The sequence below is a fragment of the Panicum virgatum genome, chromosome 2N (genome assembly GCF_016808335.1).
Source record: "Panicum virgatum strain AP13 chromosome 2N, P.virgatum_v5, whole genome shotgun sequence".
NCBI classification, from domain to species: Eukaryota; Viridiplantae; Streptophyta; class Magnoliopsida; order Poales; family Poaceae; genus Panicum; species Panicum virgatum.
In genome coordinates, this window is record NC_053146.1 from 10,036,138 (window position 1) to 10,106,816 (window position 70,679).

At 49.6% G+C, this 70,679-nt stretch overlaps 7 protein-coding genes across 8 annotated transcripts; 3 read left to right on the plus strand and 4 right to left on the minus strand.

Moving 5' to 3' along the window:
• The first annotated feature begins 664 nt into the window (after positions 1-664).
• Positions 665-5,499, plus strand: LOC120659717. 2 transcript variants are annotated; one of them, XM_039937945.1, is made up of 3 exons: positions 665-946; positions 1,128-1,307; positions 4,988-5,499. In XM_039937945.1, exons 2-3 carry the CDS (start codon positions 1,146-1,148, stop codon positions 5,159-5,161), a joined length of 336 nt encoding a protein of 111 aa, XP_039793879.1. In that variant the 5' UTR covers positions 665-946; positions 1,128-1,145; the 3' UTR covers positions 5,162-5,499. The 2 variants fall into 2 exon arrangements, with proteins under 2 accessions (XP_039793879.1, XP_039793878.1); XM_039937944.1 differs by having other exon boundaries at positions 673-946; positions 1,074-1,307.
• Positions 5,500-10,458: 4,959 nt separating this feature from the next.
• LOC120659719 lies at positions 10,459-14,203 on the minus strand. The gene is made up of 3 exons (XM_039937947.1): positions 14,148-14,203; positions 13,503-13,647; positions 10,459-12,002 (listed from the first exon to the last, which is right to left on the minus strand). The coding sequence occupies exons 2-3, from the start codon at positions 13,503-13,505 to the stop codon at positions 11,346-11,348; spliced, it is 660 nt and encodes a 219-aa protein (XP_039793881.1). The 5' UTR covers positions 13,506-13,647; positions 14,148-14,203; the 3' UTR covers positions 10,459-11,345.
• Positions 14,204-15,630: 1,427 nt separating this feature from the next.
• On the minus strand, positions 15,631-16,599 carry LOC120659718 (NDR1/HIN1-like protein 10). Its single transcript, XM_039937946.1, has one exon. It carries the CDS (start codon positions 16,471-16,473, stop codon positions 15,838-15,840), a length of 636 nt encoding a protein of 211 aa, XP_039793880.1. The 5' UTR covers positions 16,474-16,599; the 3' UTR covers positions 15,631-15,837.
• Positions 16,600-18,019: 1,420 nt separating this feature from the next.
• On the minus strand, positions 18,020-19,077 carry LOC120659720. The gene has a single exon (XM_039937948.1). The coding sequence runs from the start codon at positions 18,944-18,946 to the stop codon at positions 18,263-18,265; it is 684 nt and encodes a 227-aa protein (XP_039793882.1). The 5' UTR covers positions 18,947-19,077; the 3' UTR covers positions 18,020-18,262.
• Positions 19,078-34,767: 15,690 nt separating this feature from the next.
• LOC120659722 lies at positions 34,768-35,950 on the plus strand. The gene has a single exon (XM_039937949.1). The coding sequence runs from the start codon at positions 35,116-35,118 to the stop codon at positions 35,758-35,760; it is 645 nt and encodes a 214-aa protein (XP_039793883.1). The 5' UTR covers positions 34,768-35,115; the 3' UTR covers positions 35,761-35,950.
• Positions 35,951-41,185: 5,235 nt separating this feature from the next.
• LOC120662370 lies at positions 41,186-41,641 on the plus strand. The gene has a single exon (XM_039941531.1). The coding sequence runs from the start codon at positions 41,186-41,188 to the stop codon at positions 41,639-41,641; it is 456 nt and encodes a 151-aa protein (XP_039797465.1).
• A 13,060-nt stretch (positions 41,642-54,701) lies between these two features.
• Positions 54,702-55,658, minus strand: LOC120659723 (NDR1/HIN1-like protein 10). Its single transcript, XM_039937950.1, has one exon. The coding sequence runs from the start codon at positions 55,490-55,492 to the stop codon at positions 54,842-54,844; it is 651 nt and encodes a 216-aa protein (XP_039793884.1). The 5' UTR covers positions 55,493-55,658; the 3' UTR covers positions 54,702-54,841.
• Between the last annotated feature and the right edge of the window lie 15,021 nt (positions 55,659-70,679).

Sequence of the window (70,679 nt, forward strand, 5' to 3'; positions counted from 1 at the left end):
AGGCACGGCCACGGCGACGGCAGCCCACGAAGCGGGGCTAGATCTAGGGGCTAGCCTAGCCGGCTAGGGTTGCGCAAGGGGCGGCGTCGAGGAGTAGAGGAAGCCCGCCGCCGCCGGCCAGCGGGCCGGAGCCAAGGAAGCCCGCCGCTGCCGGCCGGTGGGCCGGAGCCGAGGAGGCGGCGGAGTCGAGGAGTCGTAGGAGTCAGCGGAGCGGAGGAGGTCGGCAGAGCGGAGGAGGTGGCGGGGCGGACGACGGAGTCGAGGAGTAGGGTGGGACGGGGCCTGCTGCGTGAGGGCGGAGCGCCGGAGCCGCGGAGGGGAGGAGCACTGCGCGAGGAGGCGGCGGGGAGTCGAGTCGGGGGATAGAGGAGTCGAACGGTGTCGGGGGATGGGGGCGCTAGGGTTGACTGGCTCTGGGTTGGGCTGTATGTTTAATACTTCGGTAGGCCTTTGGAGTTAGCGGGCCGTTACCGGGCCGGCCTGCTAATTCCGTGCCGGGCCGTGCCAACCCACGGGCTGGGGTGACGGCCCAAGTCCGGGCACGGGGAGCGGGCCGAGCCAGCCCGGGCACGGTTTGGACCGGGCCGGGCCATGCTTGGGCCGGGCCAAATTGATCGTGCTTCGGGCGGACTAACGGCTGCGGGCTACATGCACATCTATAGCTGCGCCGCTGTCCCTGCTGACGTCCGCCTGCTGCGGACACAGCGCCCCTGGCCAGCATCTGCATCTCCTCTTCCCAAGAACTCGTCTTGGTCTCCTCTCCTCTCCTCTGCCGCCAGTCCACGCGCTCCTTCCCCCTCTGGCTCCTCCCTCACACGGCGCTCCTCCTCCTAATCCCTCCTCCTCCTCCTCCCCCTCCTCCCGGTCTCGTCCGGCAGCTCTCCTAGCAGCATCTGCAGCCGCCCCCGCCCGTAGCCCTGACCGCCGGAGATCCGGAGTTTTCTTGGTACGCGAACCCACCCCCCTGGTTCTTTTTTTTTTTTTTGAGAAGAACCCCCCTGGTTCTTCTTCCCGGCAAGTTCCAACGCCCTCTTCCAGTTCTCGATTCCTCACCGCGTTCTTGCTGTGGCTAGCTGCTTCGGTTTCTTCTCGCGTGGTGAGGAGGTTGGGTTGTCCTTGTGGATTGGGGATCGCCTGGCGCGAGGATGAATACGAGGCCGGTGGTGCTCGTCCTCCTCCTGCTCGTCCTCATCATCACGTCGCAGTTCGAGTGGAAGCAGCAGATCGGGGACGCCGCCGACGCCGACCCGGCCGCCGCGCGCCGGCGCCAGCAGCTGCTCGCCAGGGAGGACGCCGTCAAGGAAAAGGTTCGTGTCCAAGCAACCTGACCTAACTTCCTTTTTAGTTGTCCCGTGTGCTTTGCAAGGTTGGTGCATTCGCAATTGAAGCAGCTGTCATGCTTTCGCCCCCTTTTCCTCTTCCAAAGAAAAGCTTGTGGCAGTGATGTCTGAACTAAATTTGGGTACAAGTTGAAACTGTAATCGTCACTAAATCGGAACTAACCAAATTGTGCACGCATTTAATTGATTTTGGTCTTTCGGATTGGTTGACAGGTAGATTGAAGATCTGTGTCAATAGATAGTAGTAACGTCTTAAGCTAGGAGATATGAATCTATTAGAAATCTACTTCAGCTGGGGAATGCATTGTTAGTATATCCCATTAGATGTGAATCCAAAAAAAATATAGAATGGGCACTTTGCCACCTGACCTCTGGCTTGCTAGCACCTATCAATTTATAGCATGAAGGAGATGCAGCGTGTTTGCTTACATCATATATCATGAGCCACGAGTCAAAAAAAAAAAATCATGAGCCATACATGTGCTGCAGCCAGTTGCAAACCTATTTCTAGAGTAGTTTGCAAGCAGAGTTTCCGGTTACTAACAGACCTGCCGTTACAGGCTTACAGCCAGTGAAGTGAAATCACGGGAGTGATGATTCCCTGCATTTAATTCACAACTGTGTAGTTTTTCCCTTCCAAATAAGGTAACAGTTTAAAAATAGTACTACCTTCTGAAGTATGGAACTTTTGGTCTGTTTTTAGTTGCAGCTAGCTGGTAAAGAACCTTGTAGGGACGAATTTTGAGTATATTGGTTAGTTCAGCAAGAATAGAAGATATAAAGGAACTATCATGCTCTTTATTGCAAAATGGGAAGCACTGTTGTGTTCAAAGCATCACAAGAACATGCATTACCTATTGAGATCTAGCTTGCTATGTTATGCCTTATGCATGTTTGGTAATAAACTAATAACACAACCTTTGAGGTCCAAGCCTCAGTTGATGTGAAACAGGATAACAATTGGATAACGATCAATTACTGTATGTTTTGGCTTCAGTATTAGGACTAAAATTAATCCTTTGAAGAAATGGGGAGTCTTGACATGTTTTTGGCAAAATGAAGTCAGGCAACTGTTTTCAGTTACTTGATTACTTCTGTAATTAGGCAGTTTGACTGCTACCACATCATCAATTTTTTTATCCATCTTTCTGCAGAGTAGCATGTGCACTTATCATTGTATTTGCTTCAGCTTCAGCATCAATACAAAAGCAAAAAAATCACGGATGGGGTCCATATTGGTGCATCTCCCATGTGGAATTGAGAGAAAAAACAATTGTAGGAAGATGTCAATCTGTACTATGTTAAAAAGACAAGCAATGTAGATTTATATTGCACAATATTATGTGTGTAGCTTCTCTTTTTACATAATAAAAATATGAGGATTCTTGTTCACTCTTTTCTTTTATTTTCATTTTAACTTTTGCAAAATTCATTTGTTGTAACATGGCCTGCATATATGAAATTTAAGATTTTTTTTTCTCTGGGTATGCAGATTAACCATCACCCAAATAATCATCAATACTTGTACAGACGCCTTAACTTAGTTTGTCACTTTGTAGTTTGTCTTATATTCCTCAGGAGAAATATGTAGTGTTAATTGGTAATCATTAAATCATGCCATGAAGTAGAATGACTTAATTTTTAGATTCAGATAAGTGAAATGTCTAATGTCCTGAACTTTGCCCAGAAAAAAGGCATGGTGATGATGTATTTAAGTTTGATAGCCTTTGTTTCCTTATTATGATAGGCATATTGAATTGGTTTAGGTCTCATTGGTGAGATTTCGGAGTCCACTGTGAGTAAACAAGGATTCTGGTATTACATTGGAGCATCAGTTTGCCAAGTCTTTCTTTAGAGTCAACAATAAAATCCATGCATTTGAATGGTCTTCACTAATGAAAGTCATGGTATAGGTATTCATAACTAACAATCATGTACAGAGAATTGGTTGCTCACTTGGTTACTAAAGGTTGATGATCCTCCTTGAAAACATGAATTGCTTATGCTGAATATATTCTGCCAAGATTAGAAACAGTTGTTCCAGTTGCTGAATCTGCTAACTGAAGTTGTCAAAATCTTGAATCTGAATCAGATTGTAGGGAAAACTGAAGAATTAATATAATATCTAAAATTTGAAATTGGTTAGTGACCAGGGCTTTTGCTTCCCTATAATTGGAAATACAGTTACCCAACATGCTGCAATGTTTTAGAAACTATCCATAAAAAATCATGTACATAGGTTACATAATGTCATCTGATAAAAATTCTCAATTTTATTCATCTTTGATATAGAGATTCAAACCACACGGATGATACTCTTAGCACACATTGAACAATGCCAAATTGTAAGCTGGTAGATATTGTTTCTAAAAAGCTCGACCAACCTAGGAGGAACTAAGGTGGCATTGTGAATAAGAAGAAATGGGCACCCAAATTCAAGTAAAAAAGAACTTGAACCTACCTAGGTTGTGAGAGTGTACACCTGCTCAGTTATTACTATTTTGCTTCTTACATTTAGGATGTATTTGCCATTGAATTTTGCAGGCTTAACTTTGTGCGTACCATGTACATAATCTTTTTACAACTTAAGCATTGCGACAAAGTGAATTTACTAGTGGGGACAAAGGAACCGTTGGATACGAAATTCACATTCATTTGGTTTTTTATGTGATTCTATACATGAATTAAATTAAACATTAACTCCTGCTACTCACAGATAAGTTATGTTTGAAAGTAGACATCTCGAAATATAGCTTTGACCACTAGATTCTATTATAATGATTTAAAAAGTAAAGAAAAATTACAATATTTAACTACTATTTCAGATGAATCTGCTTATATTGTTTTCAAATAATTCAATCACAACATGAAATATTTATTAAAATTCAATGTTTAGATGCTTCAGGCAACCTAAATTGTCATTTATTTGTGACCTGAGGGAGTATATAAATAGGGAGAGTTACTTATTTCCATTGAAGAAAATTGCAATTTGCCATTAGTGTCTCAATAAGAGGCCCCACATGTATCACCTAGCAAATAAAGAATTGTGCAAAATTGGAATAGCAGAAAAGAAAGTACTCCTATAATTATCTCAATACCAGTGCATTTGCTAAAAGATACTTCTGTATCTTTTTTTTAAATGTTGCAATGTAAAATATCATGCGCTATTTATGCAAATTATATTGAGCGTGAATAATTGAAAAGTAATATGTACAGGTAACCATTTATAATAACCCCCATAACTGATAGAGTTGGAGATAGCATTGTATAAATTTTTTTTCCAGTATGCTACCACCATTTCTTTTGTAGAATCACATGGTCTTATGATTCTACCAAACTAAGCAGGATGCCAAAGTGAGATTGATCTTGGCTAGTAAAGTCATAGCATTGTAACTTAGAATCGAGTCTGACAATCATGTACTTGGCATCCTATTTGATTGCCATCTTGTAACTAATTATTGGTGAAGTGTTGGTAGCAATATTGTGATATGAAAAGATTCAACTATGTTAGGCCTTGATATTTAGAAATTAATCCTTTGCCCACCTCTTGGTCCAATATTACTTCTTGAGGGCATTATTTTGCTGAGTATAATATCTGGAGATACCTGTTCTTTTCCTCTGATAAGTTTTTTTCGTGCCATCTGCAGATAATAATATCTCAAGAGAAAAATATCCAACAACTTAATCAGCTTATTGAGAGCCTTCAGCGCCAGCTACTACATTGCCGTGGCAGCAATAACACTGCTCATACAACCACTGTGCCCGCCACTGAAGTAGGTGAAGTTGAGGAACATGAAACCATTGATGATGAGAACAGATGATCACCTTGGCAAATGGTTCTTAGATTCTAGTACAGCAGCCAACAAACCAGAGGTTAATCTGCACCTCGCTCGTATGGGATGCCGTCTAGTGGACGACCGAATCGTACTCTGATTCACTGTATTGTACACTCGCCACGACCAGCTAGCGGGTCGTCACCCATGTAAGCCTGTAGAGAGTTTGTAATCTGTATTGTGCTGTAGGCCACGGTCACTAATTCAATTGAAAAGCTACCTGACCATTATTTGTTCCGGTGATGGATGATTCTGCCCTCAAAGGTCAAATATACTGCATTGTCATTTTTTGCTATCTGGCCATGAAAGGTGAAATATTATATTGATGTGTACTCTAGTGCCACCTCAATGTACCTCTCTCAGATTCATGAACTCCACTTTGCCAGCCTGGTGCTTATATAGTGTACAGAGTAACATGTCCACCACTAGTGCTTGTGATGATAAACTTGTAAATTGCAGGGAAGCTGGTTGACTTGAGTAGGCAGTTGATCTTTCATTCTTCATGTTTCAGATAATGAAGTTCCATTCATTTCTCCTGTTACTATTAGAGAAGGAATGTCCTAATTTGGAGGCTTCGAATATGCTATGCATTTGTATTATGTACTGTGGTAGTGTATGTGTGCTTGACATTGTTGCCCTGCTTTTACCTCTGTCGGTGCTATGATGTGCTGTCATTTAATCAAATCAATCAGGGGCATGTTTGAGGTGCAATGATATTGGGTAGAGGTCACCCCTGTTGTTAACGCAGGGTTTCTTTTTTTTTTCCCCTCTGTTTACTCTGATTCGCCGATCCAAAGAGCCAGTTTACAGAACATCTATCCCTTATTCCCTTTGCCTGTCGATGTAGATGAAGAAACGTTGTAAAGGAAAGGCAGGACAAAGGAAGCGAACCACAAACAAAGGTGATTCGCCATTCCTGTCCCAGCTTGCAAGCAAACAAAGGCCGTGTTTAGTTCTTTATATGTAAAAATTTTGTGTTGGAATCTTGCTAATTTGAAGTACTAAATGAAGTATATTTATAAAACTTTTTGCATAGATGGGTTGTAAATCGCAAGACGAATCTAATGATGCTAATTAATCTATGACGAATTCATAATTAGCGAATTGTTACTGTAGCATCATTGTTGCAAATTATAGATTAAGTAGGCTCATTAGATTCGTCTCGCGATTTACAGCCCATCCATGCAAAAAGTTTTGTAAATAGACTTCATTTAGTACTCCATGCATGTGTCCCAACATCCGATGTGATGTTTTTTTTGCGTTTACGGGATTTACGGGTAAAGATCTAAACAGGCCAAAGCTCGCGTCACAGCTACCGAGGGCCCCTTCTATCCAAGAAAAGTCTCTCTCCGGTGCGTGATCCCGTCGTCACCGGCGCCTGTGGCTCTTGAGCGTCGGAGAAGAGGGGGAAGTAGGATTGGCTTGTTGGTGTAAATAGTAAAGAACTATTTCCGTCTCAAAATATAAGTTTTTGTTGACTTTTGCTGATCATGTTTGACCATTCGTCTTATTCAAAAAATTTGAGAAAAAATAAAAACAATTAAGATATACTTCAAATATATACGATGATAAAACATGTCATAACAAAATAAATAATATTTTCACAAAATTTTTAAATAAGACGAATGGTCAAACATGATCAGTAGAAGTCAGTAAATACTTATATTTTGGGACGTAGCTAGTTTCTACTCCCTCCGTTCCAAATTGTGGATTGTTTTGGCAAATTTAGATACATAGAATTTACTATGCATCTAGATATAATATTTATTTAGAACAAAAATCTACATATCTAGATTTGTCGAAACGATCTACAATTTAGAACGGAGGGAGTAGTTTGCTGCTACTAAGGTTGCTCGCCGGCTTTCACTAGTTAATCTCCTCTTGTTTATTTATGTGAACAGTGCACTGCTTCTCACACGTCGGTTGGCATATAAAGCACTGGCGAAGCTATGTTGTGGCCAAAGGGAGCCATGCCCCTGGCTATGCAAATTTTCCACTAGGTGAACAGTACTTTAGCACTGTCCATCAGATTAGCAGCTTAATTACCACGTCTGCCCCCCCCCCCCCCCCGATTCACACTGCTTCTTACTTTGCTTTATTCTTGTGCTCTGCTTGGTGCTTAATCACTCGGTACTTTATTTACCAGATCAGTGGAGATGGAATGAAATACCCTTGAGGTAGTTATCTGTACTTGGTTTCGTTGATGCCATTGTACTGGAAGCAATGGCGTAGCTCACTTACACTGGCAGAGCTACATTGTAGCCAAAGGGGGCCATGGCCCCCCTGGCTACGCAAATTTTCCACTAGGTAAATAGTAATTTTGGCACTGTTCATCAGATTAGTAGTTTAATTACCACGTCCGCCCCCTCCTAATTCAGTGTTCAAGCTCCATCACTGATATAATGGGTTAATGGTAAATGCTTTGGCCTGATTAGTTACTAGAACAGTGCACTGCTTCTTACTTTGCTTTATTCTTGTGCTCTACTCTGCTTGGTGCTTAATCACTCGGTCCTTTATTTACTAGATCATCAGTGGAGATGGAATGAAATGCCCTTGAGGTAGTTATCTGTACTTGGGTTCGTTGATGCCATTGTACTGGAAGCAGTGGCGTAGCTCACTTAAGATTTTAGGTGGGGCAGAATTAGTCTTGATCTTGGTTTGTCAAGTTTGAAGCCACCATATAACCATAGCTAAACCGCTGCAGAGCTCACGCTGTCATTTGGAAGGAGTGATGGGGTGTCTTTGTGCCACTAATTAAGGGTGTGTTTAGTTCACTTTGGATTTTGGATTTTGGGATTTTGGAAGAGAATCTTTCAACATTTAAAGTATTAAATGTAGACTAATTACAAAACTAATTATAGATCTCGTCTGTAAACTACGAGACAAATCTAATGAGCCTAATTAATCCATCATTAGCATATATTTACTGTAGTTTTAATGTAGCAATTTAGTATCTAATCACATCCTAATTAGGCTCATCAGATTCGTCTCGCGATTTACAGTCTATTTATGTAATATGATTTATTTTTCGACTATATTTAGTACATCATGCAGTCGATTTACAAAATTTTTGAATTTTGAGATTTTGGATCTAAACACGGCCTAAGCTGGGGCCCCCTTGATGCCGTATGGAGAGCTTCGCCACCGACGGGAAGTGGCATTCTTGTGATTAATATTTGTGCAAGATGTAAATGTCTTTATGATGTGTGGTGATATTATTAAATAATGTATCTTTGTAATTATTTGAAATTTGAAAAAAAGCTTCAAATTTTTTGTTATGAGCTGTATCACAAACTTTTGTCGATAATTGGGCTTAAAATAACATTATTTTTAAATCGGTCACAAAGACCAAGAATTGGGACTGTTATAGCTTGACATGTGGTCCAACTGAAGGCTGACACATGGTGTAATCAATATTGACATGTGGTGTAATAAAATATTGACATGTGGCGTAAAAAACATTGACACGTGGTGTAATAAAATATGGGCATGGATGCCACGTCAACCAGCCGCCATGTGGATGACATGTCAGCTGCTAGCGTTGATGACATGTCAGAAGCCAACGTGGATGGGACACGTGGATCCAGAAATCCCGTGATGAAAGTTTTTTCATCATAGAAAAAAAAACAGTTCTGTGATGTGTTTGAACGTTTCGTCACGGGAACACAAACTTGATGCTTGTTTTATGACAAAGTGAAATTCATTACAAATTCATTACAGAACTTTCTTTGTGACGAATTTGATCTTTACAATGACGAAAGCCATTCGAAGTTACGATTTCCACAAGTGATTACATTAGTGACAAGATTATTTTTGACGTCACTAATGTATATGTCTTCTTTCTTTGTTTCTTACGTAGTGTTTACCTTTAGAGAACATTGAGGAACAATAATTTTCACTGATTTTTTAGAAATCCATCAGGGTTTGCCGACACCGACGACCAAGCCTACCTTCACCCCTGACTCCTCTCTTATAACATATAGTAGTGACAGAGAATAAATAACTTTAACAAGGGAAAACATTTACTATATCCCACACTCCGCTCTCCACCATTTCATTATACCGATAAATCCAAGATCAAAGATTTCCTCGCTTCAACATATCAGGCAAACAAACGAAAATGGATTTTGATCCTCTTAAAACCCACATATGCAACTTTCTAGCTAGGTTATAAAAGCTCTTGGATACAATGCCTCTGTTTGTTGGCCATGCTTTACCACCATACTTGTATACGAGTTCAAAAATTTTACCCTCTTTACATGTTCTCCCCACAAATGCTACTCGTGGTCCTCAACTTTTCTACAAATATGCACGCCCTTCTAATCCACCCTAAAAACATCCCTATATGTTTGCGAATGTGAACTCCTTAGCGTGGATCAAATTTTGATCCTCATTGGATTGCGACCTTTTTTTATTTATTTTATTATTATTATTTAAAAATTTCCACAAATAGTCAAATATGTATACTATAAAAATAAGTAATACAATAAAGTCATTAATGTGACGATAAACTTATTTGATACGAATAATAACTATACAAAACTGGTGTATATCAGTTTTGGTATGATCGAATATTATATATGTAGTATCAGTTATCAGCTCCCATATCAAATTTATCAAACTCGTAAAACATTTTGCATTTTTAAAATGGTGTATATATATCAGAGTGACAATTATACTTCCGTTCTTCTCTGTTCTCTCTACATAATACATTTTGCATTTTAGTATTTTACTATGATGGGGGACTAGATACAAATGCGTCTCTGTAACAACCAGGAGGCCGTATCTGGTACGATCCAAAATGGCCCTGTGCTTTCTGGGGAGAAACATTTGAATTTTGAAACCACGGAGGACATTTTAACAGATCTGGCCCTGTGCTAAATGGCCCCATCGATCTATGGCTATATCCATGACTCGTTTAATAATATTTGGTAGAAATACAGACTCGAGATAAATCCTTACTCCTAACAAAAACATATTGGATTTTTTTAACGTGAAAATGTCTATTTTACCTAAGAAATAAATCTCAGCCGTTGACTGTTTACTTAGATTGACACCACCGTTGGCGTACTTTAATGTCTCAACCCATTAAAACTTAAGACTCATATCAATTTTTTTTCAATTTAAGGTCCACATCAATTGTCTTAATTAAAGGCCTATTACATAATAACTTAAAAATCTATTATAAGAAATAAATTTTCATAATGGCCTATACATATCCTTATTTAGTGGTTGGAAATGCAAGTAAGATAGCACAACTTGGAATTGCAATAAAGTAAGAGAGATAGAGAACACCAGGATAACAATTCAGATTAAAGAAAAATCTCACACAAGCAATTCATGATGAACAATATATATATAAAAAAGTAACCGAAAAGACAAGCTGTGCTGCCGGGATCAACCAAAGAGTAGCGGTCGTGTCTAGCAACACGATCAAGTACCTTTGTAATAGCCAAGTGCACTGTATACTGTCTGAATAAATGTCAGCACGAACAAAGTGATTGCGGCGATGACCGATATGATCACCCATCGGTTGGGGCAGAACTGGCTCTTGAACTCCGAGTACGCTATACTGACATCTCTTTCATGATGCTCAATCACCTTTTCCGATAGGCTGTTGAGGTCATCAGGTATGCAGGCTTTTACTTCATCCACCAAGAAACTCCCTACGTTGTGTAGAAACCTCAGAACATCCTCTTCCCCGTTATTCACCGAGCAGAACACGATGCCCTTCTTCTGCAGTAGTTTAACATCTGCTTTGGTCTGTAATAGGCTTTTCATACATGCGAAATGGGCTGTCACGGGAAGCCCGTACACCGGATACCGCTGTTCAAAGTTGAGAAGCTGGCGGAATATTTCTTCGCTGTATGGGAACAAGTGCAGGGGTGCTACTTGCATCAGTGCTGATATTCTCTTGTTAGAGTATACCACATCAGAGCTACTGTCGAGCCGTTTAAAACTAGTTGAGGATTCAAGCAAGTTTGTTGCATTAGGAATATAAAACTCGACAAACCGTTTCGCAGGCTGCTCTTGTTCGGATTTTGTATGCACCATCCACTTGCCTTCTTCGGGTGTCCGGGTCCAATGGAAGATGTGCAGTAGATGTTTGAAGCCGCCGGATGGGAGTTTGCCGAACTTAACCTTGGATTTGTTCACTCTAGGGTAGAGATCATCAAAACACGACATTGCTAGTCTGTCGATGCAGGTGCCAGACAGCTCCTTGCTTAAAGCTTGAACTTGTAAATACAGCCTCGACAACAAACCACGGAATCTGGTTGCTGATGCGCAACATGTCGATTTTGGTCTTTATCTGATCTTCCATTATTCTTTGGTATAGAATTGAAAATTGCAGGGACCTCTGATCTGCCGGATCACTGTTGTTACCTCTGGATCCTCGTAAAATTTCGGTACCATTCTGGACCTTTTGCAACAAGAGAATCGCAAAAGCTAAAAAGCAACCGGCCCACAGCAACGATTCTAGGAGAGCAATGCTTTCTTTAAAAACAAAGTAGTGATAGTAGCTCTTGACTAGATCTTCCCTCTCCTTCATGAGACCAAGGAACAAAGTCACGTCGAGACCAAGCCATCTGGTCATAAACGCAGCATATTTCCACATGTGTTCCTCTTCAAGCCAACCGCCCACGCCCTTGAGGAGGAGGATACCGATAGGAAACCTTTCAGGATAGCTACCAGTCCGGTATATCGATGGCTTGTCTTTGCTGGTGTCTAGAGCCGCTAATGCGGGCTGTACTTTAGTTAGATCGGCGAACTGTCCATCTAGTCGATTTCTTATATTGACAATCCACGTTTCCTCAGGAGCGTGGTCTACCTGTACATATAAGGTTTAGAAGTATTCATTAGCTAAAGGAAAATTAAGCACTGGCTTAAAAAAGGTGATTCATGCCTTCAACAAGAACTTCTACTACACAGTTCGGAATGGGAAATTAACATTCTTTGCTAGGATGAGTTGAAAACTTGAAATAGCGAGATTTGACAGTAGGAATACTTCATTTTCAATTTCATGTTTTTGAATTCTGCCTCCAATTATTTAACAACTGTAATAGTTCATTAGTCGCTATCTTACTATTACTAATTGGAGGCTCCTTTGAAATCTCCACATGAAGCCACCTATGATCCTAGGTGGACACTCTAAAAAATAGAGAAGCCTTATAAATTCTCACAAAAATCAGAAACATCTAGTCATCAATCTAACAAATCTAATTATAATAGCCATCGGATCTGTTATCTTTGCTTATAAATTACCCACCTCTGCCATTATGAAAATAGACTAAAGTAACCCCCTAAACATGTATCTAAATTTCCCACCTTTGTCATTATAAAAAAAATCTAAAGTAACCCCCTAATCTTTATGTAAATTACCCACCTATACCATTATAATACAAATAATCCCTTTATTTTTCATATAAATTATCCAATTATATCACTATTAGAAGTTAAATTACTCCTAAATCTAACTCTAATTATATGATTATAATAGAATATCAGTGCATCAATATTAAATTCTAAAGTACCATTTCTATCATTACTAATATTATTCTTTGTATGAAAATACTACCCACGATATTTGTCACCATGTATTCATGTATAATGGAAGAGATAAGACTACCAATTCAAAAACACATAGTTCAACATAATGTATATATCGAATAAATATGGAGGTGTGATGCAAAATGAAATATATTGTAACTAGATAATGATAAATATATATTTTAGAGTTTGTGTTAGAATATTTAATTGATGAAAAATAGCGTAACTATAATTATTGATCTCATTCTTATATTAATTTTAATTAGTACGTGCGGGAGTACGGGTTGATAGGCTAGTTATGAAATAATTTCAAACGTAACTAAATTTAGAATAACTTGAGATGTAGTACAACAAAACTAACCATCTTAATTGGTCAACAGGTGCGGATCTGCTACTCGCCATGAGATCCGGTAAAGCTGAGTGTTTAGTTAGTGAAAATTTTTGGTTCAAAGGTCACATCGATTGTTTGACCAAATGTCGGGAGGGCTTTTCGGGCACTAATTAAAAAACTAATTTTAGAACTCGCTTGGAAACCGCAAGACAAATCTTTTGAGACCTTTGACCGCATCATTAACACATGTGGGTTACTATAGCATTTATGGCTAATCACGCACTAATTAGAATCAAAAGATTCGTCTCATCGTGTACATCCAAGCTGTGCAATTAGTTTTGTTGTTTAACTACATTTAATGTTTCATGCATGTATTTAAAGGGGAGACAAAAAATTTTGGGACTAAACGGTCCCAGCAAACTACGCTCAGAAAGAGCTTTATCTGCCTACCATGTTGCTGGAGCAGTTCTTCGAACAGCTTGCAGAAACATCAATTAGCAAGCTGGCAGTTGAGCAGAAAGGAGGCAGAACCGGTGCTTTGACAGCCAGCGGCACTTTGTGGATGTATATTTCAAATAATATATGTTGCAGCAACCTGAAATTGAATAAGGGACAGAAAGATGCAGTGTGATTGAAACATTGCAAATTTTCAATAGGAGTCTGGTTGCATGTCAGAAAGGAATACCTCAGTATAGGTGATTGTAACTGTGCAATTAAAAACTTTTTTCCTTAAGAACCAGTCTTTGGTCTAGTGGCTAAGGGCAAAGCTCTCCGTGTGGGAGGTCATGTGTTTGAAACCCGTTTTTTTTTTTTGGGGGGGGGGGGGGTCTTTTATAGTTGTTTCAATTCGAGTGGCTTGAGCCTCATCTTTATCTTAAAAAAAAGGACTTCTTTGCTTGTGCATGAATATAGATGAGTAGAGGAGGATATTTGATTGATGTTTGATCTGTTTTTTGTTGGAATAATTATATTTTGATCGATGTGATGTAATTTTTCTTAGTTTCAATTTTCAAGAAATTACTTGACAGCCACTGTCAACCTTTCAGAAAGAAAAGAGGGGCAAAAACAAAAAAAAAGCCGGATTAGTTATCAAACCTGTATTTGCGGGATGGAAGGCAACAAAGAACTGGTTCAAGGGACTCTGCTAGGTGGATAAAATATCTTCAGAAGCTTCGTCGCCATGACCGGGGTTCATGGAGCTGTGAAGGAGAGAATAAGTATCGCCATGACCCGAGGTTCTTGGAGCTGTGAAGAAGAGAATGAGGGGTAAATTCCTCGCCCAAAACAAATAGCACTCTCATCTATGGTCCTGAAAATTTCGCACTCCCTTCTTTAGCCCTGTTTTTATATTCCATCCCTTCCATGGCTTTACCGTTATCTCTCCAGTTAAGTGGCAGTTTAGTGGCTGTGAAAAGACAAAAATACCTCTGGGACAGACAACAGATAATGAGATCTCTCCTTCTCACATATTTGACCCCTTGTACAAATCACATTTGACATGTATTCTGTACAAATTTACTCATCCCAATGTAAGTGGAACTGCGCTGGTTATCACATATCTGAATGACCATCCTAGCCACAGAACCACAAACAATAAGGGATGGTTGAATAGGCTTCAAGAGGGGAGAGCTCAGCTCAAATTAGATACCCACAACTGCCTTGATTATTCAATTAGATACCCACAACTGCCTTGATTATTCAATGGCATGCAATTTAGAAAAGGATGAACATCATCTCCCCTCATCAGCACCCCATACATAGGTCCGCTTCTGTTTCCATGTCAGATTTGGTCAGCCTAAGTAAACTTCCACTTACACTGGGTACTTTTACCCCAAGTAAAGAAATCACTTCTTTTGCATCTCATCTCATTTCATATCCAGATCCCGTTCGCACTGCCCACCCAAATGCCACCAAGGTGGAGAGGATGAGGAGCGGAAGGGCTAGGAACATTCAAAGGCAGAGCAGAGCAGATCAAAGCAAAGCACAGCACAGAGGCAACAGCAGGCGAAAGAGATCACCTCTGCACGTCTCCTCCGCCGCCGCCCGGACGTCTCCTCCGCGCGCGGGATAGGGGTGCCGGATCCGCGCGAGCCGAGGGCCGCCGCCGCCGGGCGCGGGATGTTGGCGATGGGGGAGTCGATGGGAGCGTCGTGGGGGCACGGGCGGCGATGGGAGCGTCGTGGGCTCTCGAGTTAGGGGGTAGGGAAGGTGTAAGGGGGTACTTTGATCCAAAATCCTTTCCTTGCAGCCGCTGCAAGTGATTCGTGCCCCTTTGCACACTTTATTCCCAAATCCTTTTTCAGCTTTTTTTCTTCCCTATGGAACAAGTGATTCGCCATTCCTGTCCCAGCTCGCAAGTAAGCAAAGCTCGCGTCACCACTACCGAGGGCCCCTTCTTCTGTTCAAGAAAAGCTGAAAAGAACCTCCAGGTCCGGCCAGTCCAGGAGAGCGGCTCGATCGCCGTCGTGAACACCGCCGCCGGCGACCTCCGACCACAGCCCGGCATCCATCACCTGCTCCGGCTGCCATTCGTCGCCGGCTCACCGGACCGCCGTTACGGTGCGCTAAATGAATGTGATGCATCAAATGGAAATAATCGTTCGCAAATTAAACAAGGTTAAGACATTGTACTATTTAAGAACTCGGTTTAAACAAATCACAATCCGCGCCAATTTCAAACGTAAACAAGACAAACGAAATCAAATTTCGAAAGAACGAGATCATCGGCACCAAACACGACCGCACGCAAAAATTAATTGAAAAACCTCCTGTATCGTTCCGATCACTAGCAGTTCTTCTCCGGCTTGGTGAGCTTGCACTTGACCCTCTGGAACACGACGGCGGCGGCGGTGCCGGGCGGCGCGAGCTGAAGCTTGAGCGGGCACGACGCCTCGAGCTTGCACTTGGTGTAGCGCGCCGTGTACCGGACCTCCCCGGTGACGGCCACCTCCACCTGGAACGTCCCCGTCGCGTTCTCCCTCCGGAATTCGGCCTCGCCGGCGTTCCCGAGCGCGGCGAACCTCGCGGCGCCCGCGGCGAGGTGGTACACCCGGGTCTTCCCCGGCGGGTGCCGGTCGCCCTTGCCGGCGAGCTCGAACCGGTCGAACACCTGGTCGTCGAACTTGTACGCGGCCTCCAGCGGCTTGGTGTTCTTGAGGGCCATCGCCCAGTTGGGGTTGCGGACCACCAGCGTCAGCGAGAGGTTGTAGGCCAGCGACGTCACCGGCGAGCTCGTGTTCAGCTCGAAGCGCGCCAGCGAGGCCTCGTCGACGGAGACGGAGGCGTGGCGGACGAACCCGAAGGCGGCGAGGAGCACGGCGAGGAGGACGACGCCGGCCAAGATGCCGAGGCAGGCCAGGCAGTACTTCCACTCGTCCCACTTGTAGCAGCACTCGTCCCAGCAGTCGCCGAGCTTCCCCATCGCCGGCGGTGAGGAGGAGGACGAGGAGGAAGGGACAAGGGAGATGGCTGCTGCTGGGCCTATGGACGCGCGCGTTGACTTGACGGAGGAGCCGTCGTCAGTCAAGGCTGGCCGTCGACACGCCTCAACCAACCATGTCTTATGTAGGACACAGCGTCAGATGCCCTACCAACCTCGAATTCATGACGAAAAATTCACCTGTATTATTTCACACGCGTTTGAATTCTACTCTACTTTGAATCCAAGATGTACTAGTGGCATGAAAATCTTGGAGATTTGGGTATTGAATTCCCAACATACAGTTGGGTTTGGTTGCATTTTGAAAATCGAATTCGAAACTCACGTTGGCAATTCTGTTCTTTGAAATGTTGGCCCCCAAGTGGAATTCCACCGTTCGTGGTAACATGATTTTCTTTCTTTCTTTTTTTGAAAAATAGCAACATGCTTTTCCCAAGATGTCTTGTTCAAGATTCCTTTGACGCGAGATTCAGCTTGTTTAAGATCTTTTTTTAAGCCAACTTTTTACCATCTTCCCACACAAGCTGCTTTTTGCAGAACATAAAGCTAGACGTTTGGCATGTACTTATCCTTTTCCTACCTCCTCCTCTGGATCATGACACCCCTGAATGGAACTATGGTAGGGTGAATTAGAGCTCCTAAAAATCTAAGGCTCAACTTGCACCTATAAAACCCTACATAAATTCTATCTAGTTGATAAATCACTAGTCCTTTCATTATCACCTTCACCTCTAGTTGAATCCCTTGCGAAGAAAGGGAACCTTCGCTGCAAATTTCCGATTCGCGTATCTCATTTTGTTAGCAGTTAAATATCTCGGTTCGTGTTTTAGGCTTGTTAACGGTCATAACCCTATTTACATTTTTGCACTACTTCATCACAAAAACAAATATGATAACGCTGGATTATGTCAAGACGAACTCTCAATATGACCCGCAAACCCGTAGATCATCGGAATGGCCTCATCGATCAGGTGGACGCCAAGCCTCACTCAAAGGGCGGTTGCAACCGATCTGATGCTCAAACACTGCAAATAGCATCTTGTTGCATGATTGCCGTGTGATTTGTGGCCGCATTGACCTGTCCAATTAGGTGCCTTGACTCTTGGAGACTTGGATGATGGACCATAAGAGGCGGCTCAAAATCACAACATGCATCTGCTTCTGAATTTTGATGACAAATCTTCTGAATTTGGTTCCATACTGTCGAACTTGTGGACCAATCAGCTTGCATTGGCTCGCTCCAAAGCTTCTCCTTTTCTTCTACACTTGTCGTAGGTGCAAAAGTTTGAGATGACAGCGCTAAAAGCAAATGCCATCCACAATTCCAATTTCAGAGCAAGCCAGCGCACAAAAGAAAAGACCCCAGGAACTGCACCAAACAAACTTTCCCCTTCCATCGGCCGTCTGTGTTTAGTTTCAAAATTACTCTATCCAAGCTTTACTATTTACCTATCACATCAAATCTTTTGCCTTATGCATGGAGCATTAAATATAGATAAATAAAAAAACTAATTGCATAATTTTGATGTACACGACGAGACAATTCTTTTGAGCCTAGTTAAATCATGATAGGACAACAATTACCACAAACAAACGAAAAATACTACAGCGTAATACAGTGTCCGATGTAACCATTTTTACCACCATTTCACGGATTAGTAGCTTCGAATCAATGCGTTTCCGCAAATTCAACAAAATTCAGAGAAACCACTTGCTGATTTCTCCAAAGATGTAACAAATCAACCAGTCCAATCGCCGCGGACCTCGCCAGCTAGCAGTTCTTGTCGGGCTTGGCGAGCTTGCACTTGACCTTCTGGAACACGACGGCCGGCGTCCCGGGCGGCGCGAGCTGCAGCTTGAGCGGGCACGTCGCGGCCAGCTTGCACTTGGTGAAGTGCGCCTGGTACCTGACCTCGCCGGCGAGCGCCACCTCCACCTCGAACAGCCCCGTCGCGTTCTCCCTGCCGAACTCGGCGACGCCGGCGTTCCCGAGCGCCACGAACGCGCCGGCGGCGCCGGAATCGAGGTGGTACACCCGCGTCGCCCGCGCCGGGTGCACGTCCCCCTCGCCGGCGAGCGTGACGCGGTCGAACCTCTGCCCGTCGAAGCTGTAGCCGGCCTCGAGCGGCTTGGTGTTCTTGACGCTCATGGCCCAGTTCCGGTTGCGGACGGTGAGCGTGAGCGAGAGGTTGTAGGCGAGCGCGGTGGCCGGGGAGGTGAGCAGCGCGAACCTGGTCAGCGAGGCGGCCTCGACGGCGACCTCCGGGTGGCGGATGAAGCCGTAGGCGGCGAGGAGCACGGCGAGGAGGGCGACGGCGCCGAGGAGGAGGAGGCAGACGCAGCAGCCGAAGATGGTCTCGCGCGTGTCGTAGGAGACGCAGGGGCAGCACCGGTCGCAGAAGGAGTCGTAGCAGCCGGCGCAGCAGCAGCAGCAGTCGTCGTCGAGGCAGCACATGGCGGCCGCCGGCCGGAGCAAATCTTGGGCGCGGATGGAGGGGGGGGGGGGGGGGGGGGGGGGGGGGGGAGAAGACTCGCCGCGGATTGGATGGGGCTGGCCGGCTGGGGGAGGGGGACTGGAACAAGCAGCTCTGCTCCTGCCTCCTCTCTCAGTCCTCACTGCTCAGTGACTGGTGGCTGGAGTAACTGCTCCTGTCCCCGGTGATCACTGCTCACCTTTACTGCTGCACGTGCAACTTTTTTCATGCTTTCAAAAGATGGAGGTTGGAATTCAAATTTGTGATGTTTTGAACACAGAGAAATTGCCAGGACAACACCATATCAAATGGAGATTGAGATTTTTTTTTTCACGGCAAGCAGTTTTATTTGTTGTAAATGCCCATCCCTTCTGCTCCCTACACAATCTCTGTTGCAAAAACCACCCCACTTTGCAGACACTTCATCAATTTCTGTTTGTTTTCATTTATTTATACAGAGCAAGGCAGCAACCAGAGTCAACTTTGCAATTTGGTGTAACAATTTGAATTCTCATATGCAATTTTATTAAACTAGTCTATCAACCTGTGCTTCCGCACGTGCTAACTAAAATTAATATAAAAATGAAATCAATAATTTTAATTATTTATCTCACGTTCTTTTTCATCTATTAAATATTCTAATACATACTCTAAAATATATATTTGTCATTATCTAATTACAATAGATTTCATTTTGCATCACACATCTATATGTATTTGATGTATATTTAGTTGAACTATTTATTTCTGAATTGATATTCTTATTTCTTCCATCATACATGAATATATGGTGACATATATCATAGGTAGTAATATAAATAATATATTAATAATGATAGAAATAGTAATTTAGAATTTATATTGGTGCACCTTAATACTTTATTATAATTATATAATTTAAATTCAGATTTAAAAGTAATTTAACTTGTAACAATAATAACATAATTGGGTAATTTATATACAAATTTAGGGTGTCTTTGTATTATTTTATAATGGTATAGGTGGGTAATTTACACAAATATTAGGGGTTACTTTAGATTTTTTATAATCACAGAGGTGGGTAATTTAGATACATGTTTAGGGGGTTACTTTAGTCTATTTTCATAATAGCAGAGGTGAGTAATTTATTAGAAAAGATAATAGATCCAATGGTTATTATAATTAGAGTTGTTGGATTGATGGCCGGATGTTTTTGATTTTTTTGAGAATTTATAAGATTTCTCTATTTTTTAGAGTGCCCACCTAGGATCCTAGGTGGCTCCAAAGGAGCCTCCAATTAGTAAAATGTGCCAAAATTATACTTACAAAAGTACCTATTTCCAATGAAGACTAAATTGGCCGCTCAAAAATTAATAAAAGGATTTTAATCAGTTAAGCTTTTGCGATACAATCAAAGGTGGACTGTGGACATTTTTTTGCTATAAAATGACTTATGTGGAAAACTCAAACTTCAAGTGACATAAGAGATTGTCTTTCTTTTTTCCTAACTTTCCCCATAGAACATCCATCATAAATTAGGCATGCCACTAGTAACCTTGTAACTTCTATAGAACAAGAAATGTCAAGTGAATATAATTGAATATCATGGAAATAGTTTTCCTAATTCTTTATAGATTGATGGTCGATGCTAAAAATTACTAAGAGGAATTCTAAAAATGAGGTGCGGGCATCCTGGATGGCAACAAGTAACTTAATTTATCTAAAAAAAATAAGCACTTCTAGTTTCAAAGTCAAACAATCTACTGATCTACATAAATCCATTATAAAATGTATATATATCCATAGTGTACTTTTGTATTGCGTGGTAAATGTCGAAACTCTTCTACATAAAGTTTATCAATTGATTTATGACAAAACTAGAAATGCTTATCATATTTTAGGATGCTATAATAATCTACGGTTTTGTATGTAACTGCTTGAAGGTGATTCGATTTTATATGGTGGTTGTCGGTACCCTGTAGCAGGGATACCCACTTCTACTGCAGTAAGGCAGGACCCGCGTAGTCATCCGTAACTACGCGGTAAAGGGTGGAGCAACTGGGGCCCACAGGACAGGCTCTTACCTCACCGGGCCAACGGCCCCCGGACCCGCTCCCCGCTCTGAGACGGGTCCGGAGACGCCATGTGTCTCCGAGGAAGGGAAGCTCCGAGCCAGCCACTGAGATCCCGGACCTCCCATAGGGGTCCGGGACCTCCTCACGCCCGTCCGGACCTCCCACGCGTGTAGAGCTAACATACCAGGGGGGTCCGGAGCCACCACGTGTTCCGTGGGCGCGAGTCTTCCGCTGGAAGGCTCGGCCACCCACCGCATTCAATACAGGTGGTTGAGGCGTGCCCTGCCGCCGCGGCACGCGTGACAGCTTTGTCAGGCCTCACTGTAGACCGCATTTTACCGAGGTACACAGTGCAGCCGCCTGCGCAGCACCCGCGCAGGGCCGACTACCGCATTAATTGGATACGACAGCACGATACTTTTCCATCATGCCGCCTACGCCGCAAGCTACACGGCCCGTTCAGCTACGTGGCAGGCGACGCCGCTAGCTACGCCTGGCGCCGTTCTGACAAGACAGCGCCTGGACATGCTGAACGGGAGATTCCAGGAGCAGGCAAGGAAATCCAGGAGAGAGATCTTCGTCTGCAACGCAATAATGTATGAACAGTATGTTATTTTATACTACATCCGGCTGTGGTTTGCCACACCACGACATTTGGCGCGCCAGGTAGCGGGATAGCTGGTTCCGGTTCATCTCTTGCTCGTCTCCATGGTTCGGGTGGACGACGTGGAGATGACAGGGGGTGTGGCGTCCTCCACGCCACACGCCTCTCGCGTTCCTGCTCTAGGGGCAACTGTGCCTGTGGAGCAGCCACCGTCAGTAGCGGTGCGCGCAGCTCGCCTGCAGGAGTCAGGGCGCCCGTCAAGGGCCCCCTCACAAGCTGCGAGCGGCGGAGCGCTGGCGGCAGCTAGGGAGTTGCTCCGCAACCCTCCGGCTGCTGCAGCCTCGCCAGACGCCCTGAGGCAGTGGCGCGACGACATTGACCGTCTCCTCCATCTGGCTCAGGCCTCCCCCAGTTCTGCAAAGACTGGGCAACGACCCCCGCCTGGCAATGCGGTGGTACCCTACCACCGGTGCCAAGGCGGTGCGTCGGCATCCGTGCGCTCCCCCACAGTGAGGGGTGCACAAACAGAAGACCTGCGGTCGGAGCTCAACCATAGGCGCGCGGATGAGGACGCCCGCATTTCCGTGGAGAGGGCGCAAGAGCGCCGTCTCAACATTGAGGGTCGCAACCTCAATGCTGACTTGGACGTGGTAGCACCCAAGCCTCCGGTGAATGCCCGGATATAGTCGGGTGCCCCGGTGCTTGGAGTGGGCTGTGCTGCGCTGGCGGAGCACCTCCGCGTGGTGGCATGGCCGTCCAAGTTCCGCCCGCACCTGCCGGAGAAGTACGACGGTACCACTAACCCGTCGGAATTCCTGCAGGTGTACGTTACCACCATCACAGCAGCTGGTGGTAATGACGCCGTCATGGCGAGCTACTTTCATGTAGCCTTGTCTGGGCCAGCCCAGACTTGGCTCATGAACCTCACTCCTGGGACGGTCCAGTCCTAGGAGGAGCTCTGTGCAAGGTTCACTGCGAACTTCGCTAGTGCGTACCAGCAGCATGGTGTGGAGGCCCACCTCCACGCTGTGAGGCAGAAGCCCGGAGAGAGACTCCGGGCATTCATCTCGCGCTTCACCAAGGTACGGGGTACCATTCCTCGTATCTCCGATCCATCTATTATCACTGCTTTTCGTCAGGGGGTACGTGACTAGAAGATGCTCGAGAAGCTGGCGACGCACGAGGTGGAAAGCGTTACCACGCTTTTCTCCCTGGCAGACAAGTGTTCCAGGCCAGCTGAGGGCCGCGCATGGCACTCAGCCCACCAAGACGGAGACGCCAAAGCTGGTGGATCCGGTGCTACCGCCCAGGGCGGTGGCAAAAAGAAGAAGAACAAGAACCGGAGTCGCGGGGAGCCGCAATCCGGTGGTCCAGCCATTGCAACAGTGGCACCAGTTTGTTACGGCGGCGGCTGGGGGCCAGAATGCGCATGGCAAACGTCCGCTCCCGCAAGGTGGCAGCGGCGGTTCATGCCCAGTGCATCCCATCGCTCACCATAGCGCCGCTGACTACCGCGAGATCCAGAAGCTCGCGAAGCGGGTCAGTGGGCGGTGTGAGCAGTCCTCCAAGGACGGCTCGCCCCCTCCTCACCAGCGGCCTGGCAAGGAGAAGGCCTCCGACAGCGGGGCCGCTGCCAGGGAGGAGCTGGGGTACCAATCCCCCGCTCGGGAGCTGAAGGGCGTGTACCACGACGACAACTCCGACTCCGACAACGACGACCGACGCAAGAAGCTGTACATAATGTATGGCGGAAGCTAGGAGCTTGTCTCCCAGCGGGACGTGAAGACCCTTCGCTGAGAGGTCCTTTCGATGAAGCCGGGAGTCCCGAAGGCGGCGCCACACCAAAGGTGGATGAACACCACCATTTCCTTCGGGCCATCCGACTGCCCGGAGAATATGGCTGGGGCTGGTATACGACCTCTAGTCACCGCCCCTGTCATATCCGACATCAGGCTCTATCACGTGCAGATAGACGGTGGTGCTGGCCTCAACGTCATCAGCTATGCAGCGTTCAAGCAGCTGCAGATCCCGGAGTCCAAGCTGACTCCCTCTCGCCCATTCTCTGGAGTGGGCCTACATCCGGTGTTCCCTCTGGGGAGCATCACACTGCCGGTCACGTTCAGGACCGAGGAGAACTTCCGCACAGAGAGCGTTCAGTTCGATGTTGCGGAGGTGAACCTCCCGTTCAACGCCATCATTGGCCGGCCGGTACTCTATCGTTTCATGGCCATTGCCCATTACGGGTATTTGGTTTTGAAGATGTCTTCCCCAGCCGGTGTCCTCACCGTGCGGGGTGACCGCACCGCTGCCATCGTTGCAGTTGAGAGACTGCATACTCTAGCGGCAGAGGCTGCCCATTCCGAGGGGGACCTGTCCACCTCGCAACCCAGGGCGCCTGCAAAGGCACCTAGGGTTCAGCCATCTGATCCGGATGATGTTCCCGTGAAGACGGTGCAGATCAGAGCAGAATCCTCCAGGACCACCCGCATCGCGGGGAACCTGGAGGAGAAATAGGAAGACGCGCTCATCGCTTTTCTCCGGCCAAATGTGGACGTGTTCGACTGGGAACCGTCACAGATGCCAGTGATCCCCAGGGAAGTGATCGAGCACCATCTGAGAATCTACCCCGACGCCACGCCGGTGCGCCAGAAGCCTCAGAAGCAGTCTGTGGAGCGGCAGAACTTCATCCGTGAAGAAGTCCACAAGCTCCTACACGCTGGCTTCATCGAGGAGGTCCACCACCCCAAGTGGTTGGCCAACCCGGTCGTCGTCCCAAAGGACAATGGGAAGCTTCGGATGTGCATCGACTACACCAGCCTCAACAAGGCATGTCCTAGAGACCCCTATCCTCTTCCACGTATCGATCAGATTGTGGACTCCACCTCCGGGTGTGACCTTTTGTCTTTCCTAGATGCATACTCTGGTTTCCACCAGATTCAAATGTCTAGAGAGGATAGGAAGCATACTGCTTTTGTAACATTAGATGGGCTTTATTGCTATGTTGCCATGCCATATGGTCTACGGAATGCCTTACCCACGTTTGTACGAGCTATGAACAAAACCTTCTGTAATCTAATTAGAGATATTGTTGAGGTGTATGTTGATGACATTGTAGTCAAGACTAAGGTAGGGTCAACACTAGTTGAGGACCTGTCCCTCGTCTTCGACCGGCTACGCGCCACGCGCACGAAGCTGAATCCCGAGAAGTACATCTTCGGCGTCTCGGCAGGGAAGCTGTTGGGTTTCCTGGTCTCACATCGAGGCATTGAGGCAAACCCAGCCAAGATCAAGGCGATCGAAGCGATGAGGCCTCCTGGCCGCATCAAGGACATCCAGAAGCATACTGGATCTCTCGCCGCTCTTAGCCGCTTCATATCGAGGCTGGCTGAGAGGACCCTCCCCTTCTTCAAGCTATTGAGGATGTCCGGTTCATTCTCGTGGACCGAAGAGGCTAAACAAGCCTTCCAGGAGGTGAAAAAGCATCTCACCTCACTACTAGTATTGGTGGCTCCAGAGCCCGGTGAGACGTTGTTTCTGTATCTTGCTGCATCTGCAGAGGCAGCCAGCATGGTGCTGGTCGCCGAGAGGACGGAGCAAGTTCGCCAGGGGGACACCAGGGTCTCCCCGGCCAAGGACGGTGAGCTGGACCCCGGACATGGGGGCCCGTCAGCCTCACCTCTGCCTGAAGGTCCGGACCCTGGACAAGGTGGTCCGGAGGAGACTCGTCCCAGTGGGAACCCAGAACCGCTGGGGGCCCAAGGACCTGACGTGGTGGATAAGGGCGAGCCGGACCCGGTCAGCAGGGTTCGGACCATCCAAAAGCCAGTCTACTACGTCAGCGAAGTCCTTCACGAGGCAAAAGCCAGGTATCTTGAAACGCATAAGCTTATCTATGCAATACTTATTGCGTCTAGGAAACTGCGCCACTACTTTCAGGCACACCGAGTTGTTGTAGTGACCTCTTACCCGCTAAGAGCGATCCTGCACAACTCCAACGCCACGGGCAATATCGCCAAGTGGGCAGCAGAATTGGCTGAGTTCCAGCTGGACTTCCAGCCTCGCCATGTAGTCAAGAGCTAGATCCTGGCTAATTTCATAGCGGAATGGACTCCTTCCCCAAGCAATTCTGGGGGTCCGGACTTTAACGCCGGACCCCCGGAGCCGGAAGTCAGGACACCAGTCTTCACCGAGCCCCACTGGACACTCTTCTTCGACGGGTCCGTCCGCAAAAAGTGGGCTGGAACTGGTGTGGTCCTCATCGACCCAAACGGAGATCAGCTGAAGTACATGGTGCACCTTGAGTTCAAGGCCACCAACAACATGGCGGAGTATGAAGCTCTGATCTTTGGCCTGACCCAAGCCCTGTCTCTGGGGGTCCGTCAGCTTCTAGTGAAGGGGGACTCTCCGCTAATCATCAAGCAGGTCCAAGGGGATTGCAACTGCAACAATCCCCAGCTCGCGGCATACCTCATCCAAGTGAGGAAGCTCGAGAAGGACTTCGACGCCTTGGAGCTGCAACATGTTCCCCGCAAACTCAACTCAGCAGCAGATGATCTCTCCGCGAGAGCATCTACCTGGGCATCCGTGCCCGAGGGCGTCTTCGAAAGATGGTTGCTGAGACCTACCGCCCAGCCTCCAGAGCTGGGTGGAGGGGATCAAGCTAGCACCTCGAAGCTAGCGGTCCCGGTGGCATTCCACCTGTGGTGCCCACCTTGGGTTGTGAGCTCCATCGAGGATCCTGGAGTACTCGTAGAGCCACTTCCACCTGCTCAGGGAGCTCCCGATGCATGGATCTCCGAGATCCGGGACTACCTGAAACACAATATCCTTCCTGATGATGATGTGTCCGCTGAGCGCATAGTACGATTGGCTAAACGCTACGCGGTGGTAGAAGTGGATCTCTACCGCCGTGGTGCCAATGGTATCCTCATGCGGTGCATTTCTCAGGAAGAGGGCCGCGAGTTGCTCGCGGAGATCCATGGAGGCGAGTGTGGAAGTCATTCCTCATCTCACACGCTTGTTGGCAAGGCCTTTCGGCATGGCTTCTACTGGCCGACAGCACTCCAGGATGCGGCTGAGCTGGTAAAGTCCTGCAAAACATGCCAGTTCCATGCAAAGCAAATACACACACCGGCTCAAGCTTTGCAAATGATCCCGCCCTCATGGCCATTCGCCGTGTGGGCGTAGATATCCTGGGACCATTCCCCCGGGCCGTCGGCGGGTACCGGTTCCTCTATGTCGCCATCGACAAGTTCACAAAGTGGCCGGAGGTTACCCCAGTGGTGAACATCACCAAAAAGTCAGTAGTCGCATTCCTCAAGTCCATTGTGTGTAGATTTGGCGTCCCAAACCACATCATTGCGGACAACGAGACCCAATTCAAAAGCAGACTCTTCCAGGAGTACTGCGAGGACATCGGCATCTAGCTATGCTTTGCGTCCGTGGCACATCCCCGCAGCAATGGACAGGTTGAGAGAGCGAATACAGAGATCCTCAGGGGACTCAAGACCCGCACCTACAACTGCTTGAAGAAGCATGGTGCCAAATGGGTTAACGAGCTTCCGTGCGTACTATGGGGCAACCGGACCACACCCAACCGAGCCACCGGGGAGACTCCATTCTTCCTGGTCTACGGGGCTGAAGCACGCCTTCCCCCAGAAATTCACCTGGGCTCACCACGGGTCCAGGCTTTTGACGAATCCATGCAGGAACAACTGCGGCGCGATGATGTGGACTTCGTTGACCAACGAAGGTGGCGAGCAGCAATCCGAAATGCACACTACAACCAGGCGCTCAGGCGCTATCGTCAGCGGTTCGTGCACAGTAGGGAGCTCCGGGCTGACGACCTCATCCTGAGGAGGATCCTGAACCGAGCAGGGCTCCAGAAACTCTCCCCCAGTTGGGAGGGGCCCTTCAAGGTTACAGAAGTATGCCGACCCGGATGCGTTCGTCTTGCCACAGAAGATGGAGTGCCGCTGCCCAACCCATGGAACATAGAGCATCTGCGTAAGTTTTACACTTAGGCAGAGCGGGGAAATGAACTTTTCTTTTGTAATAAGATAGAGTCAGTGTGCGGCCCAGAGCGGTTGGGGTCTGCCCTTGTAAACCCGACCTCTGGCATCCATCGCACCGTCGGCAAGCATTAACACGTGGCCCAGAGCGGTAGAGGTCCGCCCTCGTAAACCCGGCCTCTGCCATTCATCGCGCAAGTCATGTATATCAAGTTGCAAAGGAAAAATTTACCCCGGTTCTATCTTTGTGTCAAAATTCTGTTTCGCATTTCGATTCTCGAGGTTTTACTTTTCTAACCCCCGCGCGGACTTTCACTCTGGTCGCTACAACTAAGATCTGAATTGAGTTGCTGGACTACCGTACAGGTCTGGACTCTATTGCTGCTGGGAGAGGGGTCCAGACCCCTAGGGACCTGCTCTGGAGAGGGGGTGCTCGTTTCCTGGGGTGGTCCGGAGTCCTGTGTAGCCGCTTAGCCGGTTCTGTACCCAAAGCCTACACACTCTACCACCCTGTAACGAGTGCTCTGGTACCTGGAGCTGGGTAATTAGGGGCCCGGACCTCGTTCTAGCTCAAGAGTTGGCTTCATAAGTCCTACACGGCATGTCCAGCTCCATATCTCAAAGGATCGAGTACGACAAGATGACCTCACCCACTGCTAGGAAGGGTCTGGAGCGTCGGAGCCAGGTCCAAAAAAGTCGTGTTATTTCCTGGAGTGGTCCGGAGTCCTGTGTAGCGCCTTAGCCTGGTTCCGCACGCTAAGCATACACACTCCACCACTCTGTAACAAGCACTGAACTTCCTGGACCTGTGCATCTGGAGCTCCGGACCTCGTACTAGCCTGGGGGCCGGTCCAGAATAGGTCCCGCGGGCCTGCTCCTAAGCTGTAACTTTGAAGTGGTACACAGGTTAAACCTTAACTGGTGGTGCCTAGCCTCAAACCATTGAGCCTACCTACCAGGGGGTCCCGGCATCCGCTTTAAAGGTTTCATATAGATCGAGGTCCTGTCTCGGTGGTAGACAGACTCAAAACACTGAGTCTATCTCCCAGGGGGCCCGAAGCATTCGCTTTGAGCCAGACACCAAGGATCGATCCTGCATGCGTCAAACAACTAAGTTGCAGTATCATTACTACCATACAAGCGAGTTTGATTCTCCTCTCTGTAGTTCTTTCTGCTACACAGGGAATAAGTCGCTCGCTCGGCTTGCAAACTATGCTACACCTATGCCCAAGGACGCTTGCCCAACCTCATACTGGGGTCCGGAGTGTCTTCTGCGGCTCCGATGGCAAATAGGTCCTTGCAACTGAACCTATCTGCCAGGGGGCCAGGGCGTCGGGGTGCTGCATACCGCAACCACAACAGCTGACAAACAGATAAGTTGAATTTTTTTTCCTTTATTAAAATTTCAACTGGTACAATGTTTGTTACATAACGCAAAAAAAGGGGGTACAATGTGCAGCTCAGGAGTCTGTAGGTTCCCGCTTAAAGTAGGCGGCCACGAAGTCGGCGACCTCCCGCACGCTGTCCCGAGCGGCGGCCTCCGTCTCCGCCACAGGACCATCGACCATGGGGGCTAGCGAGATGGCCGGATCATGGCTCCGAAGGTAGGTCAGGATGTGCTCCGCCACCATCCAGATCAACTCGTGGCCCTCGGCTTCAAGCTGGCCAGGAAGGACCGGCTCCAGACGCCGGAGCCTATCCGAAGCGGAGTTTAACACTGGGAGGGTGTCAGCAATCGAAGCTGGCGGCTCCGCCACTTGGATTGGGCTCATTCCAAGTGGCACCAGTGCTAAGCTTGCTTCGGTCGCCCAGTCAGCGATTCGCTGGGCCCCCACGCGCTGGTCCTCCTGGAGCTTCCGGACCGCCTCCTGGACCGCCTCTTGGACCCGGGTGTCCAGGGCCGCCTTGGTCGCCTCCACCTCGCGGGACCTCTCCTCGAGCTCAGCCTTCCTCTGCGCCGCCCACTCTTTCAGCTTCTTGAGGGAGTCGCGCTGGCTCTCAAGCAGCTTCTCCATGTTGGCGGCGTGGGACTCCCGCTTATCGAGGGACTTCTGGTCCTCCTCCAGCTCCGCCTTGGCAACAGCCAGCTTGCTGGCCCTCTCCTGCAGCTACTCGCGCCATCCCTGCAGAGTCGCAGAGAGATTGTCGAGCTCCTGCTTCCGTACCTCGAGACCCTGGCCGCGAGTCTCAAGCTCGGACCGCTGTGCCGCCAGGCGAGTCTCAAGATCAGACTGCTGAGCCGCGAAGCTGGCCATCTCCTGGGCAAAAGCCTCCTCCCGCTGCGCCAGGGCTTTTTCCCGGCTCGACACTGCGAACTCCCGGTCGAACACCTTCCGAAGGTTGGCTCGGTAGGCCTCTTGGTCGGCCTTGAGTTTGGACCGAGTTTCCGCAGCATGGGAGGCTTCGACCTTCGTGTGCGCCTCCAGGCGGGTGTGCCAGTTGGAGAGGCGCTGGCGTTCGCTCTCCAGGGCAGCCCACTCCCGCCGGAAGGCTGCCTCGGCGGAAGAGGTTGCCTCCATTATCGACTCCCGGACCTGGACCAGCACCCGGGGAAGGGGAGCCGTTTCCTCCTCTGGGGGACCCTGCAGGAGCTGCCTGCCAAAGAACACCTCCAACTCCTTCTCTGCTACAGGATTGGAGCTGGAGGTGGGAGCTTCCGGCGCAGGCATCGGGGCCTCGGTAGCCGTTGTGCTCGCCGCTGCAGCACTTGTCGCCGTCGCGCTCGCTGCCGCCAAATCCGGTGCCGGCGCAACTGTTGCCGTAGCTGGGGTCTTGAGGGCCACTTTGTCGGGTGTGGCTGTGCCCAGCACTGGCGCATCCGCCGCCGCTGCGTCGGGTGTGGCTGCGCCCGACACTGACGCATCAGCCGCCGCCGCGTCCGGCACAGGCGCATCCACCGCTGCTGCGTCGGCCGTCGCCGAGCCTGATGATGGCGCACCCGCCACCGCCGCATCGAGCACCACCGGGTTAGCAGCACCCGCCGTCGCTCCCACTGTCGCCGCCGAGGCCCCGGTCGCCTGGGCACCAACCGACGAGCCGGCGATGGTGGAAGAACTGCTTGGGCGAGTGAGCAAAATAACACTAACCCTGAGGCGTCAGTTCTCCAGCGACCACGGAGGCTCGACGACTGCTTTCGCTACTGCTGCTGTTGCTCCCGTGGCGGCGACGGAGGCGCAATCCGAGGCTGCTCCTGTTGTTGTTGTTGTTGTTGTTGTTGTTGTTGTTGCTGCTGCTGCTCCCGCGGCTGCCGCTGCTGCTGTTGCTGCCGGAGGGAGCTATCTCTCGGCGGTGATGGTGGCGGCGCGGTCACCCCGGAGGACCCGCGAGGGCCGGAGGCCCGCGAGCTACCCTGGCCCGCGCCCGCGGCGGTCCTCTGACGCTTCGCGGTGGACTCCGTGACCGCGGTCCCGTTGCCCCTGAGTAACCTGTGCCGGCCTGCTTCTCCCGACGACGCACCGGAGCTGCTCCGGGCCTGGCGGGGACCGCTCGTAGCAGCGCTGCCGGCCATGGCCTGCTTGCCCTTGGCAGTGGGCCCGGACCCCACGGCGCTCGGCATGGCTTGATCCCCGGACGCACCAGGGATCTGGAGCCCACGGTCCGGGTCGCCTCCGGTCTGACGTGCGGCCAGCCCACCGTTGTCGAGAGTCGGCAGGGTAGCCAGCACCACGGTCCTCAGGCGCGAGTCCTCGCAGAGGGGGACAACGCCCTGGGGGAGGATCAGGTGCTCCGGGACGAAGACTTCCCCCGTCACCGCCCGCACCAGGACCTCCAAGGCTTCCTGGGTTAGGTCGCTCCCCTCTCCGCGGTGGGTCCTGCCGCAGTCGTTGAGGCCGGTGAATCTCCAAGCAGGATGCGGCCGCTGCTTTAGGGGGGCAATCCGGTGCTTCAGGAAATCTCCGAGTACGTGCAGCGAGGTGAGGCCACTCTCCGCCAGCGACCTGATCTGGCCCAGCACGGAGTCGAAATCCGGCGGCAGGGACGACTTGGTCCTCCAGGATAGACGGTCGGAAGCGGGTCCCTCGGTCGGCATGACAAGGCGCTCGTTGGCCTCAGTGGTGGTGATGACCCACTCCTTGCGCCACTCCTCCCACTTCCCGCCATTGAGCCCAGGGATGTACGGCGACCGCAGGTTGCTCCTCGTTTGGAAATAGTATGCCCCCACTTCGTCTTTGCTCTTCCCGGACTTCACCAACTGGAAGAAGTGGCGGAAGAGGATGACGCAGGGCCGCACCCCCACGAACATCTCGGACAGGTGCACGAAGATGGCCATCAGGAGGATGGAGTGCGGCGTGAGGTGTTGAAGCTGGAGGCCGAAATCTTCCAGCAGCAGCAGGAAGAAGAAGGAGATCGGCAGCCCCAAGCCGGTTTAGATGTGCGAGATGAACATCACAAACTCCCCGGCGCACAGGTTGCCGAGGGGAACCGAGCCTGCTCGTATCCCCCAAGCATTCTCTTGAGCACTCCACCCAAGCAGGCGGCGCACTGTGCTTAGCTCTTCTTCAGTCTGGAAATGGCGGGGATGAACAAGGGATGCCATTTCTCCAAGGAGGTGAGGAGCAATCTACGCGGGGGAGCAAGGGGTGAGGAAGCTCGAAGGCAAAGGGGCGCAAAGGTTGGAAGGAAGAAGGCGAATGCGGGAAAGTAACCGCGGTATGCGGTTCGCCCCTTTATGTAGCCTGACCCAACTGGCGCTGGAACCCAAGCGGTGCCCCGGAACCGTCGCTGGAACCCAAGCGACGCCCGCACCTGCTGTTAACCGCCCAGTCCATGACATGGGGGCCCAGACCCGCCTGTCAGGGAGAGCGGGTCAGAAACAAAGGTGTGAAAAGGCGGGATCTCAACCGTCGCTTGCGCGCGAAGCGAGGCGGAAGCTGAGCTGACGTGCGCGTATTAACCACTGGCATGACCAAGCTTTTCGGGAGCTGCGCCGGTAGTAAATATCCTGTTTACTCCGGCCGCAACAATGCGGAACATCGCGCGCGTGACTAGGTGAACCACTGTGCGTGGGGGCCACAAGTCAGTAAGCCGTTGCGATGTGATGAGGTAGCAACCAACCCGATGGATGGTCAAAGCCGGTCAAGACCCCTGCAGTGAGAGGCTTCAAGTTATGCAGGGCCAAATCACAAGTGTGGCCCCACCTGCGGGTTCGAACCTCCCCCGAGGTGGGCCCGGAGGCCACTGTTGGCACCCTGTATCAGGGATACCCACTTCTACTGCAGAAAGGCAGGACCCGCGTAGTCATCCGTAACTACGCGATAAAGGGCGGAGCAACCGGGGCCCACAAGACAGGCTCTTACCTCACCGGGCCAACGGCCCCGGACCCGCTCCCCGCTCTGAAACGGGTCCGGAGACGCCACGTGTCCCCAAGGAAGGGAAGCTCCGAGCCAGCCACCGAGATCCCGGACCTCCCATAGGGGTCTGGGACCTCCTCACGCCCGTCCGGACCTCCCACGCGCGTAGAACTAACATACCACGGGGGGGGGGGGGGTCCGGAGCCACCACGTGTTCCGTGGGCGCGAGTCTTCCGCTGGAAGGCTCGGCCACCCACCGCATTCAATGCAGGTGGTTGAGGCGTGCCCTGCCGCCGCGGCACGCGGGGCAGCTTTTGTTAGGCCTCACTGTAGACCGCATTTTACCGAGGTACACAGTGCAGCCGCCTGCGCAGCACCCGCGCAGTGCCGACTGCCGCATTAATTGGATACGACAGCACGACACTTTTCCATCATGCTGCCTACGCCGCAAGCTACACGGCCCGTTCAGCTACGTGGCAGGCGACGCCGCTAGCTACGTCTAGCGCCGTTCCGACAAGACAGCGTCTGGACATGCTGAACGGGGAATTCCAGGAGCAGGCAAGGAAATCCAGGAGAGAGATCTCCTTCGTCTGCAATGCAATAATGTATGAACAGTATGTTATTTTATACTACATCGTTGGACCCACCTGTCGGGGACCCAGCAGCCATGTACGCGCCCCCTTGAGATATAAAGGGGAGACACTGTTGCACGAGAAACACACACACGGACGCACGCTGGACTCAGCTCCAAACTCTTCATTCTTGAGCAATACAACACACAGTGGACGTAGGGTATTACGCTCCGGCGGCCCGAACCACTCTAAACCTGCTGTGTTCATCGTGTTCTTGAGCGAGATCGAACTAGTCGCTAGTTAACCCCCGAGTACTCTCCCTCTGGGCATAGGCGGGTGCACTCCGCGCACCCGGCTGTGGTTTGCCACACCACGACAGTGGTGCAAATTTAAATCAAACCAGATTCCGTGTGACTGTATTTGTTCATGGTGTGGTAGGATGTGCAGTGTGATGTAGGCGGAGAAACTGAGGTGCAGCTTCCGAGAGTTCCAAATTGAAAGGGGAATTTCCCGGCTGGTGTCTTTTGGCTGAACTCGAAGGAGGCTGACCGTCAATGTCTTCACCTTCATGTCCTGTCCACTTCATTACAATGTCTTAACCTCGGTAGTTGGCTGCACCAGGATGTTTCACCATATTACCATCTGCAATACACACTACTCAATATATATATATATATATATATATATATATATAAGACTATTTTCAGTAATACACATTACAAATGGACTCACTAACTTGATCAATTTTAGGTGGCCTTTCAAAGAACACTGTTACACTCATATTAATAAGCTGTTATTTCTCTTGGCCACCGCTGTCTTTCAAATACTAGTGCACAAGAACCATCACAGCCAGGTAAAAAAGGGTATTATCGCCGGTTCGAAGACCTGCTAGATTAGGATCAGTGGTGATGGATTGGACCATCACCGCTGGGTCTAGAACCGGCATGATGTTGTTTTCATGAAACAAAAAAGAAATAAAAAATATGCCTGCGCTGCTCGGCCCGTGCCGTGCGCCGCTCCGCACCGTGGCTCCTCGCGCTGCCGTGGAGAGGAGTGGAGGCTGCCGCTGGGGATAGGAGATGAGGGGAGGGAAGGTGGCAAGGGGAGGAGGAGGGGAGGCAATGGCCGAGGAGGAGGACGGGAGGTGGCGGTGAGGCGGGCAGGAGGGGGAGAGAAACCGGGAGAAGAATTACGAAAGGGAGGGGAGTGTGAGAGGGAGGTCTCATCTTTGCCATTTGAACATCCAGTTTGGCTTATTCTAATTGATCTCTAAACAAAACTAAAACATGGTCTTCTTTCCTACTTAATTGGATCTTCATTTGTCCCAAAGCACTTGAGCATCTCCATGTCTGCAGAACAAACAAATGCTGCACAGTCCAGATAAGGCCTGGGCCAACTTGCTGTACAATACTAATGTGCAAAACAAAGACGAAGACCAAGACCAAGAACACAGCCAGCTATGAATGCTAGCTGCTATACTTTACTTGCTCCTTCCCCAACGCATCCTTCCAATTCCATTGCCGGGCCTCAAATTCCCAATCCAGGGATTGCGAAGACCATCTGAGGCAAGAAAAGCTACTGCTCCGACGATCACCGCGGCGAGAAGCTTAAGGCAACCATGTGTGGCTGCGGCGGGAGGGTCTGCTGCGACTGCGAGGACTTCACGGACTGCCTCATCCTCCTCGGCGTCGTGGCCGCCCTCGTCGTCGTCGCCGGCGTGGTCATCGTCGCCGTCATCTTCGGCGGGCCCCTCCGCCATGTGCGGATCACCGTGGAGGACGCGTCCCTGACCCGCTTCGCGCTGGTGAACGCGACGACGACGACGGCGCTGGCGTACAACCTGACGGTGGCGCTGGCCGTCCGCAACCCCAACTGGGCCATCGCCATCAAGCACAACAAGCCGCTGGAGGCGGCGTACAGCTTCGACGGGCAGCAGTTCGAGCGCGTGCAGGTCGCCGACGCGGGCGACAAGCTGGGCGCCCGGAAGACGGTGGTGTACCACCTCGCCTCGGGCTCGGAGGGCCGGCCGGTGGGGCTGGGCAACGCCGGCGAGGCCGAGTTCAGGAAGGAGAACGCGACGGGGGTGTTCGAGCTGGAGCTGGCCGTCACCGGCAAGTTCAAGTACACGCTGCGCAAGACCAAGTGCAAGATCGAGGCCACCTGCCCGCTCAAGCTGCAGCTCCCGGCGCCGGGGGCGACGGCCGTCGTCGTGTTCCAGAAGGTCGACTGCGAGCTCGCCAAGTCGGATGACAAGTACTGCTAGTCTAGACTGGCTTGATTTGGATGGATGGAGCTCATGTATGTTGTTTTCTACACTGCCATTGTTGGTGCTGGTTGCGATTGAATTGCTCTGAATTCATTCTTTTGCTTGCGAGATGTATGAACAAGATTTGCTTAGCTTCCTTGAAATTTGAACAATCGAGCTTTCTTTTGCATCGGATCTTCATTCGTATTGCGATTGCGGTACGCTGAGACGATCCTTGACTTGAGTATGTTCCATTATTCATGTCTTGAGATTGACTGACCAATTAAGTTTCAGAATGGGAAACCCTGAGGTACTTTGTACTTCGCATGAAAATGACTGACTTGCTAAGACGAAATGCTTATGTTATTTCCATGTGGTTCTTGGATGATGCTTTGATTCTTGGCAAAATGTCAACACGAAGGACAAACACAGGCTGGTCATGTGCCGGTTGTTGGTCTATTCTTTAACTAGTATTTTTTTCAGTGGATTCATCATCAACTAGTTAATTAATACACTGAACCATCAGACATTTGTTTAAGGAAAAGTACATAGGACCCGCGTTCCTGGCATGTGATGTTGAAGCCCATGATGTTTTTTTTCCCACCCACTAAAGCACGGATGAAAATTTTGCTAAGCCCACCCTGCGACCTGTCCCCGCTGAGAGAACCAGTCGATGTGTACCAAAGGAAATCTACCCAGCAAATCCCACGCATCGATATCAACGGTTCAGATTAAAGCAGTGCCAAATCCGGAGGTCCACGAAGTAAGTCTTCAACGCGAGTGCACCGCAAGGCTTCAACGCGAGCCTTCCCCTGCAGTCCCGCACCCACCCCCGGTTTCGATTCCTCTCGCGCATCTCTCGCCGAATTTCCTCCCGCCGCCACTAACCCTAACCCCCTCCTATCCTTCTTGTGCCCCGGCTCCCCGCCGCCGCCGCCTCCTCTCCTGCTCCCTACCACCGCGGCCTCCCCTCCCCTTCTCCCTCTTCACCTACCTCCATCGCCCCTCCACGCTGCCGCTACTCCTGCTCTCCGCCGCCGCCGCGCGCTCCCGCGGGATCCTGATCTGGCGCGGTGCGCGGCTCGGAGGGAGGGTTCAGCTGTGCCGTTGCCCGGTGAACCTCGTCTGCGCCGAACGGCACCTGGGTCAACCCCGCATGCGCAACCCACAGGCTCGTGGCACTCTGTGCAGGGCACTGCCCTCGCCACAGACGATGTTATAGTTTACTATAGTTATTCGATAACTTGGATTGCATAATTTCATAGTTGACCAAGCACCAAATTTCTTTTATAGCCCTAAAATATCGAATTTTGGAATGCGAATATCTTTTTGTCGGGTACCACGATTTGGGGCACCCTAACCTAGGGACTAAAACGCCCCCAAAGCGCAAAACGCAATTAGGCAATCGGGCCCACAGTGCTAGATACCGTGTCGGACTCTACAGTCATGTCGAACCAAGGCAAGCCATCGTCCCCCGATCCGAAGGGGAAAAAGGACTACTCCACAGCGATCTTAGAGAGGAAGAAGTCGCCGAAGCCACCAATGATGACAACTCCATCGTCATACTGCACCCGGATATCTTGGAGCTCCTCCAACTCTCCCACGGCACCCAGATCCTCTCCAGGTCCCAAAGAAACCTGATCCGTACACGGCCCATGGCCCAGCTCCGCGGTACGGCCCATCCGAGGCCCCCCTCGAAGCCGCGGCGCGATCTCCGCCTCGCTTGAGGCCTCCCCGCCGAGACCCTCGACAGCACACCACCTCTCCGCCTCGCTCGAGGGTAGCGAGCCTACCCTCGGGAGAGCAGATCAACTCTGCCTCGCTCGAGGCTACCCCTCGGTAGACGGAACTAGTGACCCATCTGCTCACCCACCGACGGACGGAGGCATTAAATGTCAACCACTCCACCGCAGAGTGCGGAGTCAGGCGGCGTCAGCCCGCCATGCCGCACAACAGCTCTGACCGGAGTCCCGTCCGCCAACTCCGGTCACTGCTTCGCCATCCCCGCCGCTGTTACGATCCTGTGGGAACCTGCGACCCCTGTGCAGACGTGCCTAGCACTGTTCCCGCCGTTGTGCTGCCTACTCCTGGTACTTCCTCTTCCACGCAACCCTCGACCAGCATGAGGACGACCCTCGGGTAGCGTACGAACCTTGACCAAAGGAAGACCTCCGTCAATCGAACCCTCGGCGCTCCGCCAGCTCAAGCATGGAGGACGATACCTTCCACAGCAACCACCACGCCGCCCACTGGAGCCGCAGGATGTCGACGCGATCCCCGCAAGGCTAAAGGTCTCCCAGGATGCCATGATCTCCAGTGCCAAACAGTGTACTTTCTACAGTAGACATTCACTGCACACCCCCAGTTTGGGGAGAAGACGACGACTTCTGATCTCCCCGTGCATGTACTCCGGTCCTTCTTGTGCATATAAAAGGAGGCGGCGGGCTCCTTCTTCCACAAGCGATCTTCACGCACACACGACTCGCAGAACACATTCCCCCTCTTCGGAGCTTGATATTGGCACTTGCATCGATCACTTAGCAGAGACTTGGGGGCTTCCCTCCCTCTCTCACCTCGTTTGTACTCCCCTACTACAGGCACTCCGGTGCAAGATAGTACAGTGCACTCGCACACCCTTTTGCTGGACGTACGGCCCCGTGGCCGGAACCAGGATAAACCCGTGTATTCCTGTGTTATCTCTTGCATCAACCATCTAGGGTTGGGATCACACAGCATCTTCACTAGTTGGTGCCGGACCGCCGGGTTTGGACATCGACAGTTGGCGCGCCAGGTAGGGGACGGCTGCGTGACTTTTTCTTCTCTTGTTCCCTTGATGGCAGATGAGCCACGCCTGCTCCCGGCAGAAACGGTACTCCGGTTCGGGAGTCTCGACTTCGTCGCGACTGGCCACGGTTATGACATGGACCTCCTCTTGGCCGGAGTCAACCCCGACACTCCAACGACACCATCTCGGCGCAGGAGGTGCACGGGCCAGCGCGCACGGCAAGCGCGCATGGAGCGGCGCAGAGCGGCTCGCCTCAGCTCCCCCACACGGGTCAAGGCAGGCGGGTCACAGCCTGACATCGTGGCGGAGGATGTCACCACCTCGTCACCACCGAACGCAGCAACGGTGCCTCCCAAGGAGGGCGCGGCTACGCCGTCGCCTTTTCCCTTTGGGCTGCGCACTCCCGCTGCAGTCTACGCCTCCTCGATCAGCACCAACATGAGCACATGTGAGGACTTGCCGGGGCATCAGCTGATCTCCACCCGCAACCTCATCGCGTCATCGCCTGACGACTTCTACCCCGATATCGCTGACGACGTGAACTTCATGGAGAACTTCACAGCCTCGGAGTGGGACTTCTCCGGGATCCGCAACCTCGATGCTTTTCTATGATTTCAGGCTGCAGCGGAGTACTGCCTCACCTGCTCCGACGACTCCAGCGAGGGGGATTATGATCCCACTCGGGAGTTCTTCATGGTTGAGCTGGTGGATGGGGCTATCGATGACGCGCCCAGTGGCGGCAAAAACAGCGAGGAAAACCCACCGGCAAATGGTGGATGGGGCTATCGATGACGCGCCCAGTGACGGCAAAAACAGCGAGGAAAACCCACCGGCAAACCAAGCGGTGGTGTATGCAGCAAACCCAGCCACTTGGACAAGCTCGGCTGCGCGGCAGGCGCAGCTGGCGCAACTCCAGGAGCTTGAGGCCAAGCTCAAGGAGGAGCGTCGGCAGACATGGAAGTTGCGCACCGCACTCGAGTAGGAGCGCACCGCTCGTGGTACGCGAGCTCGGGCGGCGGGGTGTGTCGCCCAGGAGCGGATCCTTGCCGACGACGACGTCGACAACCCGCTAGACCTGAACAGGGCAAGCCAGAAGCTCACCGCTGCGAATTACCTACTCCGACCAATGCCTGAGCCCTCTACGTCCGAAGGACGCAATCTGCGCGATGAGGTGCGGGCGCTCATCGAGCAGGCTGCAGTGCAGCAAGCTGAGAGCTCTGCATCTCGTATGCGCTTGGTGGCCCCGGCAAAGGCTGGTGGCACTGCGTAGCAGGGCCACGAGTCCTCGGTGCACACTCCTGTAAAGGCACCCTCGGTGCGCGACCGCATCAAGAGGCCTCCTGTAAAGGAGCGCATCCAGGACACGCGTGGGCACGCCGACGATGGCGACGCTCGCTACGTGGTCAACGGGAAGAGGTACAACCCTCTATGTGGGGGATGATTTGACCCCGAGCATGACAAGAGTGTATCACCGGAGCCTTCGGGCACCCGTGTGTTCAGCCGGGAAATCCGCACTGCTTCGTTCCCCCAACGTTTTCGTCAACCTACAACTCTCGTCAAGTACACGGGACAGACCGATCCCGCACTCTGGCTCAACGACTACCGCCTGGCATGCCAGCTGGGCGGCGCGACCAATGACGCCGTGATCATCCGCAACCTTCCTCTGCACCTCGCGGACTCTACACGAACATGGCTCGAACACCTTCCCATGAGCCAGATCCATGATTGGGACGACCTGGTTAGGATCTTCGTGGGCAATTTCCAGGGCACTTACGTACGCCCTGGGAACTCCTGGGATCTCCGAGGGTGCCAACAGAAGCCCAACGAATCCCTGCGTGACTACATCCGACGCTTCTCCAGACAGTGCACGGAGCTCCCCAGCGTCACCGACTCCGAGGTCATCAATGCCTTTCTACAAGGTACGACGTGCAGGAATCTGGTGCACAAACTTGGACGAAGCCCTCCCACCAACGCGAACGTGCTGTTTGATGTCGCCACTAACTTTGCTTCCGGCTAGGAGGCAGTTGGTGCCATCTTCGACGGCAAGATAGCGAAGCGCAAGGAGAATGCGTCCGCGGAGGGCAGTAGCACAAGACCAAGACCCCCGCGAAGAAGATGAAGCGAGGGAAGAAGGGAAAAAAGAAAGGCCCGCAGAACCAGCGTAGTCAGGGGCAGGATGAGGACTCTGACGAGGCCCTCGCCGTCTCCCCCGATAGCAAAGGTCCCCGAGGCCCCCCTCGGGGCGGCGGCGTCCTGTTCGACGACATGCTCAAGAAGTCATGCCCTTACCACAAAGGTTCAGTCAACCACACCCTCGAATAGTGCGAGATGCTCCGCAAGTACTACAACCGCGTCGCGCACCACGACGAGGACAAAAAGAAGGATGCGGATGACTAGGGTGGCGACGACAATTTCCCCTCGGTGGAGAACGTCTTCTTCATCTTCGGAGGGCCCATGGCGAACATGACCTCCCGGCAGCGCAAGCGCGAGCGCCGGGAAGTCTACTCCGTCCAGAAGGCCACGCCATCCTACCTCGATTGGTCAGAGGACACCATCTCCTTTGGCCGCGAGGACCACCCCGACTACATCCCGAACCTGGGACAGTATCCACTCGTTGTGGATCCCATCATCGGCAACACTCGCTTCTCCAAGGTGCTCATGAACGGAGGTAGCAGCCTCAACATCATGTACGCCCACACCTTGGAACTCATGGGGATTGGCTTGGACAAGCTATGCCCCAGTAAGTCGCCATTCCACGGTGTTGCGTCGCGGAAGCGAGTCCAACCCCTCAGCCAGATCGACCTGCCCATCTGCTTCGGCACGGCGGCCAACTTCCGCCAGGAGGTACTCACCTTCGAGGTGGTGGGGTTTCGGGGAGCATACCATGCCATTCTCGGGCAGCCATGCTACGCCAAGTTCATGGCGATCCCCAACTACACCTACCTCAAGTTGAAGATGCCGGGCCCAAAGGGGATTATCACCGTCGGCTCCTCGTTTGAGCACGCCTACGAGTGCGACATCGAGTGCGTCGAGCACGCCGAGGCCTTGGTGGTGGACGAGGCCCTCGTCGCACAGCTGGAGAACATGGCGAACGAGGCCATGGACTCCGCATAGCGACGCGCGGGCAACTTTGAGCCTGCCGAGGTTGCCAAGGACATACCCCTCGACCCGAACGCCCCCGACGGCAAGACGCTGAAGATCAGCGCTACCCTCGACAGCAAATAGGAATTGGTGCTCGTCGATTTCCTCCGCGCCAACGCAGACATCTTCGCGTGGAGCCCCTCGGACATGCCTGGCATACAGAGGGAGGTCACCGAGCACTCCCTTGACATCCAGCCCTACTCCAAGCCGGTGAAGCAACACCTGCGACGCTTTGACGAGGTCAAGCGCCGGGCGATCGGTGAGGAGGTGCACAAGCTTTTGGCGGCCAGATTTATCAAGGAGGTATTCCATCCCAAGTGGCTAGCTAATTATGTATTAGTTAAGAAAAAGAATGGGAAATGGAGGATGTGTGTAGACTATACTAGTTTAAATAAGGCATGTCCAAAAGTTCCTTTTCCTCTGCCACGTATTGATCAAATCGTTGACTCTACTATGGGATGCGAGCTTTTATCCTTTCTTGATGCCTATTCTGGTTACCATCAAATAAAAATGAAAGAGTCCGACCAGCTCGCGTCTTCTTTTTATCACTCCTTTCGGCATGTACTGCTACGTCACGATGCCCTTTGGCCTTAGAAACGCCGGAGCCACATACCAGCGGTGTATGCTCCACGTGTTTAAGGATCACATCGGGCGTACCATAGAGGCATATGTCGACGACATCGTTGTAAAATCCAGGAAGACGGACGACCTGGTAGCCGATTTCCGGATCGCATTCAATTGCCTTAGAGCCAAAGGGGTAAAGCTCAACCCCGAGAAGTGCGTATTCAGAGTACCTCAAGGCATGCTCTTGGGCTTCATAGTCTCCCAGCGAGGCATCGAACCCAACCCTAAAAAAGTCTCGGCCATCACTCGGATGGGACCGATCCGAGACCTAAAGGGGGTACAGAAGGTCATGGGTTGCCTGGCAGCCCTTAGCCGCTTCATCTCACACCTCGGTGAGAAAGGCTTACCTCTGTATCGGCTCTTGAGGAAATCTGACCGCTTTTCGTGGACCCCCGAGGCCCAGGAGGCCCTCGACAAATTTAAGGTGTCGTTCACCAGCGCGCCGATCCTAACACCACCCACGGACAGCGAGCCCCTCTACCTATACGTGGCAGCCACGACTCAGGTCGTCAGTGCAGTCATCGTTGTGGAAAGACAAGAGGAGGGACATGATCTGCCCGTCCAAAGGCCGGTGTACTTCATCAGTGAAGTTCTGTCTAAAACTAAGACGCAGTATCCACAAATCCAGAAGCTGCTCTAAGCAGTGATCTTGGCTCGGCGCAAACTGCGCCACTACTTCGAGGCTCACCCCATCACCGTTGTCTCGTCTTTACCTCTAGGGGAGATAGTCCACAATTGGGAAGCTACGGGTAGTATAGCCAAGTGGCCCGTGGAACTGATGGGAGAGGCTCTCAGCTATGTGCCCCGCAAGGCGATCAAATCCCAGATCTTGGCAGACTTCATTGCCGAGTGGACCAACACTCAGCTGCCCCCACCCCAGAATCAAGCAGAATGCTGGCTCATGTACTTCGACGGCTCGGTGATTAAGACTGGTGCAGGTGCGGGCCTGCTTTTCGTCTCGCCCCTCGGAGAACACATGCGCTATGTGGTGCGCTTGCACTTCCCGGCGTCCAACAACATGGCGGAGTACGAGGCCCTCCTCAGCGGCCTCCGCATCGCCATCAAGCTAGGCGTCAAGCGCCTCGACGTCCGGGGAGATTCTCGACTCATCATCGACCAGGTGATGAAAGAGGCAAGCTGCTACAATGAGAAGATGGAGGCGTACTGCGATGCAGTGCATCGCCTCAAAGATAAGTTCGACGGGCTCGAGCTCAATCACATCGCGCGCAAGTACAGCGAGGAAGCGGACGAACTGGCCAAGATTGCATCTGGGCGGACCACCGTTCCCCCAAACGTCTTCGTCCACGACCTCACCAAGCCATCCGTCGACTTCAAGAACCCCGCAGAAGCCATCGGAGCAGCACCCGAACCCTCGGGGGTTGCGATCACCGAGCCATTAGCCGGAGACCCCTCGGTGGAGGAGTCCGAGGCCATGGACACTGATGCTGAAATCCCCTCGGTGGATGAGGCTGAATCAATGGAGATTGACGAGGCCCCGCCTTCGCAAGACTGGCATACCCAGTACCTTGACTGGATGATCCGAGGGGTCCTACCCGCGGACCGCACTCTGGTGCAGCGCATCGCCAGGCGGGCCAAGTCCTTCATCTTGATCGACGACGAACTGTACAAGCGCAGTCCCTCAGGTGTTTTGCAATGTTGCATCCCAATTCCCGAGGGCAAAGAGCTAATCCGAGACATCCACACCGGAATCTGTGGTCACCACGCGGCGCCACGCACCCTCGTCGGCAATGCATTCAGGCAAGGCTTCTACTGGCCCACCGCAGTCGCCGACGCCACCGAAGTCATGCGAACCTACGAGGGTTGCCAGTTCTATGCGTAGAAAACACATCTCCCGGCTCACACTCTGCAGACCATCCCCATCACATGGCCCTTCGCCTTGTGGGGATTGGACCTCGTTGGGCCACTGCAAAAAGCGCTCGGGGGCTTCACCCACTTGTTGGTTGCAATCGACAAGTTCTCCAAGTGGATCGAGGCTCGACCCATCGGCAAGATCAAGTCTGAGCAAGCCGTGCTATTCTTCACTGACATAGTCTACAGGTTCGGGGTTCCGAATTCGATCATCACCGACAATGGCACCCAGTTCACTGGCAAGATGTTCTTGGCGTTCTGTGACGACTACCACATACGTGTGGACTGGTCAGCTGTGGTGCACCCACAGACGAACGGCCAAGTGGAGCATGCCAACGGCATGATTCTACAAGACCCCAAGCCGAGGATCTTAAACAAGCTAAACAAGTTCGGCCAGAGAATGACCCCGAGCAGAGCCACGGGCTTCAGCCCATTCTTCCTTGTTTATGGTGCTGAGGCCATCCTCCCCACTGACTTGGAATACGAGTCCCCAAGGCTCAAAGCCTATCGAGAGCAACAGAACCAGCAAGCCCGCGAGGACTCGCTGGACTAGGTGGACGAAGCTCGAGACGTGGCGCTCTTGCACTCAGCACGATACCAGCAGTCCCTGCGGCGATATCAAGCGCAGAGGGTTCGACGCCGAGACCTCAACAAAGGAGAATTGGTGCTGAGGCTTCGGCAGGACAACAGAGGACGCCACAAGCTCTCACCGCCGTGGGAAGGCCCATACATCGTTGCAGAAGTGCTCAAACCTGGGACGTACAAACTAGCTAACGAGAAGGGTGAAGTCTTCACCAACGCTTGGAACATTTAGCAGCTACGTCGCTTCTATCCTTGAAATTTCCAAAGCTATTCATATATAGTTTGTACTTGTATTTTCAATTTCCCGAAACAATAAAAAGTATGCTTTACTTATTTATTTTTTGGGAACCTTCCGAACCCTCGGGGGCTCGGACGCGCACGAACACTGAGGTAGGCTCGGCTTTACCCTCAGCAAAACCAAGCCTCCCTCAGGGGCTACTACAGGGGGAACCCCCGAACGTCCCCAAAAACGCCATCGTTTTTTCGAAAAATTTTCGCATCTAAGTTTCTCGTGTACTTGGAAAAACGGACGCGAGACGTAAGCAACTACGGTATGGGGCCGGCCGAGTCGCGGGACCGCCTACGCCTCTGGGATACGGCATCCCCATCACTAGCCTACGCCTAAGTCACTTATGAATGTGAAATTCCTCGCAGAAATTAATCTAAGTCGCATACGAGAACACGAAAACATAGTAGGAAAAACAGTGCGCGCTAGTGCACAAGGCCTCGAACGGCCACACTGTCAATTTACATTAATCCGTTCTCTCGTACAGAAATGCGATTAAGATAAATTGCTAATTTATTTACATGGGCTCCACAGCCCAGACTTCCTACAGGCCTCCTTCTGCGTCGTGTGCATCCTCGGCTGCTTTGTCTTCGGCGTTAGGAAGGAGGTCGCCCTCGAGCCACTCGGACAAGGAGGCGGTGAAGCCCTCGACAGTGGTGTCAGCCTGCTCCATAGCAGCCACCGCATCATCCCCCTCGACACCAGGCGCGACGACGTATACCGTCGCCACCTGCTCGAGGTTCAGGTCATAATGCGTCGACTCCATGGTGAGAGTCCGTTGAACGTCGAGGCGGAAGGTGCTCCTGAGACACTTGGCCACCCGACCGCCCAGCGATCGCAGGCGGTTGGCCACCGAGGTCCCGGATGAGCCTCCCCCCGCCTCGAGTTCCTGGCACACGGCCACGGCGGTCCTCTACAGGTCCTCTTGTTCATTCTGCGCTGATGTGAGCGCGACCTGGACGGCTTCCTTCGCCACGGTCTCCTCTGCCACCACCTTCCTCAGCCCTGAACAAGAAAGCGAAGATAAGTTTTCGGCAAACTAAGAATCAACTTAAGCGAAGCTTCGGATACTTAAACTCAGAGCGCTCCCTCTCCTCCTCTAGCCCTGCCTGCGCGGCATCCGCCTGTTGCTAGAGTATGGACAGGGTGGCCTCCCTCTCTTTGAGGGCGGTCTCTGCATTCCGGGGGGCCACCCCTTGCGTCTTGAGGATGACGTCCTTCTCCACCAGGGCCTCGGTGAGCGTGGTGACGGCCGCCTTCTCGTGCTGGAGCTCCGCCTCCTTGCGCTGGAGCTCGGCCTCCCTCACCTCGAGCACCGCATATTTCTGTTGGAGTTTGGCCGTCCTCGCCTCGAGCGCCTCATCCTTCCGCCGCAGCTCGGCAGCCTGCGCCTTGGCCTCCTAGGCCTTCTGGTCAGTTGTGACTCACTGCACATCGCGCTCGCTGTTGGCTCGGGCCAGCTCGCGTTCCAACCTGCGGATCCGCGCCTCCAAGGGTGTCACCTAGTCAGCTCGGGCGTTGGCCTCGTTCAGCTGCATGACCAGGGTGGCGTTGTATTGATCAAGCCAATGCACCCTAGAGTACAGATGCATCAGCCTGTCGCTCTTGTCCTGCGACTTGGACAGCAGCTGCTGCAGACGAGGAACATGAGTGGAAATTATACTCAAGAAACTGGAAATAGGCAAACAGGACACTCACATTGTTGACATTGCAATTTGCTTGAGAAAAAAAGATTCAGAGCCCGGGAGAGGTACTCCTCGATCTGGGCCCTGATGTCAATATGCGGTCGCCAGGCGTCACCCTCTTCCCGCTCGGCACGGGCGAAATCCGAGGGGACACTTGACTGAACAATCGCCTAGTTGGCCCCATGACCAGGCCCCTCAGACGTCCCTGTGCCGAGGACAGCCTCGAAGGCCTAGACAAACTCGGCAATCCGGGCGGCGGCGCTAGCCACAGCAACCGGGTCGATGTCCTCCGAATCCCCATACTCCTCGCTCAGCGGCAACTCCACCATCGGCACCACGTTCCCCGACGCCACCTGCACCGTTGCCGCTGCCGCCGCACCCTCGACCCCGGCCCCCGTGGGCTCGGGGGCGAGGACCTCCCCCTCTGCTTGGCCGGCAGGATGCTCCGGTGCATCCCCGCCAGTCTCTCCCCCAGCTCCTAGCCGGGCGGCGTCAACAATGCCGCCTCGACCAGCGTCGTCCCTGGCGCCCGGCTGGGTGGCGCCATCGTCGCCGCCTTGGCCGGGCTCAGCTTCAGCATCCGCCCGGGCAGCACCGTCCATGCCACCTCGGCCGGCCTCCCCCTCGGCATCTGCTCGAGCGGTCGCTGCTGCACCGCTCTAGCCGGCGTCGTTCCCGCCCTCCGACTCACGGGCCTGCTGGGCCGACTGGGCCCCTCGAGCCATCGCATCCTGGAGTGCCGCGGCGGCCGCCTCTAGCGACTGGGACCCCCCAATCGAGGGCTGTGACGCCGAATGCGGTGTTGCGCTCGCCTGGGTCTTAAGGCCCTTGGCCGGCGCGACACGGACCGTCTCCCAGCTAGCGGCCTTGCGCCTGGACCGAGCGGGGAAGAATGATAAGTCAGCAAGGACCGGAGAATCGAACAAATAAACTCGAAAGACGGAATTGATATCGCTTACTCTGACATGGAGCTCAACCTGCGCTTGCCCGTGCTGCTCCTATGATCTCGCGGCACGCTGCCGCTTCCTGACGGCTGGCCCGAGGGTGCCGCCCCTCGACCAGCTTGTGCCCTCGGGGCTGTCCACCCGAGGGTCTCCGTGCTTGCCACGGACGTCTTGCCGCCCACCGATGTTGCAGACGCGGACGTCCGCCCGCCCGTCGCCGACGCTGGCGCAGGCGTCATCCCGCCTATTGCCGAGTGTGATCCCCGTCCTGCCGCCGGCGCGGGCGATCTCCGTCCCGCCACCGACGTGGGCGACCTCCGATCCGTCCTCGCCGCGAGCGCATTCACCAGCATCACCGGCGCGAGCCTTCTCTCACCCAGCACCGACGCCGAGGCCTCAACGCCGGCCCACTGCTGGTCGAGGAATCCACCCCGCCGGTCGAGGAGTCTTCCTCCTCGGTGGACTCGGGCGTGGTCGGCGGCGAGAGGCCCTCCCTCTTCGCTCTGGCGCACGCCTTCTCGTGCTTCTCCTTCCTCACCCTCTTTTTGGCGGCGGTCTCCTTCGCCTTGTCCTTCCTCTTCTTCACCGCCTCTACGCGCAGGCGGTTTGCTTTGCGAACCTTAGGAAGCGGGGGCTTCGAGATGTAGGCTTTACGGCTCAGTCCCTGCAAGCACAGCCCAAAACATGAACAAGAAGAAGGAGAAGAAATAGCACGAAAACAACAATAATCGACAGCCAGACTCACCAAACTAATGTACCCCTTCTCAGGGCGCATCTTGATCTTCCAGAGATCCTCGGGGTCGGAGGGGAAGTGCGCCACCGCACTCTTCGCCCTATGGGCAACAGCGTCGAGGGAGAGTAGCACGCTCGACATCCTCAAACCCTTGGCCGTGGCCTCGGAGGTCAGGTCGAAGATCGTCAACCTCCTCTCCATGAGGGGGGTCATCCTCTGCCGGTGAAAGTTTGCGATGACGGCGGCCGCCGTCAGCCCCTTCTTCACCAAATACTGCAGCGCATCGATGAACACCTCGAGCCTGGCCTGGCGCTCGGGAGGCGACACCCCCCACTTCCACGCGTCCGGCTTGTCCCGGAGCACCTTGTTGGTGAACGTCGGGAGCTGTCCGTCGACGTTGCGTAGGTAAAACCACCCTCGGGTCCACCTGGCATTGTTCGTGGTCATCTTGTAGGGGATGTATAGATTCCCCCTACGTTCATGCACCTGGAGCGTAAGGCCACCGGCGCGGGCGTATCTCCTCAGCTGGCCCTGGACGTACTCGGTGTAGAGCTTACCGCGGAACAGATGCACCCACAAATCCCAGTGCACCTCCACCCTCAAGTATCCCCCGCATATAGTGACGAAGACTGCCACCTGCGAGATGGAGTTGGGGGAGAAGTTGTGCAGCTCCACCCCGTAGTGGTGGCAGAGCGCCCGGCGAACTTGCCAGCGGGGACGCCGAATCCCCGCTCATGGAGTCGCACCAGGCTCACGATGTAGCCGCTCGGGGGCTTTGGCTCCCTCTCCTCTGGCATCGGGACGATCCACACTGGTGGTGCCTGATCGGTGTTCGGCGGCAAGAGCCCCTCGTTGACCAGCGCCTCCAGGACCGCCGCGGTGGTGGTGGACTTGCCCCATGGCGCCGGTTCCGCGAACTGCGCCATCACTTCGACCGAAGGAACGCAGGAGAGGGCTCGGACGAAGGCGAAGGTGCGCTCGCTTCTTTCCTTCCTCTTCCTCTCACTCTCGGCTCTAGGCTCCGATGTAGGGAAGGCAGGGAAAGCCAAGGAGGCACAGGCGAATGGCAAGGTAAGCCGAACAGACCCCTTCACTCCTCTTTTTTATCGCTGCGCCGGGCAGATTCTCCGCAGCGACCCCAAATCTGCCGCATTAAATGTGGTAGATTTTACTGTCACTGACAGTCAGGCCCCATGCCTGTGAGCCCCCACGTGCACACGCGATAATTACCGCGGTGCGGTAGCCGACGCGGCGCAGCGGCACTGTAGCGCCGTCCCATTGGCCAGTCGCCGCCCACGCCGTTCTGTCTACCCGAGACTGCTGCCTGAAAAGGCGCGCGCTCGCCACGCACGCGCTGGGCCATGTCACCCACGACCGGCGGACGACCCGCGCGCGACTCACGACTCCGCTTTGCATGCGGACTATGACGGAATATTCCCTCCGGGGGTTCCTTACCGTCGAAGGAACTTTATTTCGAGGCCCTACTGATCAGGGTTTCGAAGACTGGCCCACCGAGGGTTCGACAGACACCCCAGATCACTAGAGTCAGGGACAGCATGGACGTGCCGTACAAGCTATCCTCGAATGCGGAGTTTGAGACGTCCTACGCTGTGTTCAAGGCCAGTCGAGGGTGCCTAGTAAGGGGCATCCCGCCGAGAGAGAGCATCGAGCCCTCGGGCCCTATCAATGGGACCGAGCCCCGCCTAGCGAACCTTTGCGAGTGCTTTATGTGACGTGTCCATGGACCATGAGCTAACCCTTATCGAATGGGGCATGGACGTCCACTTGAACCACCCGCTAACAGCTCACTGAAGCATCCACGGCCCGCGACCCGGGCATGGGTAGCATGAACTGCTTCACCCCTCCTCCCTGCGGAAGGGCGACGAGGGTCATAACGCAAAGCCAAGGGTTCCCCCTGATCACCCGCACATGGGCCAGGGCTCGGGGGCTCCTCGCACATCGTGGCTTAAGCCATACCCTCGAATAAATCGGTTGCCGCCAATTGTGAAGTTCCGTGTGTTGAACAAACCTCCTTGCACGCTCAATGAGCCATTTGAATTGGTCCACAGAGGACAATGTAGCCCCTACCAGCTGAAAAGAATGCCGATGCCGGCTAAAAAGAACGCCGAGGCCGGCTGAAACAAATGCTGGGTAGGCTGCGCCTCCTTACCAACCATACAAACACAATGCTCTTAGCCCTTGGACGAGTACTCTCACTCCTCCAAGGCCTGGGGGGCAACACCCGCGGGTGCGCTGACGCGCCCCCACGGAGGAAACTTCACACATTCGAGGAACCAAATCCCACGATTAGCACCCGAGTCACTACTCCGAGGGCTCAAGCCACTGCAGAACTGACATTCACTCCTGCAAAGTCTCGGGGGCTACTATCGGGTACCACGATTAGGGGCACCCTAACCTAGGGACTAAAACGCCCCCCCCCCCCAAAGCGCAAAACGCAATTAGGAAATCGGGCCCACAGTGCTAGATACTGTGTTGGACTCTACAGTCATGTCGAACCAAGGCAAGCCATCTTCCCCCGATCCGAAGGGGAAAAAGGACTACACCACGACGATCTTGGAGAGGAAGAAGTCGCCGAAGCCACCAATGATGACAACTCCATCGTCATACTGCACCCGGATATCTTGGAGCTCCTCCAATTCTCCCACGGCACCCAGATCCTCTCCAAATCCCAAAGAAGCCTAATTCGTACACGGCTCATGGCCCAGCTCCGCGGTACGGCCCATCCGAGGCCCCCCTCGAACCCGCGGCGCGATCTCCGCCTCGCTCGAGGCCTCCCCGCCGAGACCCTCGACAGCACACCACCTCTCCACCTCGCTCAAGGGTAGCGAGCCTACCCTCGGGAGAGCGGATCAACTCCGCCTCGCTCGAGGCCACCCCTCGGCAGACGGAACTAATAACACATCTGCTCACCCACCGACGGATGAAGGCATTAAATGCCAACCACTCCACCGAGGAGTGCGGAGTCAGGCGGCGTCAGGCCGCCATGCCGCACAGCAGCTCTGACCGGAGTCCCGTCCGCCAACTCCAGTCACTGCTTCGCCATCCCCGCCACTGTTACGACCCTGTGGGAACCTACGACCCCTGTGCAGACGTGTCTGGCACTATTCCCGCCGCTGTGCTGCCTACTCCCCATACTTCCTCTTCCACGCAACCCTCGACTAGCATGGGGACGACCCTCAGGTGGCGTACGAACCTTGACCAGAACAAGACCTCCGTCAATCGAACCCTCGGCGCTTCGCCAGCTCAAGCATGGAGGACGGTACCTTCCACAGCAACCACCACGCCGTCCACTGGAGCCGCAGGACGCCGGCGCGATCCCCGCAAGGCTAAAGGACTCCTAGGACGCCTGCCACGCCCGGCGCCATGATCTCCAGTGCCGAACAGTGTACTTTCTACAGTAGACATTCACCGCACACCCCCTGATTTGGGGAGAAGACGATGACTTCTGATCTCCCCGTTCATGTACTCCGCCCCACCTTGTGTCTATAAAAGGAGGCGGTGGGCTCCTTCTTCCACAAGCGATCTTCACGCACACACGACTCGCAGAACACATTCTTGCTCTTCGGAGCTCGATATTGGCACTTACCTCAATCACTTAGCGGAGACTTGGGGGCTTCCCTCCCTCTCTCGACTCGCTTGTACTCCCCTACTACAGGCACTCCGGTGCAAGATAGTACATTGCACTTGCTCACCCCTTTGCTGGACGTACGCTCCATGGCCGGAACCAGGATAAACCCGTGCGTTCCTTTGTTATCTCTTGCATCAACCATCTAGGGTTGGGATCACGCAACATCTTTACTAGTTGGTACCGGACCGCCGGGTCTGGACACCGACACTTTTAAAATAATTGTATTGAATGTTTAGGTTTTCTGAAAAGTTACTAGTTTTTTGTTTAAATTTATATTTTGCAGACGATGTTATAGTTTTCTATAGTTATTCGATAACTTGGATTGCATAATTTCATAGTTGACCAAGCACCAAATTTCTTTTATAGCCCTAAAATATCGAATTTTGGATTGAGAATATCTTTTAAAATAATTGTATTGAATGTTTAGGTTTTCCGAAACGTTACTAGTTTTTTGTTTAAATTTATATTTTTTTCCCGCGTGCATCCCCGCACAATTGCTTGTGAACTGCGGAGCCTTCATTTTCAGGACAAACTATGTATCTCTTATAATCGTTTAGTCGTTAATGTAATTCTCTTTTTTCAAAAGAGTACTTTTTTCATATGCACTCTCCCAACCAACAAATTCATCCCGGCAGAGGATCGAACCAGGGCCGGCGGGGCGGGGTGCCAAGCGCACGACAAGACCAACTGGTCTATCGCTGCTTTCGGATGTCATTCAATAAGCTTAAACTTCAAATCAACATTTCTTAGTGTTCAATAAATTGAACTTTTGACACTGGTATTATCAATATTTTTATTTTTCAAAAACAGTCTGGTAGTAGAATTAAAAGTTGCACCACTTTATGTTAAAGGCCAAGACCTTTACTACTAGAAAGTACCCGATTGAGAGTTTCTGCAGCTACACAGTAGTGATTGAAAATCCTATGTAAAGAAGTTAACAAGGGAAATTACGAGAATCGCCGGGTATGGCCACTTTGTCTCTTGGTGTATTCTTCGCTCTTCAAGCAGCGCCATCCCTTCACTGCTCCCCGCCCACTCAACAGGCCTAGCTATTGCTCAGGTTCCAGCTCGGAACATTAGTCTTGGAGCTAAATATCACTAGCTCTTAAGAATTCGCGTGGAGATGAAGCATTTGGGAATATATTGATAAGTGTTGTTTGGGCTAGAATTCTGCTTGTCCCCATTTAGACTAGAAAAAAGTTAAATCGCCTCATTTTAGTATACAAACTCAAATCCGAGGTGGAGCTAGGAGGTATAGGAGCTGAAACCCTGCCAACTAGGACCATAGTGCTAGTGCTAGCTGCTTCAATGCAAACAGATGGTCTCTACAACGGTACATCTCTGTATATAAAACCTGTTTCCTAGGAATTTCCTTGAATCTTTTTTGTGCAAACAGATGGTCTCAGCTGGTGAGGATCTTGTTGTTAGTGCTTCTATGGAAATTTCTTATTAGGTCTTGTTTTTTTTCCTAGTGATTTACTTAGTCACATTATTATATTTGTGCAAACAGTGATGAGTTTTTTTATGAAGGCCCAGCTGGCATTCATTTTATTTGCCAAGTGATGACCTAAAATTAATAAATATAATCCACTCTCTAATTCACATGGACCCACTATTCTAATAATAGTCTTATTTCAGACACAAATGGTGCAGAAAAGTTCACTTGTCCTCACACTGCTTGTCATTTCAACCATCTTGCATCCCCTTCAAATGAGAAAATCAGTACGTACGTATAGTATCTCATGAGACAGTATTTTACCAAAACCACAAGGAAGAGCATATGGCTCTTCACATACTATATCGATGGTGGAAATCAAACTACGAATATTAATTTAACCTGCACAATTTATGTTTTGAGCTAACGAGAATGAATATTTGGAGCACAATTGATTATAAATTTATAACATACTGTCATATAGTAGTACATAACAAACACACTGCACATTGACCAACATATAAACTTGCAACACAAAAACAGCTAACAATAATCATATATCCATACGACCTTATTACCTTGAAATTAACACCAACTAAGATGATAATTAGCTAGTAGGAGTTCACAGCTTTGCATAGCTAGCAGTTGTTCCTCCGGCGCTTTGACCGAGAGAGTTTTGCTTACCCTGGTTTACTGATGGTCTGGATCCTCAACGCAAGAAACAAAAGGGAGTTAAATGAATACTACGTGATCACCCTCTACTTCTTGGTGTCACGTACCACTTGCAACAACGGTGAATTAAGCTTCGCAAACTAAGGCGCTGTTTAGTTCCCACCCCGTAAACACAAAAATGCAAAAACGCAAAATTTTGCGAAGAAATCTTGCTAATTTGAAGTACTAAATGAAGTCTATTTAAAAAACTTTTTGCGTGGATGGGCTGTAAATCGCGAGACGAATCTAATGAGCCTACTTAATCCATGATTTGCAACAGTGATGCTACAGTAAAAATCCACTAATTATTAATTAATCATGGATTACTTAGCATCATTAGATTTGTCTCGCGATTTACAACTCATCTGTGTAAAAAGTTTTGTAAATAAACTTCATTTAGTACTTCAAATTGGGAAGATTCTTTCGCAAATTTTTTTTTTGTGTTTACACCTTCATGGAACTAAACACGGCCTAACAAATCAAGTTTGTTACAAGAGCAGTGATGACTAGCTACCTAACTGCAGAATATTAAACTGCACGTTCCATAGTTTTAGTTCGTGCAGTGCAGACTGCAGACTTACACAAACATATAAATGACAACAGCCTTGCATATTATTTATGAACATCATCGCCAACCGGCATTTCCGCGGCCTAGCTAGCAGCCCTTCTCTGCCTTGGCGAGCTTGCACTTGACCTTCTGGAACACGACGGCCGCCGGCGCCTGCCCCGGCGGCGCGAGCTGGAGCTTGAGCGGGCAGGTGGCCTCGATGGCGCACTTGGCGGGGCGCGCCGTGTACTTGACCTCGCCTCTCACCGCCACCTCCACCTCGAACACCCCCGTGGCGTTCTCCCTGCCGAACTCGGCGACGCCGGCGTTGCCCAGCGAGACGGGCGCGCCGTCGGAGCCGGACGTCAGCCTGTACACCCTGGTCTTGCCGGCGGGGTGCTTGTCGCCCTCGCCGGCGAGCCGCACGCGGTCGAACTGCTGGCCGTCGAAGCTGTACGCCGCGTCGAGCGGCTTGGTGTTGGCCATGCTCATCGCCCAGTTCGGGTTGCGGACGGTGAGCGTCACCGAGAGGTTGTACGCGAACGCCGTCGCCGCGGCCGGCGCGCCGCCGACGAGCGCGAGGCGCGTCAGGGAGGCGTCGTCCACGGTGACGCTCACGTGGCGGACGAAGCCGAAGGCGGCGACGAGGACGACGATGAGGGCGACGGCGGCGAGGACGGCGAGGCAGAGGACGCACCACCAGAATTCTCTGCAGCTGTAGCAGCGGCAGTCGTCGCAGCACTCGTCGAGCAACCCCATGGATGGAGCAGTGGGCAGTGTGGCTGCTGCTGGACTGGACCTTAGCTATAGGAGATTGACTCAGAGCTGCTGAGGGAGCCGCGCGTCAACTGGCTAACTTTTGTTGCTGTTGATATTGCATTGGCTTTCTGAGTTAGATGTGGTTGGCTGGTTGCTATGGATATACTTATATAGCATTGTGATCTACTGATCTTGACTTATTGACTTGCTGTCTTGGATTGGAATCGTGACTTTTACAAAGTAGAGATGATTAGCATAAAGTTTTAGAATGATAGAAAAACGACTTGGGAGTTCTCTTTAGTGATGGTCAAATATTTTTCGTATACAGTTTGCTTAGTTTTTCTACAGCTCATTATGGGGATGAAACACTACTAGAAAATATGCCTCCAATGTCTGGTTGGAGAACTGGCATTAGTCCCGATTCTCCAACCAGTACTAGAGCTTTTTGCCTCACGCGTACCTCTCTTACCGTCTCACTTACACAGCGGTTGTGATTAAGGGACATACTTTTCTTTTTGAAATAATCTATGGAGGATCCTTTAGTACCACCCGGTACTAAGACTCCATAGGCTTTGGTCCACCTCAAAAATCTGGTGTAAATCAGACACGGTACCTAGTTCATATCGGTATTTTTGGGTGGACCGATAGCCATTTTTCTTCTAGTAAAAGTGGGATGTCTGTATTGTTACCACTCGTATTCCTAAAGAAAAACATTTCAACCCTTATGAAAGAAACATAATGCGGTGGCCAATCAAGGATAATTTGTGACAACAAAAACTAATGAATTCGAATTATTAAGCTCCCGACCGACTGAAGGCAACATGCGGCTTTACTCGTATGTAAAATTTAACCTCAACACTGTTTTCTTTTTAAGAATATGTATTAGAGCTAGTCCACCAAGCTTGTTAATTAGTGCAAAGGATTATGTAGTAGAGCTAGACTGTTTTCCCTTAAGAATAACTCTTAAGAATATGTATTAGAGTTAGTCCACCAATCTTGTTAATTAGTGCAAAGGATCAATGTCCGTAATATTTTGATATTTGTCAGTTCGCATACCTAGGAGGCCAGCATAAAACCCCGTAAACTTTTATCAAATACAAAAGCCTATCCGTAAAGTACAAATTCGTTTTGATGCATATTGTGAGGAAAGGAGCGGTAATAATAAGCAGAAAGAGTTTGTGAGCGGGTTTCGTAACACAAATACGGATAAATATTGTGAAAGTAGTAGCAAGCAGAAAAGGTTCACAGTGCAGCTTTTCATTCAATGCCTGTTTGGATTATAGAATATAAGAGTGACCTGACATGTCCTTCGTCATGGTCTACTCGTCACCATGTGGCATGTGGGGGATAGTAACGTCCGCGTCGATCTGCCCGCACGCGGTGGCGACGCGGTTGTCCATCAGACCATCACCGCGTTAGCTCGCTCTCGCCTCGCGTCACCAGATCGAGAAATAGTACTCGTACTAGCTAGTGTATGCTGCCTGCTCGATCCACACGCAGAAGGTGGTTTGAATTCCATTATTTTTTTTGCCGGAGCACGTATTTCATTTAAAATAAAGCAGTCCGACTATTACAAACCTTAATAGACATAGGCTATTAAGACAGATACAGAGCACCACCATACAAGTGGTAGACGAACAGCAAGAATCTCGGAGGAGACAAAGATGACTCACAAACCTAGACACGACCACAACTGAGCTTGCTAAAAGATACTACAAAACCAAGGGTGCAAAGATCGACAACACAACAAAGGTGGCAAAGCATCCACTCGATCCACCAAGGCAGCCAAGCATCTGCCCAAGCAAACACTAACAGAACAGCATCCGCCAGCGACAGAAGGGCAGCAAAGCATCTGCCAAAAGATAACTGATGCAACCCAGACGATGCAGACGAAACGAGTGAAGGCAGGCGCAGAAGTGGAAACTCTCCAAGGAGAGTAGACGACCACCACCAGCGGAGCTTCCAAGACGCCGCCTCCAAGGACGGAACGACGCCCCGGGCGCCGCCGACGTCCGACCAGAAAAGGTCAAGGTTTTCACCCGAAAGGCTCACTGGAGAGGAGGGAAGAGGGGCAAGGAATGACGCCTTCAAGAAGGTAAACGGCGCCCGAAGGCGTCGCCGACTCGCTGTCATTGGCCTGCGAGCAGACCTAGGCTTTCGCCTACACCCCGTTTCCACCCCAACCCCCGCGGCACGCCAGCCGGCACCCCGACACAGACGGCCACTAGACAGCAGCAGCACCAGCACGAGGGCGCCAGCAAGAGGCGGCCAGGAGCCAGGGGCACCGGTAGCAGCGAACCCCAACGAGGATCCACGCACGGCGAGGGGGGACGGCCACCGGCGGCCGCGAGCCCCACCGAGGGAGAGCCGCGCACGACGAAGGGGGTTGGCCACCGGCCATCGCGGCCCCGACAAGGAGAGGCACGCGCGGCGAGGGGAGCCGGCCATCGGCAGCCGCGGATCCCGGCGAGGGAGCGCCCCGCCCGGCGAGGGAGGGCTAGCGACCGGAGGCCACGAGCCCGCCCGGTGTGGGAGGGCCAGCCACGGGAGGCCGCAAGCTCCCGCGAGGAGCCCGCAGCGAACCAGGGAGCCCTGCGAGCCGAGGGCCGCCCCTAGGCACACCCGCTGAGAGAGGCCAGATCCGGCCCGGAGGAACCCCGATCCGGCGAGGAGGACACCGAATCTGGCGTCCGGCGACCAGAGGTGGCGCGGGGAGGTCACAGGTTCGTGAGGTCGGGGAAAAGGGAGGGAAGAAGGGAGGGGGTAGGCAGGCCGAGCTGGCTTCGGCTCAGCTGCCGACCGGCGCCGCCGCGAGGAGTGGACGTCTGCGGCGGCTGCGGCCAAGGGGGTGAGGTTGGAGGGGCGCGGTATCGCCCCCGAGTCGCCTAGAGGAGGACGGGGGGTTGTGTCATTACTATTAACTTTTGGCTAGCTACTGCTACAAATTTGAATTCCAAATTTCAAAATTTTCTAATAAAAGATGGCGGGAATACCACCGGTCATGGATGGCGACGTGATAATCGATGGACGAGGGCGCAGCAACTCGACCGCGTTGGTGAGTTGCAGGATGGTGGATCATCCAACGACAGACCTCACCTGGAGATGAGGAAGGTAGACAACGGTGGAGGTACGGGAGACTGGGAGTCGCGCTGTAAATGAATCTCCTTCGAAATTTCCGTAACTCTTTGCTAGACCCAAGCAAGGTCCGCGAAATGTAAAAAGGTACGCGGAGTGTAAAAAGAAAAGAAAACGCACGTGTCTCTAAAAAAAGGAGAAAAAAAGAGCACGTGCACCCCTCAATCCACATACAACATCCCTCGTCACTCATGGTTACATCTGTTGTGAATGAAAGTGAAAGAGAGAATGAGATGAATGATTGATCCATTGATTGATGGTTTTAGACCACTCCTTTTATATGTACAAGAGGGGAAAAGGTGTCTACTCCCGAAGGGACATGCCCCTTCGGGAGTGACCCTTTCATGTGTTTAGTGACATTCTAATGATGTCATTAATCTAATTAATAAAATAATTACAAAATTGATCACTAATCTATTTGCTTCATAACACTCCCCCTTGATTAATTTGTTCTTCTTATAATTTTGTAATCAATTTGATCTTCTTATGGTCTTGTAATCCTCATTCATATTTGATTGTATGGGAAAAACTCCTCTAAAAACCCCGTGGGAAAAATCTGAGGAGAAACCTATTTGTGTATGGATATGTCATTGGAAAAACTCCTTAAAACTCTTTTGGGAAAATAGGAGAAAATATTGATATGACATATATGTGCTGATACTCCATTAAAACTCCTTTAAAACCCAGTGGGAAAAATATAAGGAGAAAAATATAAGGAGAAAATGATATGGAATATCATTGATTGCAAATTTATATGAGAAAAACCTCAAAAGAAAAAACTCATAAGTTTGAATATATTATGATCTGTGGATCATATCTGAATTAATTCTCCCCCAAAACCCGGTGGAAAAATATGAGGAGAAATTATATCTTGAATATCTTCTTAAAAACTCTAATGAGAAAATAGAAGATATGGTATATCTAACATGTCTTGAATATCCCTTTAAAAACCCCAGTGGGGAAAATTAGAGATATAACATAAAATATTGCCTTATTAAAAACCTATATATGAGAAAATTCTTGATAGAAAAATTTATTTAGGAAAAGAGTACAATTATATAATCTGATGATTATGGTTGATTGTATGATTATGGTTCAAAGAGAATCTCCCCCCGAGGCTTGCAAATCTCATGATTTGGTTTGCAAGGTTTCTATTTCCCCATAAAATAATTTAGGACCAATGTATTTTGTGATATTGCCCTTTATATGCCCTGCATTCTTTGGTACAAATGCAAGGCGAATTATCTTCATAGATAATTATTGGTTTCATGATTGAATCAATGCCACATGACTGTTATATGTGGTTGATCATTCTGTGAAGCCATATGATTCACGTGAAGCTTCATATAATGTAATTATTTCAGAATGATTTGTGGATATAACTACAAGAGTCAATTTTGATGACTTCCAAGATGTATTTGTTCCATCATGTAAAGTTATAAAACTTGTTTAGGGTCCAGTATTATGGGGGGTCGTGATTCTAGCCAGCGTTAGCGTAACCAACAATAATTTTGTCTTAGCTAAAGCTAAGATCAAATGTGCCTTGGAAATATCTGAAGATATTCTTAATTCACGTCCAATGGCATTTTGTTGGAGCTGTGCTATGTCTGAGCTAGTAAGTTTACGACTTTAATTATCATTTATAGATAATATTCAATGATTCCATAAATCATAAATTAATCATTCATAGAAGTCATGTATTAATGTAATGCTTCAGAATGATGGACCAAAGTTTTTCATTAGAATCTATTTTGATGATTCATATGAAACTTTAGTATTCGGGTACCAGTTTATATTCTAGCAAAATAGGGATTAGTTAGCCAGTATCTCGATATCCCACTTTTGTCGTGTTCTGATTTGAAAATAACAAATCAAGATCTTTTGTGCCATATTCAGATATCTATGGATATCTGTTTGACTCGGACTTGTAAGATATTGTTGGAGTTGTGCTAATTTGAGCTAACTAGGTATCTACAAAAGCAATATCAGGCTTGTTGCAATTTGTATGATACAAAAGCGCTTTGGCACTTAGTTTCTCATCCCAGAGTCTAAATGGGTATTGATCCATTTTTAGGGATGGAATGAACACAAGTGTTGATGGATTTGATTGTCCAATATTAATTGAATATTGGCAAACTGATATATGTGCTTAAGTTGAAAACTTAAACATAAATTGGTTTTACCCAATTTTTATCTTGAATTCCGTCATGAATGAATGCTCGTTGTTTTGTGTTGAGATGATGAAAATTCCATTTGGAATTTATTTATGGACACATATATGCATTCATCGTAATTAGAGTAATCTTTTTTATGGAGTATACTCATATAGTCAATTGTACCACAATCAAACTTGACTATCTCAAGTTATAGAGTGACTTGTGCATAAATATATGTTGCGATTTTTCATTTTAGATTTATCATGCGAAATCCTCTAGGGACATATAAATCCAATTTTATCAAATTCAATTGATCTGCCAATGATTGAATATGGGAACGTAATTCTTACATATACCTTGATGGTATGTTTCTTGGTCTCTATGTGAAACCATGTGCTACAAGCTCTCGTTGTCTCACCACCTTGCTTTCTTAAATAAAAGCAATATGATATGTAGATAAGACTTGCTTATTTGAAAATGAGAGCACTTCTCTTTAATTGCCACCTTTTGCTTTGACCCAATTTGAGTGTTTGTTAACACTCTGCCTAGAACTTTTTGGTCTGGATCCAGTTAAAGGTGTATAGCAATTTTGAATAGGAGTATATGTCGACAAATTTGTAGTCTTAATATGATTGATTATAATTAATATATATCTTGTGAGAGCTTAACCCTTTTGAATCTATGTCATTTCCCACGACCATAGAATCAGGATGTTCCATTGCCCAGTGCCTAATTTACGTGCACATATACTGGGCTTTTGAATGCAAAAACATTCATAGGCTTTGGATTTGAATAAATCCATAAGGTGTCTAACAATATTCATGATGTTGATTTGCATTTACTATTTAGGAGGATGTCTCCCCCTGTTTCTGCGGATGCTTTTATTAAGCTAAATTTCTAGCTTGTGACCATACTTCTCCCCCTCTTATTTTGATATGGGAGTTGAGTGATAATTTTAAATGCTTCACTCTTTCTAGTACAACAATTGTAGGAATTTTGTTTGATGACACTTTTGATTAGTAAATGCATTTGGCAGGCTATTTGCAATATGTTGCAAATAAAGAATATTCTGAACTATTGATTCAAATATTATTTGTGTATACGTGAATATGAGGATTGAATGTAATATTCATATATAATTTTATAATTCCTGGTATTCTCTATGTGTGGTATTAATCTCCCCATAATGCCTGGAATTTTCCTCAAAATGTAATCAGCATCTGGGCTGTGAATGAATGAATTAATACCTTTTGAGTGATCCAAGATATTTATGAATGACGGATAAATATCTTATATGGATCCTCAATGCTCATGGATGTATGCTGCAGTGGTGATATCGGTATGTGTAATATAACCGACACGCAGATGGAAAATATTTGGCTGAGGCCAAGATTCCACGTACTTACTGCAACGAGGGGTATCGTTTTGATTGCAGTTATATGAATTTGAATTAAATTTACGGTGTGTAAGACTGTATGATGCCAACATGATGTTGACTGCGATTCTGTGATAATGGTCTACCAAGTAAGTGATTCTCTTGATAAGAGATTAGGGTAATCCATTTTGTGTATGTACAAAAATATTCCACATTAATGTCTAGAGCCATACAATAATAATTGAAGTCTTTTGAGGAAAATTTAGCGGCATTGTTAATCCTGATGGATTTGATTGTGTGTTCCGGATAATATGCTCTTTTAATTTGATAATTTGAGCGAATAATCATGCTTAGCATGATTTCTTGTGGATAACAATACATATGGGACCATCTAGTTGATGCATCAATAAGTACCATGAAGTACCAATTTGGTCCGACTAATGGATGAGTGGACCACAAATGCCTCCTTGAATGCGTTCAAGAAACTGTAGTGGTTCAGCCTTGATCTTAAGGTAAGAGGTTCTTAAGATTAATTTTCCCATGGCACATGTTGTGCACACAAATCTGAAGATTTGAGAAAATTTTGAAATATTTTATGTGGTGACCAATTGAATTGCCGATAATTTTTATGTCATCCATCTCCAAGGATGATTAAGGCGATAATGCCATGTCTTGAGTATATCAAGATTCTGAAAATTATCATGTACACAACATTTCTACGGGTTTGATGTATGTAATATACAATCCCATTGATGTTGAAGGAATTCTTTCAAGCATTTGCTTGATATATCCGTAATTTTTATGATGAATTGATATTCATTGTTGTTGTCGTTGTGTGTTTCCACATGGAAACCTTTGGGAAGGATATTTTTGTAACTCAATAGGGTACAAGTTGAATTGGGATATATGAGTGTATCTTCAATTGCTAATTGGATACCCATAGAGAAAATTTATGTGGCTTAACCAAAACCAATGATCACAATATCGCAGTATACGATTTGTGTGAAATTTTCTTTACTCTTTGTGAGAGTTTGGAAGTATTTAATTTCCCTAAGTATGAATGTTAGTGGTACCATGTCCACTAAATAGATTCCTTCCTTGATTTTGATTGTTCCTGTAGGATAATTCTTGACAACAAATATTTACAACATAATATAAATATGGCTGGTATCAAGTTGTTGGGAATTATGGAGATTAGGTTGTGTCTCCAAATATGTGGTTGGATTGAAATTCCATGACTATGTTGTCAGTGCTCAATATGTAGTTCCATTTAATGGGATCTCCTAATTATCATGTTCCGTAGAACATTTTTATTGTGTTCCGTAGGAACATCTTTAGAGCAACTAATATCAATAGATCTAGTTGTGAAGTGATCTTCAAACTTGTCCCCTTGAACTTGTTTGCCAACGGATTTCAAATATAATTCAACCAAAAGTTTGGCATTTGTTGCACTTTTAGTGATATGATTCTGACAATCATATGTTCAACAAAACTCAAAAATTGTCATGTCGAGTAATTTTCTAAAAAGTGACTTTGCCTTTGTTAGGGCTCATGTTTTTTTTGATGATTCTTAGTTTTCCCTTGAAATTCATTTAGAATTTCATGCCACTAAAATTTTATTTTGGTATTCTGATCATTATAGTGATTTTCTGCTTGGAGTAGGTCAAATATGAGATCATAATATTTGGCGTAGATGTACCAACGGTATTGCTGTTGCAACAACCTATTTAAAAGCATGGTCTCAGGGCAAATAAATTCGTAAAGAATTTATCGCAGCCGATGCTTAGGTCTCCATTACCTTATGTTTTTCTAAAATTCAGATAATATATACCTTAGTTTTTATTTTGCATATTACTACCTGATGTAGAATATAAATGAAGTGCTATATTTGTAATAATATAAATAAAATAAATTGCACATGAAAAGATTGTTCTAAAATAATATTTGCATAACCAACGTGAGATCTGCGGATCACATATAATAATTACTGCAGTAAATGTGATTTTTGCATTACATTGGTGCTAATTTCTAGACTTGATATTCTAGGTAACTAGTTATAAAAATTTATGCAAATCTAAAATAGTCTGAGGACTAAAACAAAATATTTTAGAACCTTTTTTGTATAAATATTCTACAGATGTAGAATAATAAGTGCCAAATTGAAATATATCAGATTGTTCTAGAAAATTTTGCACAACAAATATAGGATCTGATGATCACAAAATGCTCAATAATAATAAATCTAGCATCAATATATGGTAGTGCTAATACCGAAGGTATTTGTAAGTAATGTACAAAATAATACATCAATGTAGAACAATCTAGAGACTTAAATATAAATATGCAGAACTGTAGTTCTAAAATATGTAAATATATATAAGTCTTGGCGTCTTTGTGCAAGATTGCATGGGAGAGAGGGGCGCTCAGCCTGCTGGGCCGATTCGGCCGGCCGGCGGCCCGTCCAGCGGGCGAGGCCCGCTTGTGGCACAAGCGGCCCAAATAAGATCAGGGGGGGAAGGGGTGGCAATTAAGGCAACCCTAATCGCCTCCTCCCAGGAGCCGCCGCCGTTCCTCAGGCGCCCCGCCGCCAATCGCCGTCGCCGGCGTGGGTCGGCGGAGGGGGCCGCCGCCGCGCGTCGGGGGTACTGGTGGGGTGCGCCGCTGTTTCCTCCTTCGGCCCCTTGCGCCGCCGCCTCCTGTGCCACCTCCCATTCCGGCGTGCGCCGCTGTGCGCAGCCAGCGCCGCCGCGCGCTGTTGGCGCTGGTGTGCTCCGCGGCCGCCGACCGCCGGCCATTCCTGGCTTGCCTCGTGTGGAGGGGTGGCGGGCGCAGAGGACGCCCCTGATGGAGGAGGCCGGGATGGGCACAGAGGGCACCAAGGGCACCTCCGCTGCCGCCGCCGTCGAGGGAGGTCTTGCCACCATGCGCCGTAGTCGGCCCCCTCAGGGCGCGCCGCCGCCACTCTGGTGGCTCCTGCGGGTGCGCCGTTGCCATGTGCGGCACTGCAGTGCCGCCGCCGGAGGCCGCTGATGCGGTGGCCGACTACGGTGCGGCCATGGTGGAGACGGCGTCCATTTTGACGATGTCGACGACCAGTGCCGGCGGCGAGATGTAGGACGAGGAATCGTTCTCTAGTGCAAAGAATCGGAGGTGTGTGGGATTCATTCTTACTCGCTGAAGCCTCTCGTTTCCGTCGAGATGCCGAAGTCGTCGAGTTCTGTTTGTGCCCCGTAGGGAGCAACTCGGCGAGTTCTTCTTCTTTGCAGTGGCGACGCTTGGTTCTTGCGCTCAGTGAAGAGACAAACGTGTCTGATAACTAGTTGTGAATGAAAGTGAAAGAGAGAATGAGATGAATGATTGATCCATTGATTAATGATTTTAGACCACTCCTTTTATATGTACAAGAGGGGAAAATGTGTCTACTCCTGAAGGGACATGCCTCTTCGGGAGCGGCCCTTTCATGTGCTTAGTGATATTCTAATAATGTCATTAATCTAATTAATAAAATAATTACAAAATTGATAACTAATCTATTTACTTCATAACAACATCTCCGCCTTCTCGTCCGGCACCCGCCTTCCTCACTCGTTTTCATTCCTCAGATGCGGCTCTTATGGGCAGACTCTGGACGTTGTCTCCGGTTGCGCCTATCGCCACTTAACAGTTGGAGCAATATATAAAAATCCCTATTTATTGAGCAATATATAATCCATATTTATGATACAAATTCTGCATACGAATTGGTAGCATGTGCCCTGCAGGTTCGTTTTCTTTTTATTTTTTATCTCAAAATGAAGCGAGCAACAAACTAATTGGGCCCAGTGCAGGAGGCAGCCCATCAAGTTTCCGCAGAAAAATATTCTTAACTTATCTGTGGGCCGGACAGACCAGCCAATAATTTAGGGACATTTTTCATTTTTATATTAAAAAAAATAAAATTTCAAAAATATATGTCGAATAGGGAAATTTTCAAAAAATGGGTCCCTGTCGGGCGACAGGGTGCCTGTCGCCAGTGGACGACAGGACCTAAATATAAAAAAAATTTACATTTAGGTCCTGGCACCTAGGGCCCATTAAACAGTAAACTTGTAAAATTGATATAAAATCGTAGAAAAATCGGAAAAATATAAACTCAACTGTTATGGATTCTATGAAATAATATCTACAATTTTTGTTACATAAATTTTTTCATTTGATCAATATATCTAAATCAAGAAAAATAGTTCTTGTACCTATAAAAATCTAAAATAATTCATTTGGTTTAGTTGTGTTTATCTAAAATTTACCAAATTTTTTATAGCTCTTAGGAAATAAAATAATGGTCATGTAAAAATTATGGCTTCTAATACTCAGTATAGCAGCATGGATAAATAACCCATTTAAACTAGACATATTGCAAGATCTAATTTAAAAACTTATTCTATAAATGTTTTCTGGGCCTACCAATTTTGTACAAGCCTATGCTCACTATATGCAACACTCTTGACAAAGATGACTTGCATCCAAAAGATGGATCTTGAGATTTAAATAAAAGTGCATTAAACTGGTATTTAAAATAGAGCAAGACACATTGATCAAATGAAAAACTTTATGTAACAAAACTTGTAGATCTTGTTTCATAGAATCCAGAACAGTTGAGATTGTATTTTTTATTTTTCTACGATTTTATATCGATTTTACAAGTTCACTGTTTAATGCGCCCTGGGCGCCAGGATCTAAATGTAAATTTTTTTACATTTAGGTCATGTCGCCCACTGGGCGTCAGGCACCCTGTCGCCCATTAGGGGGGCGTCAGGCACCCATTTTTTGAAAATTTCCCTATTTGACGTATATTTTTGAAATTTTGTTTTTTTAAATATAAAAATGAAAAAAGCGCAATAATTTAGCTCGTGGGCTGGAGGAGAGGAAGCCTTAAGTTGTGTGGGCCTGCAGCAGAGATCCGGAAGCCCATGTCATCATCTCCAAAGAACCACTAAAAAAAGTAAATTGCACTCATCATACAATAACTTTAATTTGGCAGGTCTGTGCAAATTGCTCCAATAACTTGGAAATTGCTCAATTTAGTACAATAACTTGATAGCTGGGTGCACATTGATCCAACAACTTAGAAAATGCTTAATTTAGTACAATAACTTGGTAAATTGGTGCATTCACGGTCCAAATATTACACGCCAATATATTTGCTAATGTCATGTCACAATAAGGAGTATATTCACATCGGAACGTATTATTTGTCCGTAGATTTTTGTGTCACAATGGAAACCAATAATTTTATTTTCAAAATAAATTAATTATTGTTTTTTTAAAAATAATATATTATTTAACCACCATTACAACAGCAACGTATTAAGCAAAGTAGATGAACGACAATACTTCTTAAATTTTATAAATGGAAATTATTGATGATGATCCGGTTGTTGCTTTTCAACTATGTACTATTTTTATTAGTTCAAATGCAAACAAATTTTAGAATTACACCATTAGCACCACTCAAATACTGAAGTTGATAAGAGAGACCCTAAAACTTTAGATTTCTTCTGCGCTTCTGCTCATGTTTGTTTCTGTTTATTTAGCTCATTTTTCCTTTCTAACATAAATACAAGGCTTTAAAAATATATGTACCAAGCTCCTAAAAGTATTAATAGTTTGTATCAACGTATTGTCTTTTTTAGTTTAACAATGCATATAATCAAACATATCGGAAACAGTTAGGGTGAATTTTTCAATATTGAATATCAAATTAAATAGTTTTAATTAAAATTAAATTACTATAAAGACATAACATTAATTTCTAAACAGTGAGAGTTTTTATCCTGGCCAAATACATTGACACGCAGGAGCAACATAAAAATTAATGGTTAAATAATACTTAACAATTTGTCCTAACATGAATATACTCTTTATTGAGACTTTGTGTTAGTTACATTGCCGTGTAATGTTTGGACTGTGAATGCACCTATTTGCCAAGTTATTGTATTAAGTTGGGCATTTTACAAGTTGTTGGATCGATCTGCATTCGCTGTCAAGTTATTGTACTAAATTGAGTATTTTACAAGTTGTTGGATCAATTTGTGCCCATCTTACAAGTTGTTGTATAGTGGATGCAATTTACTGAATAAAAAAAAAGCAGCTCCAAAGAACGCACATAGAACAGGAATCGTTGTCGTTCAGCGCGGAAGATCAGACGGTTCGGATCGCAATGTCCATATGCATGTGGCTAAAACTGAAATGCACATCCTGTCCAAAAAATAAAAAAAATGAAAGGCACATTGCCCAAACCCTGATCAGAACATGCTCAGAACTCCGTTCAGCAGAAGTGATTCGGCCCAAACCTCGGCTGCTCGGCATGAATGCAGGCTCCATCTATCTGATCTTTAGACGACAAGCCAGCAGCGGAGCAGCCCAGCACAGATCAAACAGAGTCGCCTAGACCGGTGACCACTCTGTTTCGACGTTCCCAATTTTTAGGCGACTCTGCTTTGCTCTGTTTTCACCGCTCAATTTTTTTTTAATCTTAAATTTTGTTTCGGAAGAAAGCCCAATTGTACCAAACCACAGTTGGATCGATCGCCAGTGCTGGTGATTTCAAATATCAGATAGTTGGGTTTGCAATGCAGCATGTTAATTCTCATCGATGGGATCGAAACAAACACTACTCAAACTTGATTAAAACAGGCCCAGATCTCCGATGAACAGGACTAAATCTGGCCACCCGAAAAAAGCTTTTGCATCATCAAGACAGGTTCTCGGTTCTCTAGACAACAAGCGACCATAGATCTATCTATCTACTAGATACGAACTCAGACCACCATAGCTCTACCACCCTTCTACTTCTACTACTACTACCAGCACGGACCAAGGTAACATCAGCAGGCAATGAACGCAGACGGATCATCTCAACTGGTCGGAGGAAGAAACGCACGAGCGTGGCCGGCCGCCGCCTGCCGGCCGGTGGGCCGATCACTCGTCGTCAAAGAGGCCGAAGATGTCGGTGTCCAACTCCTCCTTCTCTTCCTCCTCTTTCTTCTCCTCCTCCTTGTCCTCCTTGGCCTCGCCTGCGGTGGCGGTGGCGGCGACGCCGGCCGCGGCAGCCCCGGAAGGCGCGTAGGCGAGCTACTCCCTCCCCACGGCGACGAGCTTGGCGACGTCCTTGCCCTCGAGGCGCGAGGACAGCAGGTCGAGGAGGTCCTCCTCCGCCGCCGCCGCGCCGTCGGCGCCGACAGAGCCCAGGATGCGGCGCACGTCCTCCATGGTCGGGCGCGCCCCCTCGGCTGCGGCGGAGTCAGCACCCAGGCACGCCAGCAGGTCCGCGGTGACGAACTTCATCCCGGGGTTGGGTTTTGGGAGCGGTGGGGGAGGCGGTTATATATCTGTGGAGGGTAGGAGCAGGAGGAGGAGGTGGCTCGGGGGGTGTGGGCGGGTGGGGCTCGGCCGTTGCGGGGTTGGGTGTCCCCAGCTAGGCATGGCCGCGGCAAAGCTTGGGGGCTACGAATCCATCCCGGCTTGGCTTCTGTGGCCGCGGCGGAAGCGGAGACGTGGCGCTGGGGCGTGGGGCCGGCCCGCTGGGTAGGAGTGGGAGGCGCACGGTTTCGCCCGCCCGCCTGCCCGCTTGGAGGAGAGTGTCGTGGGTCACAGCGAGATGAGACGCTGCAGTGCTGCTCTAGCAGAAACAAATGGGCCGAAATTGGGACCTGCAAAATCTGCGCCTCAGATTGGGCCGGCCCAAAAATCGGGCCCTCTCGTGGGCACGCGAGGCGAGCACGTCGTGTGCGCTGCACAAAATCCTCGCAGAACCGTCGTCCGCAGTTGGGCCGGCCGTGCGCGTTACCGCCAGGAGCGCCCGACTGCCCGACAGCCGAAGGACACGACACCACGTCGCACTCGCATGAGGGCATTAGGAGTAACGCATGTTACCCCCGGATGCTGAAAAGAAAGAGTCCTTTACCTGTATAGCAGATGCTCATGTGCGGTACGCACATGTTTTATGGGGACTTGCTAGCGCCCGGACGTCCGATGTCCAAACCTAGCATCGAACGGTATTGTAGCAGTAAAATTTCCGCCGCAACATGTGTTACATGTTGCATGTAACATATAAAAGTTTTTGCAACATTTAAAAATAAAATATGCAACATCAAAGAATAGTATCTGCAACATGCAAATACATTATTTGCAATACCGAAAAACACATCAAAATCATCTAGGTGTAGGAGTAAAAATCCCCACCGCAACATCGAAGTTTTGTTTCCTGCAATATCCATTCAAAATCCCATTAAATCTTGCAACATCAAAAAAGACTACTGCAACACCAAATTTATGTAGCTGCAACAAAAAAAAAAGTTGACGAGGAAGAAGAACACACCATGGCAACACGAATTCCCACCTCAACATCTTAGATAAATAATTGCAACATCTAAAAATATTCTAATGCAACATGGACATTAAGAAGCACAAGAGAATCTCTTCTTCTAGCTCGAGCCGCCATCATGCACCCAGCGTTGCTGCCCCACGTGCCGTGGGCCTT

Excerpts from the sequence above, each read along its gene's own strand:
- LOC120659717 (XM_039937945.1), top strand. The coding sequence starts at position 1,146 with ATGAATACGAGGCCGGTGGTGCTCGTCCTCCTCCTGCTCGTCCTCATC. Across the intron at positions 1,308-4,987 it reads AGGACGCCGTCAAGGAAAAG|ATAATAATATCTCAAGAGAA; the intron begins GTTCGTGTCCAA and ends TGCCATCTGCAG.
- LOC120659718 (XM_039937946.1), bottom strand. The coding sequence starts at position 16,473 with ATGGGGAAGCTCGGCGACTGCTGGGACGAGTGCTGCTACAAGTGGGAC.
- LOC120659720 (XM_039937948.1), bottom strand. The coding sequence starts at position 18,946 with ATGTGCTGCCTCGACGACGACTGCTGCTGCTGCTGCGCCGGCTGCTAC.
- LOC120659722 (XM_039937949.1), top strand. The coding sequence starts at position 35,116 with ATGTGTGGCTGCGGCGGGAGGGTCTGCTGCGACTGCGAGGACTTCACG.
- LOC120662370 (XM_039941531.1), top strand. The coding sequence starts at position 41,186 with ATGAACGGAGGTAGCAGCCTCAACATCATGTACGCCCACACCTTGGAA.
- LOC120659723 (XM_039937950.1), bottom strand. The coding sequence starts at position 55,492 with ATGGGGTTGCTCGACGAGTGCTGCGACGACTGCCGCTGCTACAGCTGC.